Source organism: Protopterus annectens, chromosome 12.part0 (genome assembly GCF_019279795.1).
Source record: "Protopterus annectens isolate FY-2018-M chromosome 12.part0, PAN1.0, whole genome shotgun sequence".
Taxonomy (NCBI): Eukaryota; Metazoa; Chordata; order Ceratodontiformes; family Protopteridae; genus Protopterus; species Protopterus annectens.
The window spans coordinates 11,063,603-11,135,691 of NC_056746.1; the positions used below are offsets into that span (position 1 = coordinate 11,063,603).

Below are 72,089 nucleotides of genomic sequence, written 5' to 3' on the forward strand. Positions count from 1 at the left end.
CCAAAGGGCAGTGCCCTGAACTGGAAATGACTGGCTCCTATTCAGTAGCAGAGAAACTGTCTCGAGCGTTTGTCCACTTTTATGTGGTAATATGCATCTTGAAAGTCAATAGAGCACATCCAATCATCTTTCTCTAAGAAAGGGAGAATAGACTGAACCATGACCATCCTGAATTTTGCTTGCTGGACAAACTTGTTTAGAATACTGAGATCCAAAATTGGTGTCTAGTCCCCTGTTTTCTTTGGCACTAAAAAGAATCTTGAGTAAAAACTTGGATCCTAACTGGTCTGGTGGGACTTCTTGGATGACTCTTTTTCTAGCAGCTTTTGTACTTCAACTGCTGCTTGACATGTCTGACTTGCAAAAGCGGCAAATGAGATCTGTGGTACTCTAGAGAGGGGAATTTTGGGTAGACTTGCAGCTCGGGAGATTTCTTTGACTGGCGCGAGCTATACAATGGCTGGATTGATTCCGAGGGTCGTAACCGACTACCCATCAGTCAAGAATAGATGAAGATTGACAACATCAGATGAAATATTTTGCTTTCCTTAGGGCAAAAACTGGAAACCCTGATAACATAAGTGTCCTTGGATGCCATGTCCATTCACAAGGTCACATTTCAAAGAACTATAGCAGCCCTCTCATGGCCACATACAGTGATAGTGTTGACACATGGAGTGCAACACTGGTCAGCTAGTTATGGTGGTCAGTCATGGTGACACCACTGCATGGAGTGGAACTAGATGGAATTGCATGATTGTATTACTGTGTGAACACTGGTATGGAAGGAGTGTACAGTCTTCATGGGCAGATTTTCAGTGCCTTTATTGGCTATGCAAGTGCAATATATTTCACTATATCCCCACAGGGACCATTGACTTTCCCATGCATGCTCAATGCACTTCACAGGTGCACATGCAAGGCCATATAGTTGAGCAAGCCTCTTAGCACCCCATTGGTCAGTTGCACAATGAGACAAATGAATGAATTTCATTAGCAGGAGAACCATGTCTGAAGCTTTGAAATTGTTTGATATAAGTGACTGTGCTTGCCATGGGCCTCATGGAAGATTACTACAGCTCAATAAGGCCAGTACTAGCGTTACTTATACCGAAGGGTTTCTACAAGCAGTAGGTGTATCAGAAAGGTGAGTAAGTGGGGAATGGCATTTTACTCACTTTGTACTGTTGTACTGACTTGGTGTTGACACTGCACTGCTATATTATTTATTTATATTGCTGTTTCAAGGGACAGCGATGTGGCCACTGTGGTGGGGAGTGTTACCCTAAGGGTCTACTGCCATGGCATGGTACATGGAGAGTAAACAAAGTTGCAGGGTACATTCCACTTAGGTTATGGCTGTTCTATTTTGTTATAGTGCATTCATACCTGTAGGCCAAGGAATGGATGCTCACCCTAATGCCTGCTGATATGACAGTGTTAGGAGGTGTTTTATTGGGTGATACCTACAACAGAAGCTGTTGTAATACTGCTTGAGTTGTGCTAGGAGTTGGGAGTATATCGTCTGTAGCAGTTCTATTCCTAGTACTTCCCGTTATGTTGAGATTATTGTGAAAGTTGCTTTGAGTATACTACAGTGGGTTGTGTTTACTGGAGATGGGGGAACATGCAGCTTATTTATAGGTTGTATCCAGATGTTGTGAAAGCATCTGAGGTAATACTAAAATGTTTGTTTGTTGGATGTTTACACTTGCAGGGAATCATGTCTGTGTTAGCCTATGGATTCCAAAACTTTCTCAATGCACTCATCCAAATGGACTCACTGAAGAATCAGTGTAGGGGATGTGGTCTCCATGGCCTATGTAACACATAACATAATGAGCGTCATAACTGAATGCCACAGCATTATATATGAAGTATATCCATGTCACTGCTCGACAGAGGCACAGCAAAATAATGAGTATAGTTCCCCATACTAAAGGGGTGGCGTAAGCCACAAAACTATGGGCTAGGCTTGTAAATGCCCTCGGGCAGATAGCCTAGTATGAACCTATGAACCTATGAACCTAAGTCTGTTACTATGTGAGGGGGTGAAATGATCTCCTCACATACCCAAATATCTGGGGCATCTGTGTACAGTCTTGTTGAATTCTCAGTTGTAGACCCATAGCTACATGAGGGATGCTGACACATAATATTTGATATCAAACGTGAGCCACATAGCAGCGGTGTATCTGCAATTGGCAGATATTAGTGGTAGACAGAGCATATTGATGGCCTGTGTCTCATACACTGGATGTATTACTATGCTAGTACACACTGTTAAAACCCTCCAATGAGAGGAAGGTGGCATTATGTTGGACTATGTGGCCTATGCACATACAGATGCCAAGAAAAGTTCAACATACAGCCAAGTATACAGCAGATTTCGTCTCCCAGGGTGCATGGTCATGTGGATATCATACCCGGACATCACATCTCCCCATGGACCCTACATGAACACATGGGTAGCACCTCTTGCATATCTCAAGGGTGCATAGGACTCACCTTTTCAGCTTCACTGATTGTGTAGTTTTGTATGGATATGCTGGGTATGACTATACCGCATCTTGCATGCCTTTTTCTTTTCACCTTAAGCTTATCATTCCAGAACGTGGGAAGCACTGAAAAAGCATATTTTTCCATGCACAGAATAAGATCCTGCTTTATCTCCCTCATTGATTGTGTAGTTCTGTATGAATATGGAGGGTATGGACTCCAGCGCAGGCAGAGCTGAGATGGTTGGGGTAGTACATGGTCTATGTGATGACCTCAGGGAGTGCTTAGGCCACATGTGCAATATCACTAACATGTGACATAGGGAGTGTGCTTGCAATAGGCAACGCTGTGTGGCTACATATCACAGATGACACATATCCCATAGGCAGATGACCTCTGCAAACCATGGTGGCACAGTCCCAAACCTGTGGCAAAAGCAGCTCCATACCAACATCCATTACTGAAGGCATGACTGGCTGTTGCGGATGTACATGAGGATGGGGTGTTCTTGTGGAGGCCACCTGAAACATGAGCCACACTCACAACCACAGACCACTCCCTCATCTCAATGTGGATTGTGCCTGTGACCTTGCCAGGAGAAGGTGCCTCAGTGTATTGGGATGTACACAGGCAGGACATATGTCTGCTGCTAGTGCTCTGGACCTGTCTAATGTACACACACACACACACACACACACACACACACACACACACACACACACACACACACACACACACACACACACACACAGTAGCACAACAATGGAAGCACCACCATCCCTCCCTAGCCAGACTACCCTGCTCTCCTCACTCTTCCTCCCATGTCTGACAAATATGTCCCCATGGATCTAGGACTAATTACCAACTACATGTTTCAACGAAACTGAAATGGCTGAGCACACTTCCACGAAAGTCTGCAAAAAAAATAATAAAACACAACATTTAAAAAAAAAACAGTAAACACGTTTATGTAGGGGGAGCCACCCTGCACCCCCTATGTGGGAGGCTGTGCCCCCCACACCCCCTCTACTTTTATATTCTCACTCCAAGATTGCACTACATTGGGGAAAATGGAATATTCCCTTATCCCCACTGTCCCACGATCTCAGCAACAGCCATTCTGTCATTTTTGTTTTGGCTCACTTTAGCGAAAGTGCATTTTCGGTGAAAACACATTTTCTCAAAACTGTGCTTGTCCGTTTTACTTTTGGTGAAATGAGCTTTCGCTCAACGGTCCAAGACCCATCCCCCTACATACAGATACACACACACACACACACACACACACACACACACACACACACACACTCACACAGCCAGCATTTTCTGCTGAACCTGTGCCCCAACACAAACACCCACACCCACACACACACACACACACACACACACACACACACACACACACACACACACACTCACACACAGAGTGGCACAGCACTGGAAGCAGCACCATCCTTCCCTAGCCAGACCACCCAGCTTTCCCCACTCTTCGTCCCATGTCTGACAAATATCTCACACATACAGACACATACACACACACACACACACACACACACACACACACACACACACACACACATAGCCAGCATCATCTGCTGAAACTATGTCCCAACACACGCTCAAAGTAATAATGATCAACCCCATCCCACTCCTACATGCGCATTACCCATTGTTGGTACCTGTAATGGTTGCCCTCCACTCCTGTGCATATGATGATAAATGTGCCTAACCCTCAGTACTCTGTTACTAGAGATAGCCTATGTCTGATGCACAGTGTGGCCAATCTATGCATGGTATGGTAAAACCTGGATGTATGTCCACATGCATCATTTTAATTGTATATGTATTGCTTTCATCTGGCCTATATTTATGAACCAGGCCCTGCCTCTAAGCCAGAGCCAACGTATACTATATCCACTCCTATCTGGCATCGTCATCCTCTGTAGTCAGCTCCTCCTCCTCCTCCTTCATAGGCTCCTCCTCTGCAACTGGCTCCTCCACAGGGTCCTCATTAGGCACTTCCTCTTCCTTGATAGACTTCTTCTCTGGAGCTGCTCCTCCACAGGCTTCTCACCAGGCATCCCCCTCCTGCAGCCGTCTCCTCCACAGGTTGCTCACCAGGCACCTCCTCCTTCACAGGCTCCCCTGCCACTGGCTCCTCCACAGGCACCTCCTCCTCCTTCACAGGTTCCACCCCTGCAGCTCGCTCCTCCACAGGCTCCTCACCAGACACCTCCTCCTCCTTCACAGGCTCCTCCCCTGCAGCTGGCTCTTCCACAGGCTCCTCATCAGGCACCTCCTCCACTGCTAAGTCTAGAACTTCCTCTTCCTGAATTTATCTATTTTGGTATAACTGTTTGTGTATCAGAATGTTGTGTAATGTTGCACAGATCACAAAGATTCTACTGCATGTTGCAGGGCCATACTACAGTGCACATCTAGATATACCCAGAGAATGGACATGAGCTTTATGCATGTAAAATGCATGTGTAACAATATTCCAGGTCTGTGACAGGACAGTGTTGTAGTCATTTTCTGCCATGGTCTGAGAATTTCTAATTGATGGCATTAGCCATAGGTCAGGGCATAGCCAGCATTACCAAAAAGATATCCCTTGTGTAAATAACCTCACACAAACCACAGGTATATGTTGCATGTATGCCATATGTAGGAGTTGTGGGGACTGCCTGGGTAACTTGCAGGCACATGATACATTACACAATGCACATTAAAGACCACATAGCAGCTGACAGAGTGGAACCCCTTACAAGTGATGCAACTGTGCCCCTGCTCCCCAGGTGGGGCCTTTGGCTATGGCATGAAAAGTCTGCTTGGTATTGGCTCTCTCCTCTGTGGTATGAGGAAACCACATATAAGCCTTAGGATGGAAATCATTGGGTAGAAAATACAAACTTAAGATACACAAATGAGTGTCAAAAATTGAGCAACAGCACAAATATATCACTGCACATTTGTGAGAATCATGTTTAGCTATATCTAAGCTTTACACAGTGCATAAAGGAGTTGGAAAGAATTAGTGGCAGTGGTACGGGTAGTGTGTGTGTGTGTGTGTGTGTGTGTGTGTGTGTGTGTGTGTGTGTGTGTGTGTGTGTGTGTGTGTGTGTGTGTGTGTGTGTGTCTGCCTGCCTGCCTGCCCGCCTGCCTGCATACTTGTACTGGAGAGGTAAATTGGCAATTGAGAGTCTGGATGTCTGTGAGCAAATACATGATGTGTGCATTTGTCTGTAACTGTGTTGTGTGCATGTGCATGAGTGTGTGCATGTGTGTCTGTATGCGTTTTGGTGTTTGTATATGGATAAATGGGTGAATCTTGTCTGCTGATGACTGTGTGTGTGTGTGTGTGTGTGTGTGTGTGTGTGTGTGTGTGAGTGTGCACGTCCATGCGTGTGTGTGTGTGTGTGTGTGTGTGTGTGTAGGCGCGTGCGTCTGTGCATCTGTGTGTGTGTGTGTGTGTGTGTGTGTGTGTGTGTGTGTGTGTGTGAGCTCGCGAGTCCATGCATGCATGTGTGCTTGTGAGTGTGTGTGTGTGTGTGTGTGTGTGTGTGTGTGTGTGTGTGGGCGCGAGCGTCCGAGCATGTATGTGTGTATATGTGTGAGTGCATGCATGTGTGTGTGTGTGTGTGTGTGTGTGTGTGTGTGTGTGTGTGTGTGTGTGTGTGTGTGTGTGTGTGTGTGTGTGTGTGAGGGCGCGCATCCGTGCATGCGTGTGTGTTTGCATGTGTGAGCACACATCCGTGCATGCATGTGTGTGTGAGTACGCATGTCCATGTGTGTGTGTGTGTGTGTGTGTGTGTGTGTGTGTGTGTGTGTGTGTGTGAATAGGGGGTGTCTTAGCTAATGCAATGCATGGGCCACTAGGGAGAGCATTAGTGTGATCATGTCTGACATTGGTACTGTGTGATTCAGTAATATGCTAATGTACTGATAATGAGGTATTTCTCTAAATCACATTTTCTTACTAATGTACTATTTAACCAACCTGATTTAAGCAATTAGCATGAGCGGTGGATATTTCTCTGAATCCTAAGGATTAGGTTATATCAAGTCACTCTTTTTGCAAAACGTTTTACTCTTTTTTTTCCCCATTGTGGTGCAATCCAAGAGTTAATATATTTACAGACGGAGATGTGAGGCCATACGCCCACATGTTAGAAGGTAGTAGGACTTGCCCGCATGAAAAATTGTGGCTTTTTAATGTGTTTTCCTGTTTGGTTTTATTTACATTTAAGTTGTTTGGAATTGCCAAGCTCTTCAGCTGTATTCTAAGATGAAGAATATAGGGATGCAAGCGGGAACTTGTCTTCTTGCAAAAACATTTTGTTCAGTAGTTTCAGGAGTTTGGATGTTGATTTTATTTCACTGGAATGTGGTCCAATAAAAGATATACAAGAGTATATAAATAACCACATTCGAGGTGACACCACCCTGATAAAGGCACACCCTGTCTCAGTTAGCCACATCTATTAAGTTGCTGAATTCAGATCCACCTTTCTCTAAAGTCACCAGATGGTCCTGGATGTGGACATAAAGTCTAGTTGCTGGACTGGGAAGTAATAGGCAACTACATTTGACAAGAACTTTCAGGGTTGTAATGCACCCATTCCTAGCAATGAAATGTTAAGCGACTTTGGAAGCACTAAAAATATAGACGACATACAGCTCAGAACAATTAAGAGAAAAATATCCTGGTTATGGTGACAGTAGAATATCAACTGCAAATGAGATGATAAAACATACTGTAACTCACAGTAATTAAAATGGAAGAACTAAATATGTGACAAAAAAGGAACCAAAAAGGGTTTAGAAGTTCACAGGAAGATAACAGTGGCAAAGAACAGTAAATATGAATAAAATTAAGGGATAAATGTAGGAAACCTGCGAAGAGTGAATACAGCATATGCAGAAGTGATGACAAAAAATCATTCAAAAGAAAGTACTAGAAAATACAGATAGCATTAAATAATGGGTAGAGATGAAATTTGTATAGTGGGAAATTCATTCCTAAAATGGCAGATGGTCACATATGAATTAAAACTCGGGATGTAAGAGAAGCCAGGGAGAGGACCTTAGTGAAAAATAAGTCAGTCACACAAAGAAGAGTACATGTTGGGGGTAAATAATTTACTTGGAAAAATAATTCTAACAGTGCAAAGGGTGGTTGGGGCATAATGTATAAAACAGGAATATCGAGTTTGTGTTCTTCAATAAAAAGGAGTGCCAGTATTATGTATAAAGTGGAAACAGCTACAAGGAATGCAGATATAAAGTTTAGAGATAACTGGTCTTTCCTTAAGAAAAAAAATATTAGGAAATTTACCCCCAATGGAAGTCACATAAATCCTGAGAGAAAGAGAATACCAACATTTTTTTTTTATAAAACCTTTTCCCTTATTTAGGATACCTTTTCAGGTGACAGGGTGACCAAGCACATAGGGAGCTCCCCAGTAAGCATTGTTTATGTAAATGCTAAACATAAATAAGGAAAAAATGGAGAAAGCCGAACCCTATAAAATAGCCCGCAACCTGATACTGCAGTGATAACTGGCTATGGGGTTAGCGATCTGGCTTACTCTGTTTATGTTTTTATGTGAATTACTAATCACAGAAATGGTATATCCAGTAGATGAGGGAGTTTGGAGCATGCAAGAGACATACGCATGAAAACACTGCTTCTCTGCTTTCATCGTCATCTTCTTTCGGCTGTTCCCATTAGGGGTCGCCACAGCGGATCATCTGTTTCCATTTCTTCCTGTCCTCTGCATCTTGCTCTGTCACACCAGCCACCTGCGTGTCCTCTCTCACTACATCCATAAACCTTATCTTAGACCTTCCTCTTTTCCTGCTACCTAGTAGCTTCATCTTTAGCATCTTTTTCCCAATATACTCAGCATCCCTCCTCAGCACATGTCCAAACCAACATAATCTTGCCTCTCTGGCTTTGTCTCCAAACCTTCCAACCTGGGCTGACCCTCTAATATACTTATTTCTAATCCTGTCCACCCTCATCACACCCAGTGCAAATCTTAAAATCTTTAACTCTGCCATATACAGCTCAAACTCCTGCCTTTTTGTCAATGCCACTGTCACCAACCCATATAACATAGCTGGTCTCACTACCCTCTTGTAGACCTTCCCTTTCACTCTTACAGGTACTCGTCTGTCACAAATCACTCCTGACAATTCTCCACCCACTCCATCCTGCCTGTACTCTCTTCTTCACCTCTCTTCCACACTCACCATTACTTTGAACTATTGACCCCAAGTATTTAAACTCATCCACCTTCGCCACCTCTAACCTTGCATCCTCACCATTCCTCTATCCTCCCTCTCATTCACACACATATATTCTGTCTTAGTCCTGCTGACCTTCATTCCTCTTCTCTCTAGAGCATATCTCCATCTCTCCCGGGTCTACTCCACCTGTTCCCTACTCTCACTACAGATCACAATGTCATCTACAAACATTATAGTCCACGGAGACTCCTGTATGATCTCGTCTGTCAACCTGTCCATCACCATTGCAAATAAGAAAGGGCTCAGAGCTGAATCTTGATGTAACCCCACCTCCACCTTAAACAAATCCGTCACTCCCACTGCAGACCTTACCGCTGTCACACTACCCTCATACATATCTTGTACCACTCTTACATACTTCTTTGACACTCCTGACTTCCTCATACAATACCACAACTCCTCTCTAGGCACCCTGTCATATGCTTTCTGTAAGTCTACAAAAACACAATGCACACTGCTTCCCTGCTTTATTAAACATAAATTAACACAGCTAGTAGCATTTAACATAAGGAATATCTCAAGTTCTATAGGACAGCAGTTTGTAGATAACAACAGACAAGCAGGTTGCTACTGCATACATTGCTGGAAGGACTTTTGATACCATCTGACAACATGATTATCTCAGAGGACCTAAAACTAGTTTCTTGGAATCAAAGAATCACAAATTAAGAAACTAACTTATAAGTAATGAAACAAGTAAAGACATACACTGCATCTTATAAATGATAGACTTACAGTGCAAATTCTAACTACCACTACCAGGCTGGATGCAATATGTACTGCTTCAAGAATTACGAGGCTGAAAATAAATGAGTTTACCACCTCTGCTAAGGAGCAACTCGTTGTTAGAAATACACTGTAAGTTAACAATTGTAGGCATGTCAGAAAGAACAGTAGGTAAGGAAGAACCATGCGCAAGCTAGAAATATGTATGGGACTGGTCAAATAAGGTTGTAACGGGAAAGGAATTCTAGAATGGCAGTGAGAAGGATGCAGTAACCTCAGGCTCAATCAGGCAGCATAAGATATTCAGGAAAAAAAAGAAAAACAATATAAATAAAACAGAAATGGGTTCAATGTTTAGTCTATGAAGGTCAAAATAAAGAAATGATAGTCAGGTATCTCAAAGCAAACTATTAAGAAATAATAAATTATATCAGCCACTGAAAGAAAAATAGCATAATAGAGTTTAAGAATTTTATTACTATCAAAGTAAAATCATAAAAATGATAAAATGGACAATGAGCAAAGGAACAAATGCTACAACTGAATATTAATAAGAACAATATTTGATTTTTTTTTTCAATATTTCAAAAATTCCAAAGCAAACCAGCTCAGTGAGATTGTAAGTCTAATGCAGAGTGAAAGTTACAAAATATTTGATCAGAATATTTTATCCAAGATCTGGAATATTATATTACAGTACAATTTGTAGCTATCATGTTTAATGGACGTGTGATCTTTGAGGAGACTTGTAGAAGTTTTTAAATCTGAGGTTATATAAATACTAAAGACCATGAAGATTCTCTAAAACTCCAGGTTCGGATCAAGTCTGTAATACAATGCTTAAAAGACTATCGGCAAACAGTTTAATCCTATTTTATGCAGATTGCATAGTCAGATTGTAAGAAAACATACAATGCTTAAAACACTAGTAACATAACTTACCCCAATTTATGCAGGTTACACAATCACAGTCTGAAAGAGGAAGCAGTAGACAGTGATTGGAAAATTCCCACATCAAACCTATCTAAAATGGCAAGGGTAAATTTGAAGATGTAAATAATTACAAACCTATTAATCTCCTAAGTGAAACAGGAAGTTACTTGAACCAATTTTCAACAGGCTGCAGGGTAATCTTGGCAGAAAGTAGAAACACAGACTGGTGGCAGCACAGATAGAGGAAACCACTACCAAATATGACAAATAACTTGGAATGTTGGTGATCTGTATGAAGTACTGCGGGCATACAAATACAGACAGATGCAGCACACTTGGATTACCATGGACGTACGAATACAGTAGGATGTAGCACTCTCAGATTTCCATGGACATACGAATACAGAAGAATGCAGCACGCTCAGATTACTGTGGACGTATAAATACAGAAGGCTGTAGCAAGCTCAGATTATAGTATAACCTTTGACTCTGTCAGTCATTGTCTACTAGCTAAAATTAAACTATTTTTAAAGGTCAATTGTGTATTAGCGAACTGCCTTGAGCAGACTAATGAGATTTAAGATTAAGGATAAGGTAAGAAGATGGATTAGTATGAAAAAAAAGGCATGCCGTGAGGTTCTTCCTTAGGATTAATGCTATTTATAATATATCTATGTGACAAATTTTCCTGACATAATCCAGTGTATGGAATATGAAAGTGATGCAAAGACTGGAAGATGCATAATGAAAGAGGAAGACCATGGTCTGATGCAAAAATATAGTGCACTGCATCAATGAATAACCAAGAATAAATCAATGTGAAATGAGCTAAACAGTAATAATAAGAATTAGCAGAGTTAGGGTAGAATATCCATATTACTGACATATCGACTATATCAAAGAAGGTGAGAATTATAATGACTCAGGAGTAGTAATGAGTAATCGAGCTACGATCAGATACCATATAGATACAATTGTCTCTACAGCTAATTTTAAATTATCAACATTACTCATATTTGTTTCAAACAGAAACCTTGCAAGTATGGGACTCTTTTAGGCTGTTTTGGAAAGGCATCTTCTGCAATAATGTAACACCGTGTGGTACCCTAGCATTAAGATACACAGTAATAAAATGGCATCCTAAACTCTTTCACTAGGAAATTGTGGATGTAATTGGATTCCATATGAATATAGACAGAAGCAGCTGGTCTTCTATTCTGATACAGCTAAGAGGTGATCTGATTCTGTCACTTAGAGCTCTGAAGGATGAATATTTGTTAGAATGTGTGGATTTCAGACAGGCACATTATGGAGGAATTTGTGGGGATGAGATAGCAAAGTGAATAGGTGAACTTTTAAAGCAACTAGAAGGACAAACAGTTTAGTCAAGAGGTAATTAGGGAATGGAACAATATACCATATTCACGTTCACCACATTTCCACACTGACTAGATTCAAGACACTTCTTGTCAATCATTTGGGTTCTATCGTATAAAATATTACTTAAAGCAGATAATAGCCTCTTGGACTTCTTAATCTGCTGTTATGATACGTGGTACGATCTATAAGGGAACCACCATAGTTTAATGGCTAAATGTTTTAATTACAAGTAGAGTCCCTAAAAGTTACACAATTGACTCAAAGCTTGATAATTAGACAAGACCAAACTGATAATACTCTCAAAGAAAAGTTATAATCTCACAATAAATCCGTAAGATTTCTTAGATTTGTTTGAAATTTACCAGTTTTGAAAAGCAGTGTTAGTGCCCTTGTATTCATTGCTATTGCTGTTGAACAATTGTTGTCTTTTAAGTAATGTTATAGTATGTAAACATCTTTTAAGTAATGTTATAGTATGTAAACGTCTTTTAAGTAATGTTATAGTATGTAAACGGATACTACATCTGCACAAGGTGATAACAACAGAATAGATGGGTGATATCTCTAATCTTTGTTAGTATTTAGAACAGAATGTTATAACACAGTTGTACATCCAAGCACTGATAAAGACCATATAAAATAGTTAAATGATCATCCTGGCTTTTGGTGCATTTATGTTATATTGCTTAATTAAGCACCATATAGTGACATGAAGAGATGCAGACATACACAGATCAAGTGACTGTGCAAAGAAAATACAGACGTACTGTGCATAACGGGACTCACTGAGAATACATGCATAACAATACAGTTCTTCAGCCTTAAAGATTGCCCTTGTGTCACATATCACGGGTAGTTCATACAAACCTGCAAACATGAAGTATATGGTTTACGCTTCCTCTGACATAATATGCAAATAGTTCAAGCAAGCCACCTCCTATATGTACCACATTGGTTACATGTATCTTACATGGAGTGGATAAAACATCCCTTTTTGATCATTCATTTGTATTTACAGTACACTGTCTAGTAAAAACTAAATGACATCTATTTTAACTGGAAAAGTTTCAAAGGTATGTATATCACTGTCATGCGAAATATGCTCTGTATTTCTGCAGATAATACTCCCTGTGCCATTACTAAAGACAGTCATGAAAATCCTAATTTAGACTGTAGTCTTCAAAACAAAGTTTTGTTTTCTAGCCAATGTGCTGCTTGTGCTCCCACATTAGACCCTCCTACAGGTCTGTCAAATCTGATTATTAACTGTGTGTGTGTGTGTGTGTGTGTGTGTGTGTGTGTGTGTGTGTGTGTGTGTGTGTGTGTGTGTGTGTGTGTGTGTGTGTGTGTGTGTAACTCTGTAGTTTGTTAAATTCATTTTTAAAGTCTAATAAGCAAAAGCAATTCCAGCACCACATAAAAATTCTCTTGCACAGCTCAGTAAGCGCTGGAATACAAAACTATCACAAAAAAACTGTATGGGGCAAGAATAGGTCTACAAATTTACAAAGGAGGGTATGAACCTTGCCTGAAACTTCACTGCTGCAGGCAACATTCTTGGAATCTTAAAAAGGAGGCAATCTTTGTTTCAGTACCAATCCCCATCAATATTTGATATGGGTAAAATATTGTAACAAAATAACAAATATAAAAAAAAAAACACTTAAACAGGTTCAGACTGTTATACAATGAGGCATTTGCCCATGGGTATATTTGGTTAGGCACACATGTTTGAAGTGAAATTCATCTGCAGAGACATATGGATGTTGTAAATTCACTACAGGCATAAAGCATGCAGCATCATACCCACAGCTTCAATAAACAAACGCATGGAGGGAGGTGGATAACGTACATGGCCCCCAAGGTGTCTAGGGACAGCATGCAATATGGCAGGCATCAGCAACCTGTAGGCATGTCAGTGGCAGGGCAAATGCAACGTGCAATGGGCAGTGTCTTTATCAATGGTTTGTGTGGACTGTTAGTCCCTATGCAGTGTCTAAGGATCCTTACCTAAAACACATACTGGATCATAAGCGTGACTACACCAGCATGCAGGATTTCCTCTATGTTGTAGTATATTTCCACAAGTTGTTGTTGTTACATAAGTATGTACTGTACACCAAGCACAACACACATCATTTCGCCTGCCCAATACACTGGGTTACTGAAACTGTGGACATGGTGCTGTGTTTTTTTCTGTACCCATAGTGAATTTGCAACAACCTTTCCTCTGCAGCTGAATTCCACTTCGGCCATGTGTCTCAAACCAAAGATACCCACAGGGAAATATCTCATAACCTGAACCCCATCTAAACAGGGACACAAACTGTCATTTGTATTCAGTTCAAGCCAAATAACATACAGATTATTGTAGTTTAAAGTACTTTGTAGCTGGAATTTCTTATTATGCCAGCTTAGTTTAACAATGGCAAATGCTATGCATTCATTTTAGCATCAGTAGTCACTTATCTGTTTAACTGGTGTTTAAAATTATTGCATAGAAGGATAGAAAAAAAGGCTGTCTGTTAAAGACAAAGTGGGCCTGATGAGAAAAGATGCTGACTTACAAGTCTTAAAAAATGAAATTGTATTTTCTCAAAAAAGGTTTGGTGTTTGGAATTAAAACTGGTAAGTCATTAACATAATTCTATTATATTTCATATATATATATTACTAAATCTAGATAGATAAAAAGACATATTGACAGACAGATTGCTGAAAAGATATGTAAAATTAAAACATATTTTATTTTATTTTGTTAGCATTTATTTACTGAGAAAGTCCAACTCAACCATGACAGGCCCCTTTTCAGCCATAGCTCGGGGAGCAAAGCTCCAGTTAGCAAATCTCTCAAGGTGTCATATAATACAATACACAACTGCAAATGTTAAATATATATACATTCAAGCATTTGCATATAAAAAAGCAGAAATTAAATAGACCCTGCATATCATTATATTCCACAGACACCAACTTCCATTAGGTTAATAGATTGGTACAATATAATATGTGTGGGACATTACTACTAGATAGCAGATTGATTGGTAAGAATTTCTAGGTGTGGCTAAGCTATTGGGTTTTCTAATAAAAACCCAGACGGTTACTTTATGCAGGAATACAAAAGGACATTACAGATAAAGGAAAGATGGCTAGAGTTGTAGAGATGTATTACTAGGAGAAAAGCGACAGTAGTATAGTTTAGAATCTAAGAGGTGGGTCCAAGGTTTGCTTTGAAGCATTTTTGAATTTATAATTTGTCTTAGGTTTTGTGGGAGAGTATTCCAACATTTGAATACATATGAGGAATACATTGTTTCACCATGTTTATTGTTTAGTCTATGGACTTAGGCAAGATATGCATCCTTAGATCTGACAGAAATATATATGGAGAGTACCACGGCATTACTGACTTCAGTGCTGACCATTTATTTGGGTGATGAAGTATACTCTGGCCCAGTTTAAGTTAAATGGATTTTTGGTAGTTGGGAAATTCAACCTAGTTTAGTTGTTTGAATGCTAGGCAATGACGGGTTTTATTTGGAAGATGGGTTGAGAATTTCATTGTTTTATTATAGCATTGTTTTCAGTTTCATGAAAATGGAGGAGATGAAATTCATGAGGTATAGAAGATGGCTGGCAAAAGATATGAGGGCAGTGGTCTTTCTAGATTACAAGGAGTAGTTGGAGGTTGCTTTATAGTGAAGACCAAGCTTTATATTGGTCTTGTTGATAATATTTTGGATGTATAGGTCTAATTTTATATTATGATCTATGTTAATCCCCAAGCAATTTAGTATGTGTGATAACATCAAATCTAGAGTTTTGTACGGATGATATAATAAAGGTGTTTTTCTAATCAGAGTATTGTTTTGGGATGAACAGTATAATTTTTGTTTTGTCTTGGTTTGGTTCAGCAGAAGATTGGATTAGTTTGGAAAAGATTTTATGGAAAAGTAGAATAGTTGTATAATAGCATCTAGTGATGGAATGCTTGGAGCTGAGCAGAATGGAGTGGAGTCATCTGTGTATTGAACCAGAAAGCTTTTTCCCACTGCAGTATGGAGGTTGTTCAAGAAAATATTAAAGAGAAGAGGGCCAAAGACTGAGCCCTGAAGGAAACCAATGGTTATGTGTAGGTAGGATGTTTTCAATCACACACTGTACCTTATCTAATAGATATTTTTAAAAGGTATAATGGTCAAGGGAAAAAGACCAGGAGAGCATAACATTTGTAGTAGTTTAATATGGGAGACAATATCAGATGCTTTGATAGATCCAGGAATGTGGAAGAGACTAGTTTGCCTAAATTGATTTATTGTGCTGCGGGAGAAGAAAAGAGTTGCAGTGGTGTTATGTGAAGGGCAAAAGCATGTTAGGTTAGGGACAGTAGATTGTTATCTAGGAGATACTTTAGTAGTTAGGGATGCTTCATCCCCAAGTTTATCTTCATCCTTAAGTTTATTGTATTGTGTTGTGGAAGGAGAAAAACGCTGTAATGATGTTATGTGAAAGATGAAAGGGATGTTGGGTGGGGGAGAGTGGGTTGCTGTCTAGTAAATACTTTAGCAGTTGGGAATATATATATACCTCTTTCAAGGATAAAGAAGAGGGTATGGCTATTGGTTGATAGTTGGATAATTCCACTGATTTTCCTCCTTTATGTAATAGGGTAATATGTATTTTTCCAGAGCTTGGGTATATGCAATTCTACATGTTGCAGATATTACTTGGTTAAAGTGTGAGTTATATTTGTTGAGCAATGTTTTGGTTTGTTTCATTTGGTAGGGGATTTGATGCATAGTTTTTCTATGTTTCAGGAGTTTGCTTATGGTTACCCAATGTCGTTTTTGAGTAGAAAGATTATTTTGGAGTTGGGTGAAAACATTTTTTTTTTTTGTCAATTTAAATGAGTTTTTTAGAGAGATTTCTCAGCTATCTCTACATCTGGTAGAAGGTTTCAGTTTTGACTTTATACCATTGTTTCCATGATTTAACTCTTTCATGCATGATCTGTTTGGTATTTCTGGTAAATCAAGGGAATTATTTTTTTCTTAGCTGAGCTTGATTACTGAGAACTGATACACAGTAAAAATTAAAATTTTGACTGTTTAATCTCGAGGTATTGGTTTTAGTGAAAACCAGCTGATCTGCCTGAGTGTAGAGGTAATGGAAGATAAATTGAAATCTGTGATGTTTCAAACTAGTTTGTGAGATGATGTTTGTTATAGCTTTTGTTGCATTGTCAGATGGTATATGTGGGATTATGATCACTTACAGAATCTGGAAGTGAGTCTAAAGCTATGATTTGTTTCAGGGGCATTGCTTAATATACAATCATGGAAAGTGTTCTTATTATTTTTTTATTGAACCCAGTAGGAGAATTAATCAATTGAGAAATGTTATACAGACTGATGATGTTAAACCTTTCATTTTGAATAGTTCAGTTATTGTTACACTTACCAAGTATGACAGTTTCTTGAGTGATATTATTAGTTGTCCACAACAGTACTTTTTTGATTATGGAGGAACTGGTATTCAGTGAGACACAGACAACAATTACACAGTGACTTTCTTGTGTTAAGCTTTAGTAAGGTAAACAGAATTTCTGCTTTTATCAAATGTGGGCTCTGTATGAGGATAGATATACAACATTAGCATAAATAATAGATCCTCTGCCACCTCTTTTATTTAATCTATCAGACCGGATAATACTGTACCCCTGCGGAGAAATTCTTCATCTTTAATGGAGGTTTTTAGCCTGGGTACAACAAGGGATACAATATCTGGTTTATGAGAGGAGACCTGTGCTTGTAGTTCTGCTACTTTATTCCAAGAAAAAGGTAAAAAGGTGGCACTGAAAAACCATTCAGTAAAAACTGCAAGAAAGACTCAAGCCAAGCTATCAAGCTAAGCTAGAGTGTCCACCGTGTAATAACTTAGACCTCCAGGAGTGGAGGCCTATGGGATATATACAAAAGCCCCCTTAAGGACATACCAGCATTTTGGCTACATAGACTTTGAATACCCATTGTTTTTTTACTTTTTAAGTCTTTATGGGTACATTCAAGGCCCGTGTTTTAGAGTATAGCCAAACAATCCATTTACACTGTACAAACAAGGTCACAAAAAGTCGAAAATATAGTACAGCTATAGCTATAGCTAGTGGGGTTTGGCTTTGTTAGCCTGAAAGCTTGTAGTGCTCAGAGGACCAAGTTGCTACTTCTAGAATACATCTACAGTACAATCCTGTCCAAAAAGCCATAGAAGATGCCAAGGCCCTGGTAGAGTAAGCCTTGACCCTGCCTGAATACTTTTCTTGGGGTGAGAAAAACAAAAGGCAATAGCCTGAAACAACTATTTGAAAATAGTCTGCATTAACAAGGGTTGTCCCTTATTTTTACTTTCACAAGAAATGAACAAATGATCGGAGGTTCTGAAATATTTTCTTCTGTCAAGATAGTACCAGAATTGTCTGTGGGCATCCAAGGTGTGGTGTGTCCTTTCTCCCTCATTTTTGGGTTTTGGAAAGAATGTAAGGAGATGGATAGTTTGGCTTAAAGTAAACCTGAATACCACTTTAGGCATACAAGTATGATTAGTTCTTAAAGGAACCCTGTTCTTGTGGAAAATGAGAGAGTGTTGACCCACCATAAGAGCTTACAACTCAACTACCCCTCTTGCAAAGGTCAGAGCAATCTGTAAAACTGTTTTACATGTTAAGAACCTCAAGTCAGTTATTAGCTGGCTCAAATGGTGCAAGTATCAGCTTCTCTAGCGCAAAACTATGATCCCAAGGAGGAGCCACTGGTTTTCTTGGAGGTCTCTTATGTAATACCCCTTTCAAAAATAATTTGACATGAGAATGCATCAAAAGAGGCAGATCCATGGGCAGACATTCTGAAATGACTGACAAATTAACCCTAACAGAGAAGTAAGACAGACCAGTAGGATAGCAACTCAAACAAATATCACAAAACCAGGAAAAAACATTAGCCCTGAATGGTACTGGTTATGGTGTTGGCACCAACTAAAAATCCTTTTCTATTTGCTTATATACAATTTTTTAGTAGCAGGATTTTTGTCTCCATTAATATCTGCTGCATGTCCTTAGTAAACAGGTGACTAAAACGTAACCCTATCATCCAGGCAGTCAGCTGAAGATGTTTGGGGTTGGAATGTATCAACACCTGTGTTCTTGTGTGAGTAAATGCAATCTGTGATGAAGCTTGTCATAACTGTCCTGGTTATTTCAAAAAGAAGGGGAACATCTGTTACCTTGGCCAGAAGGGAGTCACCACAATGATATTAGGGGATTCCTTCTGAATCTTCAGAAGTACTCTGGATATCAGTGGAAAGAGTGGAAACAGTCCTGTCCAAGGAAAAGAAAAGAAAAAATATCTGTCTTCCCGGCCTTCTTGCATGGAATCCTGGAGCACAATTTTCCCAGCTGACTGTTCAGAGAAGAGGCAAAAAGGACTACTTTAGGAACTCCTCACTGATGGATAAAATCTTGGAAGACCCCCTGATCTAATTTCCAGTCATGGAGTGGTCTGCCTCTCTCCTGCTCAGCTTGTTTGCCACATAGTTTTGCTCTGATGGAATGTTGGATGCTTACAGAGTGAGATTGTGCTGCAAAGTTACATTCCATACTAACATGGCTAGTCTGCACAGGAGGTAAGATCTGATTTCCCCACACTTATGTACTACTTGACCACAGTATCGTTCATAACCACCTGGAGAGGTCCTGGGTACCAGAGGTGATTTAGAGAGTTGACTGCCTTGATAAAAGCAAGCATTTCTTTTATGTCTATGTGCTTGTATCTGTCTGTGTTACCCAGACACCTTGGAATTTTATCCCATTTGATGTGCTCCCCAAGCAAAGTCTGAGGTGCCTGCAGTGACTGAATTTTTTGCAACAAAATGGAAGAATGGGATTACTGATATTTATGTCTCCAGGTGATTTTGCTTCTCACAAATTCCAGGACTGGGATTTGAAAAGATAGTGGGTATAGCTGCTGGGACCAAAGAGATACAATTGTATCTTTCTCGTGGAATGTTGCAAGAGGTATCATGAAAATCATAAATGGCATGAGACCCAAAATCCTGATGTATTCTGTAGCAGTGACCAAATTCTGAGTGGAGAACCTCTGGAATGGATCTAAATATCCATGTTTCCTGTGGAAGAAAAGATGTCTTTACAGAGGTGTCTAACAGACAAAAGAACACAAACCTTTGTAATGAATTCAAAAAAGACTTTTTAATGTTATCTGTGTAGGAGAGCTCTTACCCCCCCCCCCCCCCCCCCCACACACACACACACACACACACACACACACAAAAAAAAGAGATTCATGATACACTGGAACAGATTCTGCAAAGATTAGCAAATATTCTAAATATGGAAAAATGTGGATACTCTGTATCGTGGAAAAAGGAGATAGACACTTTGTGAACACTCTTGGAGCAGTAGATAGCCAAAATGGTAAGGCAGAGAACTGATAATGTGACACAAAAAATTAAGAATTGCCAGAACGTGGGATGAACAGGAATGTGATGTTAAGCATCTTTTAAATGTAGTGTTACCAAAAAAACTCAAATGAGGAAGAAGAGGTAACAGGTTGTAAAATGAAAGAATGTTGAACTTGGGCACAATCAAATATTGGTTTAGGAAATAGACCCAGAACTTGTTTCCAGGCATTTTCTTTTTTTGGCACCAAACATCCTTGAATAAAAACCTTTCCAAACTAGAAAGGAGGAACAGTTTCTGTTACCACCCTGAGACAACATGTGTTGTAGGACAGAGGGAAGCAGAGAGGTTTGATATGGTGGGTGTGTAATATTTCCATGGAAGGGAGGAATATTTTCCCACTGCCACCTGTAACATTGCTGAAAGAGCTTCAAAACCCATTTGTCTGAAACTATTTTTTGCCAAAGAGAGAAATGGAGATACAGACTTTTTGTAAGGATAAGGGACTGCCAGGGTGCAGGGAGAGAAAAGGTCCACTTTATAGTCATTCTGCCTTATGTGACTGTCCTTTGTTCTGGGAGTCACTGCTTTCCTTTTTGGAACTTTCCTACCATTGTTTTTAAATGTATGTTTACCAGCATTCTGCTGAAAGTTTTTACTTTGTTTCGTTCCAAAGTCAGAAGGGAGATCAGAAAATCCCTTGGAAATTTAGAGGAGGGCTGAAAAATCTGAGAAATTCCTGGTATTATATTACCTCTCTAATCACATTTGTTGATAATCTCTGCAGCAGAGGGTCCAAAAATGAAATCTCTGTCCAGGGGAGAATTCAAAACCGAGAACCCAGCTAGACAAACCTCCTCAGTACAGTGCCAGAGGCCACAGTACTGGATGCAGTATCTACAGAGTCATAAACACCTTTTATACAATGAGTAGTGACCTGTGAAATAGAAGAAACTAAACCACACAAAGCAGATTTTTCCTCTCAGAAGTGAACTGCAGATAACATATGCCTTATACTTTCACAATCAGTCAGAATAAACTTTAACATGCAAACCTATCCTTGTATGTAGGGAAAGGATTGGGATTAACAAAATGCTTGGCAGCCAAATTAACTAAAGCTATAGCTGCTGGGTCAGGCCTGGGAAGAGTATATAAAAACCTGGACGACTGAGGTGGTTTATGCATTCTATCTGTTTTCTTAGGTGCAGCAGGCTGGCCATTAGGGAAACCGCAGGCTGTGATAAACACATCCTCCAATGCCAATGCTGGCATCACTGGGTAGATGGGTGAAGGTTCTAGAAATTCCATTAGTAACAGCTCATACTATTTTCTGAGGGATTGAAATACCTCTGTGTTCTCGCATTGAAAACACTGGAACATTCTGGAAATAGTCTTAGAGAACTACACTCCCTCACAGTGAGATTCAGATACCATGCTCGCCTCTGAATCTGAATCAGGAATCTGAGGAGAAAATACTACATCTGTCCCTTCACATTCTTTCACAGATTCAGAATTTTGAATCTCTTCAGGAAAATAGGAATCCTTTTTTCTTTTACCTGAAATGACCTTAAAAGAAGGTTCAGTAGCCTGAACAAGACCCTGAGCCAGACCTAATAATAAACTAGTCATGTCCAGTGGGACAGGTCCAAAAGCAGATAAATGTTTAGTTTTCTGTTTCTTTTTAACAGAAAAACGTAAGCAAGTAGTTTTATTAATGCCAGCAGCTTCCACAAGCACGGGCACAGAAATCTACCCCTTCTCCCAAGACTGACTAGACCTGTTTTCCCTTGCCCACTGAGAGGACCACAAAAGCCCCAGAGGGCATGCCTTACTCCTGGTTCATAGTGGCTGTATGTGCTACACTAGAGGAATCTAGAGAAAAGGTTGAGTGATTTGAGGAACCAGCTTTGGCCACAGCAAAGTCACTCACCCATGGCTGTGGCAAATTGTTAGCTGGCCATGGTGGCAAAAGCCGTTAGCTTAACTTTTTCTTTTTGCAGTTGGAAGAGGGACCAACCATGGCACTGGTACATTGTTCCATGATCAAGGTAAAAATGGTGCCTCTTTCCCCTAAAACTAAACAGCACAAGACAGTAAAATTTCAAAAGTCAGTTTTTCCCAGTTAAAACACAGTAAAAAGTATTTCAATACTTTGCCTGCCCCCCAAAAAAATAAAATTAATAGTTTTTCCACAGAAAAAGTAGTTTTGGAATGTTTTTAATAACGTAAACTGACAGAAACAAAATTACATTTTTGTTTAAAAGTACAGTTAAGTCTCTTAACAGTCTCCAAAAACAGAAAATGTAAGCTTAAAAAAACACTCCTAACCAGATAAGTAAACTCAAGCAATAAATTTAAATGTAGTGGATTTTTCCTCATAGGGATCTTCCCAGCAATCAAGTTGAACAAGCCAAATGTTGATTCACGAAAGCCTGCAGAGGTGAACTCTCTTTGATGGCAGGAAAGCTCTGAAGGGCTTGGCATTCGAACTTATCTTTTTGTCAGTTCAAGCTGCCTAACAGTTTGGGCATGTAGAAGGTACCCTGAAGCTTTGGAAGCTGGCCAGCTGTTATATCCTTAGCAGCATATAACCTGTATAGCTTAGGCTACTGCAGCAGTTATCATTTCAACATCCACAACCACTTCAGAAAGCATGGTACAGCATATGTTCATAGGTTCATAGGTAGGTACTAGGCTATTGGCCCTAGGGCCTACATAAGCCTAGCCAAAAAGGTACCCTGGCTTTTGCCACCCAAGAAATTTATTTTCCTGTGCCCCTGTCAGGCAGAGCCACAGAAGTGATCCCTGGGGTTCACAGGTTCATAGGTAGGTACTAGGCTATCAGCCCAAGGGCCTCAGTAAGCTTAGCCAACAAGATTCTCTGGCTTACGCCACCCAAGAAAGTTAATTTCCTATGCCCCTGTCGGGCAGAGCCACAGAAGTGATCCCCGGGGTGTATTTCCTATTTCCCATCCACTCATCAAGATTTTTCTTGAAGAATGCTAATGAGGAACTTTGCTTGACATAGATGGGTAGCTTGTTCCAGAGTATAGGAAGTCTCTAGGACAGGAATCTATCCCTCCAGCATGTCCTGTTTATTGTGGTGACAAGGTTTAGGTCCCTAGAGTGTGTAGCTCGGAGGGATTGGGATTTCTTTAGGTGTAGCATGTCCATCCCCTCTGGGTTTAACAAAGCTTTATATGTTAGGTAGACATCTCCTCTGAATAGGTGATATGCTGCAGAGTAAAGCTGGAGTTTTTTGAGACGGTTAGTGTAGGGCATCTGTTTGAAGCCAGTAATCCTCTTTGTGAGGTACTTCTGTGGCCTTTCCAGCTGCTGCAGATGTCTTGTGAGGTACATTCCAAAAGGGGTGTTGTACTCTACAATGGGTCTAATGAGTGCAGAGTAGAGGGGAACAATTACCTCTTTTTTCCTGGATGAGAACCCTTTTGTGATGAGGTGTGCCATATAGAAGGATTTCCTGATTACTGTGGCGATGTGATATCAAAGAAGAGACTACTGTCCACCTGGGTCCCACTGTCTCTTATCACACATTCGGCATTAAGTAGAATGCCGTTTATGTGGTAGTTCATGGGTACAGAGTTTTTACCAAAGGGGATGACAATGCACTTTTTGGCATTGAGCTTGAGGCCATGCCTCTGACACCAGGCATCTGTCTCAGTGAGGCCCTTCTGTAGGATGTCCACATCATTTGGGGACTAGACTATGGCTCCTAGTTTGCAGTCATCTGTGAACTTCATTAGCCAGAGGCCTTCTGTGTTAGCCTGTACTTCAGAGAAGCAGATACCAAACAGGAGATGTTCCAGGACTGAACCCTATGGTACTCCACTTGTTACTGGTTTGAAGTCAGATTTGGAGTCTGCAAATTTTACAGTGTGGGTTCTGACAGTGAGTCAGTTGGCAACCCACCTTGTGACATAGGGGGTTTATACTTAGTTTAGTGAGTTTAGCTATAACTCCAAAATGGGAGATGGCGTCAAAAGCCTTGGCGAGGTCAAGATAGGCTGTGTGAACCACCTTATCCTCATCTACAGCTTTCGTGACTGCCTCAAAGAAGTCGATTAGGTTCAGAAGGCATGATCTGCCTTTCACAAATCCGAACTGGGTGGGGTCCAGAGTTTGGAGGTTACCAATGTCTTTGTTTATGAGTTCCATGATGATGCATTCCATGGCCTTGCAGACCAGACTCGTCAGGCCAATAGGGCGATAGTTCCCAGGATCAGTGGTGGTTCCCCCTTTGTGGAGTGGGATAACTGTTGCTGTGTGCCATTCAGTGGGCACAAAGCCTGATGTGAGACTATGATTGAACATGGTGCTTAGGTGGGGAGCCAGTTCATTCTGAAGTTTGTGTAAGACACAGCCTGGGATGCTGTCCAGTCAGATGGATGCTGTGTTTTTGGTTTTAGAGAGTGCAGCTTTTACCTGCATATATGTGATGACAGGGACTCTGCATTCTTCCTGTATAGATATGGTCCCTTTAGGGGGTGGGGGGGGGGGTAAAGTTAGCACTGAACCTATCTGCCAGGATGTTGGCAATATCAGTTGGTTCTGTAATTTTCATGCCATTGTGCTGTAACTCAGAGTGGATCTGGATGTTGCCATTGAGATTCTTGACATAGCTACAGAATGCTTTGTGGCTGCCCTTAGAATCAGTGGCTATTTTGTTTTCATAGCTAGGTTTGGAGGATCTTATAATGGATCTCAGCTTCTTACTGAGGCTGACGAGGGAGCTTCTCCACTCATGGGATTTTACTCTCTTTTGCAACAGTTTCTTCCTTCTGTTGTAGAGTTTGTTTATGCCAGGGGACCACCAGATTGGCTTCCTTTGTTTGGAGGATAGCATCTTGGTTCTGTTTGGGATAGCACGATCCATGCACTCATTTAAGTGCTTATAGAGTGCATTTGTGTAGGATTCAGCAGTCGTAACTGTATTGTCCATCTGCATGGGTGTCATGAAGTTCGCCACTTCTGCCTTAAGAAGCATGAAGTTGGCTTTGGAAAAATTTTTTACCATGGTTTCCTTAATGGTGGGTAGGGGTGGGATGCGGATATCTAGGGTGATTTGCTTATGGTTGTATCTGACCAAGGAGTTGACTTCAGGTGTGGAACACCGGTCACTCATGCTGGTAATGACTAGGTCTAGGATATTGTTGCCCTTGGTGGGGGTGTGGTTAAGTTGATCCAGGGCATTGGAATTCATGAATTCCAGAAAGCGTTGAGTGAAGTAGTTGGTACGAGTAGTTTTCCTAGTTAATGGCAGGGTAGTTGAAATCACTCATTATTAGGGTGTTTGGTTGAACCCTAATATTTTCCAGTATAGCAAGAAAAGAGGAGTGGGAATCCTGGGGAATGGTGGGGGATCTGTAGCAAGCTACAATTTGGATTGCAGTTTTTCCCAGAGTTAGTTGCACTTGGATACCCTCGGATGCATTATGCTGCGCAACTAGCCTGGAGGTGTGGATATCCTTAACGAATATGGACACACCTCCTCCTTTGGTGTTTTGGTCCAGGTTAGATGGCCAAATGAAGGTGCTTGCAGGGTTCACTGTTACATTATTGATAAATAAATCATTTTCATGTGGTTCCTGGTTATTTGTGATCATATTTCAGATCATATGGAGTATTGGTCCCTCTTGTAGTCTTGGCACTACCAGCATAGTCCTGTCAAATTAACCCATTCCCTTCACTTCACTGATAAAACATACAGTAAGAGCCTACTATAATGGATGGGCAGTTTCCTATCATCTCTCTGGCCAGCCTGATAGTCATGGGCATCCTAAGGCAATATAGCAATTGTCTCATGTATAGTGACAACCACTTACTCCTGAAACAAACAAATACTTTATGTAGAGACATAGTTGCACTATGAAATTGTAGGCAAGACACTCACATAAGGACAAATCAAATGCTAAACAGGTTGCTAGCACTCCCATACTTCCCACACTAAATAAGGATATGACACATAAATCCACATATGCGGAGGTACTCACTAGTAACTTACCAAAAGATCAGAGGCCTCCCAAATGGAAACCCCTTCCACACATAACAATGCAAAAAACAACCATAACACACACCAGTGTCTCAACAAATAAGCCCATAAGGCATAACACCAAAAACCTAAAAGGGTTGACTCCATTGTGAGACACATGGATGTTTCCCTCACCAGGCTGGATAAGGAGTAGGTTATGGTTAACTGCCTGACAGTTGCCAGGATCCATCAAGTCACTTAAGCACTCAAGTCACTCAACCACAGGTATTGGTATGACTTCATCATAGTCCATGTGGGGGTGAATGACTTGAGACATACTTCAATAGACTATATGAAGAGAGATATGACTGAGCTCTCAGATTATGTGTCACAGGCAGGTATAAGCCTAGCCTTAAGCAGCATTCTACCTTCCCAAAGGATGACCCCACAATACAAAAAAAAAATGATGGGCTTTAATAATTGGCTTAGCTCCGGGTGTCAGTCCAAGGGAATCCAGTATCTGTCAGCCTGGAAAGACATGGTTGACTGGCCATGCTGCTTTGCCAGAAATGGTCTGCATCTATCTCTTCTAGGCTTAGCCACCTCTATTGTGCCTTTTTTTAAGCAGTTAAATAACCTCTCAACATAACAAAAAAGGTTATGTACTCGCCATGACATTCCATCTATGTTGTCCATTTTCATTTATCCTCGACATATGATTTTGGTTCCGAACATCAGAACCAATTCAGCTGTTACTACAGCTCACAACAGCCAAAAGCTCTCAAGCTTAACCTTTACCCACAATGCTCCTCTCCTAGTTACCTCAGATCACATTTGCTGAAAGACAGAAGGAAAAACCCCAAAAGCCTTCATAGAGACCATATTTTGAACCATATAACAACAAGTGATATATGTCCATTATCCATTCCACCCAGAACTTCAAGGGCAGGGGGATGGAGGCAGGGGAGTCGAGGATAAATGAAAATGGACAACACAGATAAAATGTCATTGGTGAGTGCATAACTTCTTTAAATTATGTTGTCAACTTTCATTTTATCCTCAACAAATGGGACACAATCCCCAACTACAATTTACCTTGGGAAGACTCAAGAAAGGATATTCCTGAGCACCATATAGCCAAATGGCTTTCATCCCCTGGAGACCAGATCCAATTTGTAATGGAAAATAAGGGTATGAGGAGAAGCCCAAGTTGCTGCTGCACAAATATCATCCATAGAAGTTATAGAATGAAAAACTGCTGAAGTAGCTACAGCTCTTGTGAAATGTGCCTTTAAAGGCCTAGGGAAAATAATTTTCTTTTTGTTATAGATGAAAGAAATACATTCTTTGAGCCATCTAGCTAGCATCTCTTTGCTCACTGGCTAGCCAAATGTTATAGATGACAATGACACAAATAGCTGGTCAGAATTTCCTCATATCCTTAGTTTTGTGTAGACAGAAACCTAATTGTCTGTGAACATCTAATAAATGTAAGCAGTATTCACCTTTGTTAGCAAAGTTGGGAAAAATTACTGGTAAATCAATAGTCTGATTAATGTTGGTCTCTGACACTACCTAAGGCAAAAAAGAAGGATTGGTTCTTAGCAAAACTTTATCTTTGTGGAAAATCAGGTAAGAAGGTTTACATGATAAGGCTTGTATTTCTGAAATTATTCTGGCAGAAGTTATTGCCACTAAAAATATAGTTTTCCAGGATAAAAACTTCAGATCACATTCAGCTGATGGTTCAAAGGGAGGCTGAACAATGGCTTCTTGCACTAAGTTGAGATCCCAAGGTGGGGTAGGATCTTTGTAAGGGGGATTTAGCAACAGGTTTCCTTTTAAGAAGGCTTTGCAAAGCTTATGAGAAGCCAAAGAGCATCCTTCAAAACCATTATGGAAATTAGAAATAGCAGCTAATTGAATTTTTATGGTAGACTAGGAAGCACCTGCTTTAAAAAGCAAAGCTAAAAATTCTAGGATTGTATCGATGGGCATTGAAAAAGGATCATTATTGTTATCACGAGCCCAAAGGGTAAACCTCCCCCATTTACTAGCATAGAGTTTATGGGTAGCTGGCTTATGACAGGCTAAGAGAATATGACGTACTGAGGAAGAAAGTGAGGGAAGCCTGACTATTAATGGAACTGGAGAAACCAAGCTGTCAGTTTGATGTTTGCAATGTTAGGATGGATTAATCCCTCTAAATGGGATAGAAGATCTGCAGCTAGGTCCAGAATCCAAGTGTGTTGAATCAGATAAGGCCAAAGAAAGGGGGGCCATACCTGATGAGGCCAGTAAGGTGCAATAAGGATTAGTTTGCTCTTCAGCCTGAGTGCTTTCTGTAAGAATTTTGGGATTTGAGGAATTGGGGAAAAGGCATACAGCAGTCCGAACGGCAAAGATGGAGCATCTCTTGCTGATTCCCCCGGAGGGGGGATCAGGGCAAAATAGTCACTGCACTTGTTGTTTAGGGGAGAGGAAAATAGGTCGCAGCAAGCCTGGCCTCATTGACATAAAATCCTTTCAGTCACCTTTGGACTGAGAGACCACTCGAGGCATGATAATACACATGCTTAACTTGTCTGCTATTACATTGTAACTCCCTGGAATGTGCACTGCTATCAGAAAGCAGCTTGGAAGGGATCACCCACTGCCACACTCTGAGAGCTTCTCAACAAAGGGATAGAATTTGGTTCCTCCCTGTTTGCTGATGTTCCAAACCACTGAAATATTGTCCATTTGAATCACAATTGTTCTCAAATGAGCAGCAATCTGAAAGGCTTGCAATTCTAAAAACACTGCACTTCTCTCCAGTATATTGATATGCAAGTTGGCCTCTGTGGGGAACCAACTGCCCTGGACAGTCTTGCCCAGATAATGCCCCTCACCCCATCTGGGAGGCATCCTTGGTCACTATGTCTTGAGGTTGTGAAGGGAAAAGGGGCGGCCTAGAAAAATGTCTTCAGAATGCATCCACAAAGCTAAATCTTTTCTGCAAAGATTGGTTATCAAAATCAGATCTGACATGGGTTGGTGTAACATTGACCATTGAGATGCTAGCAACCATTGTAGTATTCTCACATAATATCTTGCCAAGGGAACTAGAGTAATAGCTGCAGCCATGCAGCCCAGTGCTTGAAGGACTAAACAAGCAGTTAAAAGAAAGAAGGAGGACATTTTCAAAAGGGTTATAAAGTAGTGGGTAGGTTAATGACCAATAAGCAATAAAGTAGAAACTCTTTCAAAAAAGTATATATATATATATATATAAAATCAATATAGCAACTCAGCTTGAAAGCAATGACAAACATGTCTGTTATGAAGAGCAGCAAATGAGATCTGGGGTAACTAGGAGAGATGCATTGTGGGTAAAGGTTAAGCTCGATAATTTTTGGCTTTCGTGAGCTGTAGTAACAGCCAAGTCTGTTCCGAAGTTCGGAACCGAACCCTATGTCAAGAATAAAATGAAAATTGACATCAGGTATCCTCTCTAGATAAACTCAAGGTACGGCTGCTTAATGCTAAGAGTCTAAACAAGAAAGTGCACTACCTGGAAGCACTTCTCACTTCAGAAGATGCTGATGTCTGTGGAGTCACCCAGACATAGTCCAATGGCATGGAAAGCAAGCATCCCAGCCATGCAGGGTTACAATGCCTTCCATACATTCAGGCTACAAACTAAGTGAGAAAGAACCAGAGGAGGAGGTGTACCCATCTTCTTTAAGGATAAGTATACCTAGAAACTGGTCAAACTTTATGACTCTCTTGACACTCCATGTCTAATTAACTATAGGCAAAGCCCCCTACCACATCACAGCAAACCAATGGTCCCCGCATCATGAAACAGGAAAAGCATACCACATACCTAGACTTATTGGAGTCACTTGCCATACAGCCCAACACCTTACTCATGGATGATTTTAATTATCCTACAATCAAAATCTGGTGAGGTACATGCAAAAAAACCCTTTTGCATGTACTTCGCCAGACACCTGCATCAATTGGAGAGACCACTGAGGCTTCTCTCCAAGAAATTACAGGTTACAAAAACAAGTCTTATGTGGGAAGACTGAAAGTCCCGTCACTGTATTCTGTCTCTTATAGGTTGCTAATGGGTGGCCTGTGCCTAGCTTAGCTTACAGGACAGTCTCTGACCCAGCCGTGATGGAAATGCTACATATTTGAAACTCAAACTGTACGAGGTTCACTCACTCCTAGCATTTGACATGAACAGGTCATGCTGGAGAGAAAGATGCATCTCCCAGAGACTGCAATTTCTCTGTAACAATCCTCCAATGCATGTGAAACAGAACCCCTCCTTGACCCTCTTCAAATGCAACCTAGATCAATGGATGGGTGACCACAAATTCACTTCTAGGGTGGCCCCCATGCTCCTCAACAGAGGAATTTGGTATTAACTGCCATAGACCCTTACCTCTTTGAACTTCACTCACCTAACCACCAGTTGGGGCAAGTTGGTATAAATATGACTAGGCTTGTAAGGGCTCTAGGGTCGTTAGCCTATAAACCTATATTAGGATCCATTGCCTTATTTGCCATTAGATTTTTGGGATCCTTTCTTCTCAGAGAAAGATATGGAAATCTGCTTTGACACTTTTTTCTAACTAGATTTAGTCAATCTTTTCATTTTTTCAAAAAAATTGAAGCATTTAGCAGCCCTGCCTTACTGCCATCCAACCAAGCTCATCAATTGTATTTAGCCTCACTATACCTCCATTTAACTTTCTTCTTCCCTAATATATGTATAAACTGTTTTGTCTCCCTCCAAAACTGAACTGGCTACATTATCTTTTGAGTTTTTTTTTGTTGTTGTTTGATCTCAACAATTAATTCTGATTTAAATGTGTGTGTTAACCTTGAGATGGCAGTCCTTTAACCTAAGAAATAGGGAGAGCGCATTTAGAAAGGGTGGACCAGCACACTGTGGCATCCTTCTTGTGTGCATTAGAAATTAAAAACTCAGCACAGTTTAGGTTAAAAGTGTCGTAGTACTTTGTAGATTACTCCACGTCAACATTTTAAGGACAATGGTTAAGTGATACAACTATTTCACTTCATATTGGTGGTTGTTTCCTGTGCCCACTTCTAAATATTCAAAATGTATGCATTGTCTGATATTAATAACCAACATCAGTAAATGCCTGAATATTATCTGCAGGCAAAGATGTAGCCTATAGAGATATTCTGCTGTTACTTGATCCAGTTCATGACTGAATAGGATTTCAGAAAGAGTTCTCTTACATAAATTTTATTTATATCGATAGATAGGTCTACTTCAAAGGACTGACAAACCAAGACTGAATCCCAAAAGACCTTGGCCCTGAGCAGCATCCTACCATCACCCAGAATGATACCACAGTACAAGCAGAAAATTATCGATTTCAACAACTGGCTAAGTTTCTGGTCTCATTCTAAGGGGATCCAGTATCTGCCTGCCTGGGATGACATGACTGACAGACCTCGATGCTTTGCCAGAGATGGCCTGCATCTTTCACCCCTGGGCTTCCGGATACTGGCCAAGGTTCTTGCCCCCCTATAGTGCCTTTTTTAGGTGGTGTTCCAAAGACCAAATTACGACCATAACACCTACAAACAAATGCAATCTGAGGGTCATGCTGCTCAACGCTAGAAGTCTAAATCTCAAAATGCACTCACTCGATGCACAACTTAAAATGGAGAACATCGATATTTGTGCCGTAACAGAGACCTGGTTCAAGGCAGCAGAAAGCACCCCTGCACTACCAGGCTATAACTCATTCCACACCTTTCGGTCCCAGAACTTGGACTGAAGCTCCAAAGGTGGTGGTGTTTCCATATTCATAAAGGATGCGCACACCTCAAGACTGGTAGCCCAACATAACACATCTGAGAAACTTCAGGTGCAGCTAACATTGGGTAAGACAGTGATTCAGGTCGTAGCCTGCTATAGGTCCCCAAACATGTCCCAAGACCCACACTCCACATTCCTAAGCACCCTGGAGAATATTAGGGTCCAACCTAACACTCATACTGGGCGACTTCAACTTCCCCTCCATTAACTGGAAAAACTACTCATGTACCAATACACTTGCCCAACGTTTCCTGGAATTCATTAATTCCAATGCCCTGGACCAGCTCGTTCTTACCCTCACTAGAGGTAGCAACATCCTTGACCTGGTCATTACTAACATGGGCGACCGTTGCTCTACACCAATAGTCAACTCCTCTCTGATTAGATCCAACCACAAACTAACCACCTTAGAAATCCCCATACCTCACCCCCCCCCCCACAAAGGTAACCACCATGAAAAACTTCTCCAGAGCTAACTTTAGCCTCCTGAAAACAGAGGTGGCTAACTTTATGGCACCCTTGCAAATGGAGAATATTTGCATGACCGCAGAATCATACACCAATGCACTGTACAAACATGTACACAAATGCATGGATCTTGCCATACCCAATAGAACCAAAGCGCTCTCCTCCAAAAAAAGGAAACCAATCTGGTGGTCCCCTGCTATAAACAAACTCTACAACAGGAGGAGGAAATCCCAAGACTGGAAAGACTCCGTTATCAGCCTCAACAAAAAGTTGAGATCCCTCATTAAATCCTCTAAAGCTAGCTATGGAAACAGAATTGCAGCAGATAGTAAAGACAACCACAAGGCCTTTTATAGTTATGTAAAGAATCTCCATGGCAATACCCAGATTTGCTCTTAGTTACTGCACAATGATACCTCCTATACTGAGCCAACAAATATTGCCAATATACTGGCTGACAGATTCAGTTCCAACTTTACCCCTCCCCCCTCAAAGGACCAGTCACAATACCAGTAGATTGCCAGGCACCCAGTCTTATTGCTGCACAGGTTAAAACGGCACTGTCCAAAGCCAAGAATACAGCTTCTATGGGACCTGACAATATCCCTGGCTGTGTTCTACATGAACTACAGAGTGAACTGGCACCTCACCTGTGTGTCCTGTTCAATCACAGCCTCACCTCAGGCTTTGTCCCTACCGAATGGCGCACTGCTACAGTCATCCCTCTCCACAAAGCAGGAGTGACTACAGACCCTGGGAACTATCGCCCCATTAGCCTGACGAGTCTGATATGCAAAGTTATGGAATGCATCATCATGGACCTAATAAACAAGGATATAAGGAATCTCCAAACTCTGGACTCCACACAGTTTGGTTTTGTGAAGGGTAGACTATGCTTGCTCAACATCTTTGAGTCAGTCCCCAGAGCTGTGGATAAAGGCAAGGTGGTTCATACAGCCTACCTTGATCTGGTCAAGGCCTTTGATACCATTCCCTATTCAGGAATCATAGAAAACTTCACTAGCTAGGCATCAACCCCTATATCACTAGGTGGGTTGCAAACTGGCTCACAGGTAGAACCCACAGTGTCAAAGTAGCTGACTCCAAGTCAGACTGCCGACCAGTCACGAGTAGAGTCCCAGAGGGTTCGGTCCTGGGTCTTCTCCTGTTTGGTATCTACTTCTCGGAAGTCCAGGCCAACATGAAGGGACTCTGGCTGAAAATGTCTGCAGATGATTGGAAGCTGGGAGTTATTATTTACTCCCAAAGTGATGCTGACATCCTACAGAAAGGCCTCACTGACACCAACAACTAGTGTCAGAACCATGACCTTAAGCTCAATGCCAAAAAAATGTGTCATCATCCCCTTTAGGAAAAACCCGGTTCCCAATGAATTACCAGATCAATGGTAGTCCAGTGAACACAGAAGGTGTTATAAGAGATCTCGGAACACAGCTTGACAGCAACCTCTCTTTTGACCATCACATTGCCTGGCACATCTCATTACTAAGGGTTTGGCATCCAGGAAGAAAGATGTTATTGTCTCCTACTCTTCCCTTATTAGGCCAATTATTGAGTACAATGCCCCATTTGGCATGTACCTCACTAAACACCTGCAACAACTGGAGAGGCCTCAAAAGTACCTGACAGAGAGGATCCTAGGCCTTAAACATTTGTCCTACATGGACAAACTCAAAAAAACTCAACTATTGCCTGCCTCATATCACCTACTTAGAGGCGATCTCTACTTGAATTACAAAGCTATGTCTGACCCAGTTCTGTTAGAAATGCTAGATCTAAAGAAATCCCAATTCCTCCGCACCACAACCTCCAGACACCCCAACCTCATTACCATAATCAACAGAACATGCTGGAGGGACAGGTTCACAACCCAGAGACTGCCCATGCTATGGAATAACTCAAGCAGAACACCTCACTGGCCCTCTTCAAGAGAGATCTTGATGAGTGGATGGGAAATAGAAAATTCACCCCAGGGATCACTCCAGTGTCTTTAAATCGACAGAGGCACTGGGAACTAAGGTTGAGTGGCACGATGCCAGGGTAATCCTATGAGCTAGGCTTGTAAAGGCTCCAGGTTAGTAGCCTAGTACACACCTATGAACCTATAAGACTGAAAATTCAAAATACTGAACACATTTTTAATGCATGGAGCAAGCCCCCCTGCACCCCTCATGTAGGAGGTTGCAACCCCCACACCCACCGCTAACTATATATACCAATTCCAAGATCGCGCAACAGTGAATAAGGGGCAAATTCCATCATTCAGTATTTGAATTTTCAGTCTTGTGGGATTCAGTCTTTTTTTTTTTTCAGTCTTCTGAAGCAGACCCAGACAAATAGGTAAATAAATGTATACACACACACAAAATGATGGCTTTGTTTTGTTTTCTATGTTCCTAAACAACAGATGGCTTCAACAAAGTTTATTATGGTCTTTAAATGTTCAGTTACACTCATGCTTAGCATGTAACTCTCTCAATAAGATCCTAAAGAAGCTCTTAAATAATCATAATGTTCAGAATTCACATATCAAAAAATCAGCAAAATCAGAAAAAAAGAGGTCCTAAAAAATCATTAAGCATTTCTTAACCAAACTAAGCAAAAAAGTTTTAAGCTGTGAATGAAACCATCCTGTAAATAAGCATACACCACGTAAGCCACAGTGTACGAGTTTACTTATTAAACAGCAACATTTTCCTCAGCACAGTGGCATCACACACCCAGCTTTACTTATGTAAGCAAACTTAAAAGGACACAAGTAAACTATCAAAGGACTGTGCCCAGAGGCTGACTATATTAGCAACCGTCCCTGTAAAATGCTTTCTTGCAACAATCTTAATAAATGTTGAATATCTTTAATTCTGTAATTAGGACATTGTACTATACAAAGAAAATAGAGATTTAAGTTTGAAGGAGACAGCCTGACAGCAATTCAGGGCACAAATCAGGCATTTCTTGCTACCATATTAAAAGGGGTGGACAACACAGTGGTGTAGTGGTTAGTGCTGTAGCAAGAAGTTCTCTGGTCTGATTCTCGGCTGGGGTGCCTCCTATATAGAGCCTGCATGTCCTCCAGGTGCTCTGGTTTCCTCCCACATTCTAAAGATGTACAGTAGATGGACTGGAAAACCTGTACCTGCTATGGAAACAAGTGCTGAAGGGTGCTCTCTGCTCGATATGCTGAATGCACAGGAGCAAATCTGGGATATTAAAGGGGTAGAAGGGAAAACAAAAGCAACCCTGAAAGCTGATGTAGAATTCTGAAAATCCTGTCTACAAATTTTGACTGAAACAGTCATATTCTATGCATGCATTTCTGAATTTACTAGTACTGCTGATTATAGACATATTATTCTCTTATACTCATAAAAATAAATTATAATACATTTCAGCTTGCAGCAATTTCTTGCATACACACATCCTATCATATTTCTTTAGAATTACTTTAAAGACAGTCCATTTTAAAAAATCATTTTTTTGCAAAAAAATGTTTATTATTTTATAGACAAGATAAATTAAATCTTATAAAATCAAATTTTTTTTAGAAATACTGACATTTCTGTAATACGTTCTGCAGGAAACAAACCATGGAAACAATTGGGTAAAATGTTTCAGAAGTGCATCAGTTACAATGACTTATATTATACTGAAGCATTACATGTCCTATGGTGGCATACAAACATTAACATGTTCAGTAATCCCTTAAAATACCTGTTTCTTTCCAGCCCATTAGAGCAGAACTCATTTTTAATGATACAGCATAGCATTTGAAAGTACAGAACTGGAAAATTCAATAGAACTGCATTTGAACAAAGTAACTTAAAAAAAATTTAACACAACATGAAAATTATTTGTGGACCTATGAAGCACCTGGAAAAAAATCATCTTATTATTCTAGCAAATAATGAGATATTCTCTTCATTTATTTTCTGTCTTTCAGAAAAAAAAAAGTACATCTGTGTACATTTAAACAAACATTCTTGCTTTGGCAAAAGTGCAATACATATCTTTGGTCACTAATGTGCTGTCAGTTGATGGATACATGGGCTTGTTTAACAGAATATTACAGATACATGGCCACTCTCAATAATTAAGGGCGGCTGGCCCTCTACGTCTGCCCAGGTTAGTTTGTAAGGTCACAAAGATTTCTTTAAACTCTATTTCCATTTATGCCTAACTTCCCAAGTCTCCTTATATCTATTTCAACCATTCCTTGATGGGAACACCATTAACCTTGTAGACTGATGAATGACTGCAACAACCTCCAGAATAGCTTTATCAAGTAAATGACAGAAAATGCTGTTCAGATAAACTATATTTTCATTCATAAAATGCAGCAATCACAGTGATGAATGCTATTCTAACCACACTACCAGTACTTCTCATAATGGAGAGACACAGAACCCACCACCAGTATAATCACTGCTGTTTATGAGTAAAACTAACTGAAACAATATTTGGTATTAACGTATTATCGCAACCAGATTCCAAACAACTCAATAATACATACGTAGCGATTTCTCCAGTTTCTAAAAAGTTTCTAAGAGCAAGGTTTAAATTCTGTCCCTATTTTGTAAGTCAATTTTCACAAACGCGACTCATTATTTGGAAACAGAACACAAGGGATGAATGACTTTAGATTGAGCTACTCGCTACTGTTCTTTCCAGGATTCCGTATTTAAAGGCCTTTTTTTGAAAAAATGTCTGGATCTCCAGATCGTTTTCCTGTTTAGCTAAGTGAATGATACAAAAGTGCCGTAGCTGTGGTCTTTATTTTTAAGCTAAGAATTTTCAGTTTACTTATTTTAAGTCTGTGAAGCAGCCCACAAATACCTGCAAAGAGGTGTGGGTTGGTTTGTAGAAGCTTATTTAAGTTATGTAGTAATGTGTATGTCCTTAAACATGTCTACCTGTATGTGGAAAATCGCAAGAAAATTACTACATGTAGAAGGAGCACGGGCAAACAAACGTTAAAGAAATCTTTTCTGTTGTTACTGGCAAGCTGCTACGGTATGCCTTAATGACAGCTTGCATTCAATTACAGCGCTAAAGGACGCTACCTAGGTTAATGAATTTTGTCACTATTCCTGCTCCTGTTTCAGAACCAAACTGATACAATACTAAGTTGGAGTTTACACACCCCTTTTCATTGCAACAGAAAGTAATTTTGCTTTAACATTACGACTTGCAGCAACTTCAAAATGTGGTTGCAATAATACGCAAGTACCCAATATTTTTTTCCTGAAGTAAGCTGCAGTTTAAGCTCCTTACTGAGATATAAAAGCTACAATGTAACTTGGCTTCCCCTTAAACCCAAAAGGCATTCACCACTCATCCATTCTGCAAAGGCATTCTTCCTCACATTTCCTCTTAATCATTCTCTAACTACATCCCCTGCCCTCTCATCCTGAAACTACATTTCTAACAAAAAATACAAGCTTCCTAATATCCCTGCACTTCTCTTTCATAGCTCCACCAATCTTCTACTCATATACATATTCAAACAATTCCATTTTCTGTATCATATAATAATAACAAAACAATGTGCATTTAACTATCAAACACAGATGAGAATACTGTTGTACAAATATTACAAGTACTTTCTTTCTTAATGTGTACCACTAAATCAATTGCATATGTGCTAGTATGAAAAGATGAAATGGTAATCCATTAGCTGTCTGAACTGAGAGTTGCAGAAGTGGTGTTGACTCAAGTCTACAACCAAGCAATGTGATAAAACATGGTGAAGCAGAGAACTGTAAAAAACAACAATACAAACAAGCAAAATGATCTCTGCAACGCTAATAAAGTCATTTTCAGCACTGCAGAGTTTGTTTTGTTTGTTTGGTTGTTGACTCAAGTCTACTCAGTAAGAAGAATAAAGCTGTGTGTGTGCAGGCGTGCAGTATGCTTTTGTGTGCATTATGTGCATGTGTGAAAATGTATACAAGCAATTGTGTTTGTGTGGGCACACACAAGCTTGTGGGCGAGTGACTGTCTGGCTATTACGAGATTGCCAGAATGAGTGAAATGTTCATCATCCCCTAGGTGCAGCAACCTCAGCATTGATTACATTAAGTAAGGAATGCAAGGTAAACAGCCACCTGCACGGGAGAAATGCAACCCCATCCTATAACGTTTCTTTTTTTATTGGAACAGTTCTTGCGATATAATTCTGTGTAAAACTAAAATGAAAATGCTACTGCAAATGAGATGCTGCTTTGCACTTCTCCCATCAAAATGCAGAACAGATAATTTATGCAAAACACTCAACACTCTGCTTACTATACTGTCTTCAAGAGTTGATACTAGTACAGTGTACATTGAGCCTGTTGATACTACAGACTACATTTGTACTTGCATACTACTTTCAGGCTTTACACCATTCTGCATGTGAAACTCAACTACCTACTAAGGAAGGCACGTTTGCTGATAAATTGAACAAATTACTTACCACCCTCATTTTAATTTGCTAACCACCTATTTTCCTCCTCACACTGTCCCTGCCGCGAAGCCCGTCTTACAGATTCTAAGCAAACAGTGATTACATATAGCCATCTGAAAATCTGTGTGACGCCTGACTGCAAAACAAACTGGAAACTACTGCTATATGCAGCATGCACAAACTAGGCACAGATGGGCCATGCACTTAATGTGGAAACTGTAACATGCTATGAAATACCTGTGCTTCAGCCCCCAAAAATGGTTCAAATTAAACAGTTCTAAACAGACAACTGACAACTTGAACTTCCAAACTCATAAGTCAGTTAGTAGACTACAAGGACAAATGGTATGAAACTGGTCAGCAAATGGTATGACATCTAAGACTCTGTGTCCAGCTGCACACCTTGTCCAGTTGTCATCTAAAACTGCTTCCATGTTGCACTGCATCTCAGCGTTGCTCTATTGTGGAACCTGTCAATCGATAGCATGTTATGCAAATGCAGATTCTACGACGACACGTCAGCAAAAACACTTTAAGCAACAGCGGAGTATTCTCTTTTATCCACTATTGTGTGACCTTAGAGTACATATATTTGGGTGCAAAGGTGATCACCTCACTTGAAGCGAGACAGAGCTTACCCCCCCCCCACCCAAAAAAAAAGCCTTACCCAAGGTTTGCTGAAAATCTTTGACAACTATTTTTTTTCTACAGCATGTTGTCCATCTATTGACATTAACTCATTGCTATACCAATTACTGTAATCAATACCCATCTTCCATGTTATCTGGACATTAATCAAAACCACGAGTAGCAACAATCTGCAGAAAATGTAGAATGGACATAAAACAGAAAAGTCAAGAATAGGCACTTATACAAATATCTGTACTGCAACCCCTTAAGTAAAACCATTAGCCCAGTCTTCACCTTTCCGTTACACCTACAGAGCGTGTTTACACATACTGCCACACTGAGCAGTCCATGCAACAGACTGAAGTTGTAGCATGTTTCTGTTGGGTGGGAAGGTGAACACTTCCAAGAAATATTTATGCATGGAGCTTGCAGTATGTACTGACCAAGACGTTATAATCTAACTCACACTAAAAGAAAGTACATGCATCATTCTAAAAATGCATTTGTCTGTTCTCTGAATCTGCCGTGAGATATACATGCATGCAAAAACTACAAGTTACGCAACCACAAAAAAAAGGTTTATTTCACTATTCAACTGTATGTGTTTAGCATGCATGGGGGGAAAAGGCTGAAGATCAGTGTTACTGATCCTGAATATTTTTAAGGTCTGCAAATTCAGGTTATGTGTAGATATTCAAAAAGAAGGCTTTAATATTTCTGTCTACCCTCTTGAAGCAACTCTGATAAATTGCACATTCTCTACAAATAATAACATGAAAACTGGTTATTAACTGCCAGCTGGGTCTGAAGGAAAGGTAGTGCCTTACCATATCCTTGTTTTTCTTTCTACTGAAAAACAGCTCTATCAACAAAGCTTGTTCCCTACAAAGACAAAATATTCCTTATGTTATCTTCAAACATGATAGCACTATTCCAACTGGCAGTGATGCAAGTCTGCAAAAATGCAGTAATTTCTGAGAGAGTTATTTTTATTGCCGTGTGGTAGATCAAAGAAACAAAGTGAAAGAAAAATGTGAACATGCATGTTAAATGGCAGCTTACAGCCTTCAGTGCATCAGCCTGGAATATGATATCCTTCAATAAGCTGTCCCAAAGATCAAAACAAGGAAAGTTGAAGTTTTTACTGACAGGACCCAAAGAGATGACGCTATTTCTTTAAAGCAATGTTCCAATATAAAAATAAAGTGCTAATCTTCTCCATTATATGGAATAATTTCAATATTTTTGTGAATAAAAATACAATAAACCTGATACTGTGTCAACACAGCATAGCTTAAATAATTGTTTCTGGTACAATATTGAACAACTACAGTATAAAGTCAACATTTTTTTTCTTTTTGCAACATTTTTGCATAGAATATCTGGCAAACTTCCCATTGTGCTTGGCATTCTAAAAGAAATAATACCACCACTTGTAAAGCTTGCACAGAAAATTACAACAGTTGGTTTAAAACTGGAAAAAAGAATGCAAACAAGTTTTCAATGATCATAAAAAGAAACTATTGTTAACATGCCTGAGAAGTGACTCTTATGAAAATATTTACCATCCCTGTAAATTAAAACAAACATTCTCAAACTTGCAAAACCACAGATGGCTGCCAAAAGTAGAAAGGCTTTGTAATAACAGCTCTGTAATGAAAGGCATTCATTGCACCCCTACATATAATAAAACATGAAACATTTCAAGCCATCTTGTAGTGAATTCTGGTTATGGCATGCAAATTTATTGCCAGTTTCAGTTTCTACAGTTATGAAACATTAAGGCTGGGTGCACCACTGTATGCATGACTATACGTATGTCCATGTCTTTTTATGCAAAGTGTAGTGTAGGTATGTAAATCATAGAAACTCCAGTAAATACTTGTCACTTCATGTAGTACCTCTGTAGTGTTTAAAAAGCTGATGTAATCCTGGGGAAAATAAGTGGAAATGCATTAAGAAATTATACTAAAAGGGGATCATCCACTTTTTCCAACTTATCTGAGCAACAACAAACAGACCTGAGTATTACTGGAATATCAAGTCTAAAGAAATGCAGAAGACACTGCTGTGATCAACAATAATCTTTTCCCCTTACCGATCTAAGTTATTCCCTTCTTTCTAGATTAGGTATATACACTGCATGCCTATCAGTGTATCAATTTTCATTTTCTTTTCCAGTCTCTTGTCACACTTTCTTTCACTCTCCTATGCATACGTATACTCCCTGTACAGCTTACCTACTTTTCTTTTCCCTTCCCCTTTTTATCTTTCTCTCTCACTCTCTTGTACATATCATTGAGCTATTCTGATCAAATATCATAAGAAAACAGGGCCCGCGTTCGCTGCCTTCCACTAATGGTAATGTACTTTAGAATACCATTAGTTTGTGACTCTCTGCTCATTAGAACCAAATTCTCTTCACGTTAAACTGTGTAGATTTACACAAAAACAGGATACTAAAAATCTGCTTTCCATCTGTTTATGTAGCTTATTACAACAGCTTCATGCTTCTGGCATGTCAGTTATCACACACCAAAAACTAGGGTGTGGTTTCACTACAGTTAAGTTCTAAATGCTGGTCTAATCAAAGTAAAGAAAGTATCTTGTGTGTGTGTGTGTGTGTGTACATATATATTTTATATACATACACATACTAGTAAACTTTACTTTTGTTCAGCTGTCCTTATGGGTGGTTACATTTAGATCCTAGCTGTTCCTTTAATCATCTGTAGCCCTTCCCAGCTTATTATCAGTTCAGCCCTTTGGACAGAAATGGCTACCTTTGCTTCAGTTAGTAACTTCCTGGATGGTTTGTTACGCAAGAGTTAATGAGATCAGAATGTTGGCAATGTAGCAAAGGTACAAATGCACCACATATGCCAGCTATTGAGCAAGGTGAAAGTTTACACATTACATTTAATAACATAAGTATCCAAATTAACAAAAGGAAATACAGCTGCCTGCTTTAAAATATTGACATCTGTTTAGCAGCATGGTGGCTCTTCATGTTCAGTGGACAAAATTAATATTTTGAGTAGCTACAAAGACTTAATAATCTAGGAATTACAAAAACATACTAAATTAAAAGTATGAGTTTCCCCTGGATGACGCAATGCTTTTTAAACTATTACAAGATTTACACTATCCCTTATAAATATCTACAGCAGTACAACATGAAATGGCATTTTGAGGACAGACTGCTAAAATTCCAGTTTTAGGGTTATAAGAAAAAAAATAAATATTACGTGTATAAAAAGAATTGCACTGACTGAATTTTAAGTTTATTAAATATGTGAGATTTTCAATACAAATAGGCAACCAAATAAAACTACTAATGAGAACGCGGAGTACTTATGAAACACATACTATAAGTGGAATCACTTCCACTCTTTTATATGTCAGAGAAGGTTTGTTTCTTTTATCATTTCATTTCTGTCTTGAAGGGTTCTTAAGATGTTAGCATGTGATGCAGCCAGGCACAAATCTACAACACAACCAGTAGGCTTATTCTCCTAAAGTAAACATACCAATGGTATTTTTAAGGCACTCATAAATAATATGAAAGCGGAGACAGACAAGCTGTAAAGAAAATACAAGTATGTATTAATGTGACAGTAACAGCCCACTGTAATCATATCTTAACCTACAGGCAGTTTTCAGACTGGCAGCAAAGTGATGGCATCACAAGTCAACTATACAGAAGGGTCATGTTTAACAAGGGTTTGAGCTGCAGACCCCTGGTGAGAACAACCATCCTGTCCAGCGAACTCTCTGTTGACATTCTTGTGAACGTTATTGTTTCCTATTAAGATGTGCACATCTTTCCATGCATGCAGAAGATGTAAGGATACAGTGTCTAAAGTGTTTCTGTCAAAGCCAGCTAACAAATTGACAGGTGATGCTTCTTTCACAGACTTTGGCACTGTCACTATATCTGGAATGGTACTGCTCCCAAGAAACAAATGCATGAGACATTGCTTTTGTAAGGAATCTTTTAAAAATTCAATTAGGTCTCCAATCCTGTCCAACAAGAATTTGTCATCCCAGCTCTCCAGATTCCCTTGTAACAGTAAATGAAAGAGGGCTGTCTTCAAGATGTAGGAAGATAAAATGGCCCTCCACTGGGTACCACACTTCTTATCAAACTCGCTGCTCTTAAGATCACGAAGTGCTTTTACAATTTGGAGACACTTTAGGTGGCAGGAGTTGTCTGGAGCCAGTGTTTTTAGCCAGCTCAGTAGTTTCTGTTCTTGTTTAGAAAAATTGGCAGACCAGAAGATTTCCGCTTTTAGGTACGGACCCAAATTAGTTCTCCCCCAGGGCTGCGCTATCAAGAAAACGGAGTCTCCTACATGTATGGCTGGGATAAGTCGAACTGACATGGAGATGTGGCAGCACACGTAATCAGATTTAGGCAGGATTTTTAAAATTAGTTTGTCCTCCACAACAGACAATGTAATGTGGCACCTTTCCTCGAACCGGTACCGAATCACGTTTAGACAGCGCTGCATTTTGGAGTAAAACCACTTAAGTACGAGCGCTGAGGATAGGTGTCGGGGGGCCCTATCCATCTCCATGCAGAAGCTATCACTGAAGTTCTTATACTGTCGGCCCCACTCTGATCTCTTGGGGGCCCTTAGTTTACACAGCGCGTTGCCACGAAACCAAGCCGGAAGTCCCATATCATGGAGGCCAAAATCAATCTGCAGCTGCAGGGTGGGTGGCAGCTTCAGGGGGATAAGTATGTCAAATGAATTGGGACTGTTGATTTTGTGCTGCTCATAGGCGCTGCCAATCTGCACAAAATCTCCCCGGAAGGTGACTGTCGCATCCTGGTGCTCTGTCCTCCCTACCTTCACCAACTCGCTCACAATCTTGTTTACGTGTGCTTTGCTGTGTCCCAGGACGTGTGGGGACAGCCGGATCTGATGATCATAGTAGTTCTGTAACAAACTTAACTTTTGTTCTGCGCTCAGTTCTTCTCTTATTTCAGGCACAGGAGGGACTTTTACATCCGCATCTGCTGCTATTAGCAGCTGTCGGGGCTCTTCCTCCTGAGAAATAAAGTACTTAATAAGGAAGTAACAAACTAGAAAGACCAAAGAAAACTTAAAAAGGGGGAATGAACCGGTTTCATCATCCGACTCGTTGCAGTCTTCTTGCCCCGAGCAATCTTGCCGTCGTTTCAAGGCGTGATAAAGGCACAGTACAGCTGTACAAAGGCAGGTCACCAAAGGCCAAAAAACTCTGAGGTTGAGTGAATAAGTTGACATCCTGTTGCATCGTGGCGAAGCAGCATCGCCCCATTCTAATCAGCCTTCACCAAGAGGATAACCGTTTTCCCGCGCGCCCGAGACACAACACTGACGAACAATCTTGGTGTTAAAGTAAGGGTTGGTCCAGCCGGGGGATCCAAGTTTCTTATTACAGAGCTGCCCAAAGGGAAAACTTCTCACAAGGACCGTTATTCACTTCTTCTGGGCTTCCTCTTCCGAGGGAAAGAGAGAGCGTCACTTTTTCTGTGAGCTCAGAGGAAATACCGGTGCGTCAAAACAAGAGTTGTAGCTACATAAATGTTAAGGGTAAAAATGACAGAATATTTTAAACGCATTCGAACTAACTGACAAATTAAGTAAACACTGCCCGGAAACTGGAACACATCTGGTTACCACGCTTAAACGGTTTAAACAAAGCTTTGGTCTAACAATTAAACTTTGCGGTATGATTGGTCTCCTTTTAAGTTCATTTTTTATGGTTGCTACCCACTACTGTACAGCACTATAAATAGTACTGCTTTCTTTTTTGTTTGTGTTAGTAAAAAGTCTCAATAAAAGTTATAGTAAAAAAAAACTGTCGAGCCTAGATTCCATGTCATAAAGTTTATTTTACGGCTATGTTTCCTTCGCTGAATTTGCATCTTCCATTGTGTCCATTTATGCGCATCAGACCCTGCTGGCCAAAATTTCCTCTATATGTATCCCATTCCCTGATATCCATATTTTTTCATCTAGGCTTTTTTGGAGGGGGGGGGGTGATTATTAAATACAATAATGAAACTAACTTGTCCAGTATTGTAAAGAAGTACCGTGAAAGGCGTAATTGTGATTTGCATTGATTTTTTTTCCACTGGCTTTTAAGGACACTTACTAGATTACTTTTCTTTGCATTTGTATTATACCTGGGATATTTTATTTATTTTGAATGTCAGGGAGTGGGAAACAATTTGATTGGTTAGGGGTTAAGAGGTTTCTTTATATTTTAAAGGGGTGTAAATTACAGTTTAGTTAATTTGCAGTATCGCAGACAATCATTGCAGTCTGGGAAATGTTTACTATTACACACTTTCACAAAGCACGATAAACTGGATTCTAGGGTTGTCACCTTTTCAAATGCCCAAAGTGGGAAAATTTTTTTGTAGAAACATGAAGTTTTGCAGGAGGAAAGATTCCCACAGCCAGTGCAAAAAAATTCACCCCCCCCCAAAAAAAAAAAAACTCGTTCTTGAAGCATTTGAGTTGCTTATGCTATTTCATGTAACATTTAGGTGTCTCAGATACAAATTAACTGATCTGATGTAAATCTTTGTTCATTCATTACTATTAGGACTTCGGTTCCGTCCTTTGAACCGATACAGCCAAGCTCGCGCCAGCCAAAAACTCTCAGCTAAGACCTTATCTCGTTTGCCGCATTCCTAATCAGACGTGGTAGCCATCTCTGTCAAAGCTAAGTAGAAAATTGTCATTTTTAAGATAGTTCCTCTTCAAAAATTTTTAGTCAATTTAGCCATTTCTCACTGTCGCATATAACCTAATTCTATTCCCTACCCTTTACCTTGGTAATTTAATTTCTATCATTATTGGTACTGTTCCTCTCTCCTGCCTTTGACAGGCCCTTCCTTACCACTTGTGGTATTTTCTAAATACCATTGTTGGTATTCTCTCACCTTTTTCTCTCCCTTAATTTGTTTTTTTTTCTGTGGGATAGCCTTGTTGCCTTACTATGTCAGACAAAGCTAAGTTGGGGTTTAAAACAATGTGACCAGTGTGGGTGTAAGATGTCTAACTCAGATACACATGCTCGTTGTGTCTACTGTTTGGGCGTGGATCATATTAAAGCTGACTGTGACATTTGTGCTAGTTTTAGTAATCGTACACTAGCAGAACATAAAAATAAGCATATTTTAAAAGGTTTAATCAAGACACCTTTTTCGGAGGCTCTATCTGGGTCGGAGGTCTCACCCCCTCCAAAGACCAAAAAACATAAGGAAAAATGGAGTCACTCGGTTCCTGCATCTCTGTCAGTTATGGTACCGAGTCAGCTTTGTGCTTCGCCAGCGCAGACCTCTTCGGCACCAGGCTCTGTATCTTCTCCCTCGATGCCATCCATGATATTCACCCCTATTTCGGTTCCAACCTCAGCACCACTGACTTCGGTGCTGTCCTTGGTTCCGACATTGGCTCCTATGACTGTACCTGCCTCGGCACCATCCCCGCCCATGGTGCCGACAGTTTCTTTGGCTCCATCGGCTCTGAAACTCGAATATCTGCCAAGGACAAGATACTCTCCAACTTATGACCCTTTTTTGGGGCAGAGGTTTAGCCTTTTTCTAGAAAGACCTGATTCTCCTTCAGCAGCCTCCTTTAGATCCACTAGGAGTTTTTCTGAATTAGATCTAGTGCACGTTGTGGACCAGCTTCTGGCAGCTAGGGGATTGCCCATTCCAGACCTTCCTTCCCTCTTGGCTAGGAATCTTTTACGACATCTTCCCCTGTTTATCCTCCTCCCGTCTCTACCCAGATCCCAGAGATCTTGGTACTGATGTTCACTCTGGTGCATACTGTCTCAGCTCCGACAACAGTTTTTCCCCTGTCAGCACCAACCAACCACCCTTACTGCATCGGCTCAGGTGGAGATGATGCTCTTTTGGAGCAGTGCTTGGACCGTCCATACCTTGGTACCTAGCCCGGCTCCTATTTTCTCACTGGTGCCGTCTATGTCCATGGCTCCAACGGCTTCCAGTCCTCTCAGAGCTCCTCACCTGGAGGTGGGGTCCTCAGGGCAGGGTGTGACCCCAGTTCCAAGGTTGTCCTTCCCGGTTCCGGGCTCCCATCCCTCCTTGGGCGGACCTGCTGTCCAGGTGATGAAGAGGGTCCTTGACTCCGCAGGCTCGCAGTCAGCACCAATGACATCAGTATCAACCCCCCCCCCAGCATGCACCTCTCCCAACCCTCTATTTCGGGACTCCAGGCACGGGATTTGCAAGACCCCCCCCCCTTTGAAGGAAACCCCTTCCTCAGAGTCCTCCTTAGAAGATCCCACTGGGGAGCCACCTCAGAAGAAACGGTGCAAGAGGAAGCACCTTGATTCCCCAGAGGAATCCATCACCGAAGACACTGATTGTGATGAGGGGGAAGGGTCCCCACGGTCTCCCCCAGACGACGTCTCATTCGGAGACATTCTCAAAATCCTCAAGCAGCGGGGAGACTGGAAGTCCTATAACCTTTCTTCTAAGGAATCAGTGTTCTTGCAGGCCTTGCATGCCCAGCCATCTACTTCCTGGGTGACCCCACTGGCAGATGATCTTGTTAAGCTCATTGTGCAGCGTGCCTGGAAGGCCCAGACAATGTAGAACCTGTCCCCTGGAGGCCAGACAAAATTTTATCTACACCTGAAGACCAGCCCCACTGGTCCAAACAGTTGACAGTTGATTCTATGGTCATGGCAGCAGCCACCAAGAGGGAACTGGCAGAAGATAGTTCCACTGCCCATCCTCTGAACAGGGAATCCCGGACCATGGACAGACTAGGGAAGCAGAACTATGCTTCAGCAACCTTCGCCATTCAGTCACTGAACTATCTGGCCCACTTTACTCTCCTCCAAAGAGACCTCATTTTCAAAATATCTTCCTCTTTGGTGGGGGTACTGCCTGATGAGGTGCGTGACACTGTCGCCTCGCAGCTAGTGACCCTTGAATCCATCTCCAACTCTTCAATGCATTTGATATCTCACACCACCGAGGGGGCAGCTCGAGCTGCTGCATCAGGCATTGTCATGAGAAGTAATGCTTGGATGTGGTTGTGTAACTTAGCAGACCCCTTTAAATCTTCCTTCGTCAATGCACCTGTCGACGAATCTGCACTTTTTGGACCCAAAGTATGAGACACACTTGCACGTAGTGAGAAACACAGAAAGACTATGTCTGCTGTGGGCATATGCGTTTCTAACCCCCAGAGGTCCTACTCCAGGAACCAGAAGGGAGGAAAAATGTGGTTCAAGAAATCCCAAGGATCTTTTTGTGACACCCGTGGTGAACGATCCCCCCGGGGCAGAGGGGGCAACTCATGTGGAAGATGCCCCTTTCAGGGTAGTGGGGGTCCACATAACCAGGGCGTTAGAGATTCTTTCTCTGGCAGACCATACCAGCGCTCCTGAGCAACAGCCCGATTGCTTTCCTCTGGAAGCAGTCGGGGGTCATTTTTCTCTGCACCTACCAGCCTGGCATCTTATTACTATCGCTGTTTGGGTGCAGAGAATAATATCCAGAGGCTACCAAATACCATTCGATTTAATTCCCAGACCCGTCAAATGAATCCCCAATGTACCACCCAATCACAGGAAATTAGCAGCCTTAGAAATAGAAAAGCTGCTAAGAAAAAGAGTCATTCAACCAGTCCCACCAGACCAGACAGGATCCGGGTTTTACTTGAGGTTCTTTTTAGTGCCAGAAAAGACAGGGGACTGGAGACCAATCCTGGATCTCATTCTATTGAACAAATTTATCAAACCTCAAAAATTCCGGATGGTCACGGTACAGTCCATTCTTCCCTTCCTAGGGAGGGACAAGTGGATGTGCTCTATAAACTTCCAGGGCTCATACTACCACATAAAGACGGACCACCACTTCCGGAGGTTTCTCCACTTCTGGCTGGGAGCCAATCACTACCAGTTCAGGGCACTGCCATTCAGTCTCTTGACAGCCCCCCCCCCCGAGTGTTCACCAAATATATGGCAGTTGTGGTAGCTCATCTTCGACAAGGATTCCAGGTGTTTCCGTATTTAGATGATTGTCTCCTTACCGCTCGAACCAGGAATCACCTAGTCTGCAGCCTCTCTTACACTCAAGGTCTCGTTCTCCACTTGGGGATTATAATCAACCAGGACAAATCTCAAATGTCCCCAATGAAGACACTGGGATTTATTGGAGTGGTCTTCGACACAACATCTTGTCAAGCCTCTTTCCCCCCTCACAAGCTTTCGAAAATAAGACACCAAATCCAAGACCTTCTTCCTCAGACCTATGTACCAGCATGTCCTGTACTGCAACTCTTAGGCTCCATGGCAGCTGCCATTATGTTAGTACCACTGGCAAGGCTGCACATGAGAATCCTGCAGTGGCTCCTTTCAGCACAATGGTTGTTTCTAACTCACCCACTTGACTACAAGATATGTCTTACAAACTGTTGCAAGGAAGAAATGCTATGGTGGATGAAGCCACAAACAAATCTTTGGTGTCGACCATTCTGTCTTCCCCAGCTCACGACCACAGTGACTACAGACGCTTCCCTGTTAGGGTGGGGGGGGGGCATTTCCAGAGAAAGGCAGTTCAAGGCATCTGGTCCCCCATGGAGGCCAATTTGCACATAATTGTCCTGGAACTGAGGGCAGTTCTCTTAGCTTTGCAAGCGTTCCATGCATCCCTACTCTCTGGGACCATTGCAATTCAGTCAGACAACATGTTAGTCGTCTGGTATATCAACAAGGAAGGCAGAACCAGGTCTTACTCCCTCTGTCAGGAAGCCATGAGGATTTGGCACTGGGCGATAGCTTCCAACCGCTTTCTTATAGCAACGCACATTCCCAGGAGTTCCAACCTTATTGCAGACAATCTGAGCAGGAACATCCTGATGCCTCATGAGTGGCCCCTCAACCCTGTAACAGCAGATCGGATCTTCCAACGCTGGGGCAAGCCTTGCTGTGATCTGTTTGCTTCCCCCATAAACTACAAATGCAGAAGATACTTTGCCCTGATCCCCCACAGGGGGAACCCCCGAGGGATGCTCTATCACGATTGGCCCCCAGGTCTTCTGTATGCCTTTCCCCCGTTTACCCTCATTCCAAAATTTCTTCAGAAAGCTCAGAGGTTGAGAAGCAAAATGATCCTCATTGCCCCCTACTGGCCCCGTCAAGTCTGGTTCCCATTTCTTTGGCCTCATCTGATTCACAGCCCGTGGATCCTGGATCATTCCCAAGTCCTGTTATCTCATCCTCTGGGACTGATTCATCCAAACCTCTATAGTCTCAAGCTCACAGCTTGGCTCCTCCACTTCCAATGATTGCCAGGCTGCCTGACATCCCATTTCCTGTTCGTGAAATTCTTCTGGCTTCACACAAACCTTCCACCAGGAAAGTTTATTCTAGTAAATGGACTAGGTTCTTTATTTGGAACAAAGATCAGAACTTAGACCCTTTCTCTGTGCCACTGGTCACCAAAGCCATAGATGAGGGTAAGGTGGTTCAAACAGCCTATCTAGATCTCACCAAGGCTTTTGATACCATCCCCCACTCTAGAATTATAGATAAACTCACTAATCTAGGTATAAATCCCTATGTCACAAGATGGTTTGCCAAATGGCTCATGGACAGAACTCACACTGTGAAAGTAGCAGACTCCAAATCCGACTTCAGACCAGTGACAAGTGGAGTACCACAGGTTCAGTCCTGGGTCCTCTCCTGTTTGGTATCTACTTCTCTGAAGTACAGGCTAACACAGAAGGTCTTTGGCTAATGAAGTTTGCAAATGACTGCAAATTGGGAGCCATAATCAAATTCCTAATGATGTGGACATCCTACAAAAGGGCCTCACTGAGACAGATGTCTGGTGTCAAAGCAATGGCCTGAAGCTCAATGCCAAAAAATGCATTGTAATCCCCTTTGTTAAAAACTCTGTACCTATGAACTACCACATAGGTGGTAGTCTACTTAACACTGAAAGTGTGATAAGAGACCATGGGACACAAGTGGACAGTAGTCTCTCCTTTGATAATCATATTGCCACAGTGGTCAAGAAATTCTTCTATGTGGCACACCTCATCACAAAAGGTTTCTCATCTAAAAAAAAAAGAGGTAATTGTTCCCCTCTGCTCATCACTCATTAGACCCATTATAGCGTACAGCGCCCCTTTTGGTATGTACCTCACAAGACATCTACAACAACAGGAGAGGCCACAGAAATACCTCACAAAGAGAATTACTGGCCTGAAACAGATACCCTACGCAGACCATCTCAAAAAACTCCAGCTTTACTCCGTCGCATATCACCTACTCAGAGGCGATCTCTGCCTAACATACAAAGCTATGTCAAACCCAGAGTTGTTGGACATGCTCCACTTAAAGAAATACCAATCCCTCCGCTGTAGGGACCTAAACCTTGTTACCACAATAAACAGAACATGCTGGAGGGATAGATTCCTGTCCCAGAGACTTCCCATACTCTGGAAAAGACTACCTATCTATGTCAAACAGAGCTCCTCATTAGCACTCTTCAAGAAAAATCTTGATGATTGGATGGGAAATAGGAAATTCACCCCAGGGATCACTTCTGTGGCTCTGCTCGATAGGGGCACAGGAAAATAATTGTCTTGGGTGACGAAAGCTAGGGTACCTTTTTCGTTAGGCGTATATAGCCCCTATGGCCAATAGCCTAGTACCTACCTATGAACCTATGCCTATTCAAAAGATCCTACAATACCTGACTACTGTTTTACATGCAGGAGCCTCAGCATCGACGACCACTGTACATTTAGCAGCTATCGCCAAATTTCATAATGGACTTGATAATTCTTCGATTATGTCACACCGCCTATGAAAGACATTTTTGAAAGGAGTGTTACATGTTAAACCTCAGGTCAAGCCTCCCTTAGAACCCTGGGACTTGACTTTGGTACTTCAGTCTCTCACAGGTCATCCTTTCGAGCCCTTTGATTCATGTGATTTAAAATTTTTGTCATAGAAAACCTTACTTCTAGTAGCACTTACCTCAGCAAGAAGAGTATCTGAGCTGCAGGCCTTGAGTGTCAAGAGACCTTACTTGATCTTTCAAATGGATAGGGTGTCCGTTCGTACTGACCCTTCTTTCTTGCCCAAGGTCATTTCTGGATTTTCTATTAACCAATCTATTTACCTGCCGTTTTTTTTCCCTCAGAATTCTAATAGAGGGGAGTACCTTTTGCACACCCTTGATGTGCATCGGCAGCTTCGTTATTATTTGGACAGGACTAAATCTTTCGGCAAAACAGATCGTTTGTGGCCTTTGTTGGACCCAGATTGGGTAAACCTGTTTCCAAAGGGACTTTATCCTCCTGGCTTAGAAACGTCATTACCTGTATCTACCAACAGAATAAGCTATCCTTACTTTCCAGAATAAAGGCTCATTCTACCAAATCTATGGCTACTTCTGCAGCATTTCATTCCAGAGCCTGTATGGATGATATCTGCGCAGCAGCCACTTGGGCAAGACCTCATACCTTTATCTCTCATTACAAATTGGATTTGGCCTCCAGGGGACGAGCATTTTTTGGTTCTATGGTGCTCAGGAATATCCTTCCTTAGGGCCACCCAGGACTCAAGTAGCTGGGGACTCATTCCTAATAGTAATTAATGAACAAAGATTTACAACATCAGTTAATGAAGTTATGTCTTACAATAATGTTCCATCTGTGTTGTAGATCTTTGTTCATTCATTACTTCCCGCCCTCCTTCCCCCTGCCTGGATTCCTGGTGGACTTTATGAACTCCTGGTTAAGGTATTTGCTTAGACAGAGTCTTCTACTATTTTTCTATTACTACGTCAATTATGTAGGGGCGAGCAAACTCAATCTGGAGTAACTAGGAGAGGGGCATTATGGGTAGGTCGTAGCTGAGAGTATTCGGCTGGAGCGAGCTTGGAAATGGCGTATTGATTCCGAAAATGGAACCGATGTCCTAATAGTAACGAATGAACAAAGATCTACAACACAGATGGAACATTATGGTAAGACATAATTTCTTTTTTTATAATATTTTTTATTCTAAAATCTCAGGGCACTTGCCATTTTTTAGCAGTACACAACTGCCCAAAGAGGAACTGCCCCTAGCAAACAAGGACAGATGGTAACCCTACGTGGATTCCTTTTCCAGGTTCAGAATAGCCTTTGCTAGAACCGTTCTCCAAGTGCTCCTGGAGTCTTAACTTATCGGCCTCCTCCCTTTATTACTTTTCTAAGTTATGGTAATTCATGCATATAACTTAGGCTACATTGACAGTGGTATATGACTGAACATACTACAGTTGTGTAAGTAAATTTACCATAATAGTTGATGTTTTAATAGATCACTGTTGCAGTAGACCCCCCCCTCCATCCAGTCCTGTTTTTTGCTTATTTTCACTTTTGTGTTGCCAGGTTTTGGATGTTTCACCCTTATGTACACAGTTTACAGTTTTGTTTCTTAACATTGTTCTGCCAGGCCTCTTGCCGCCCGCCTGGGTAAAAAATTCTGTGAAACTTTCTGTTCTCCATCTCTATTTATATGGACCTCTGCTCAAGCTCTTGACAGTTAGGGTATGGTAGAAGGTGCCCTTTAGCTTTAAAAGCTGGCTAGTCCTCAGAAGTAGGACCCATTTAACTTAGGCTACTGCAGCAGTAATGTGTTAGAACATCAAATGCTAATGATAAGATTACTTACACAACTGTATTTTTTCTGGTCTTACAGCTCTTCGATCTTCTTTCCATCAAGACAGAGAGTATCAGATAGACACCAGGAAGAATTTGAAGGCCTGGTTAATCTCCTGCTTCCTCTTCTTCCTCTGAACCATCCCTACTGGGGAAGTGGGGGGGGTGGGAGTGTTCATACAACACGTTGACTACCCCTTGAAGTTCCCAACATCGAATAGGGATGACAAAGATCTATGTAATTCCCCAAACTATCATTAAAGGACCGTAAATTTGGAGCTATCCTAAAAATGATACAAAAATGAAGGATAGTCCACAGATTCTTCCCCTCACCCCTATCTCCAGAAGAGGTCTTGCAGGAGGCATTCTGATCTCCTTGATGGTTCTTCCATCAGATAAGATGATGTTTCTTGTCATCAGAAAGGTCTGCAACATCTTCTAAGTTTTGGAATATTTGGGAGAAGAATTTAGTCAATCACAGCATCAGCCTTCCAGAATGATTCTACTCCAGAGAACCCCACACCGCATCTACCTGACAGAAAGTCCTGAACTTTGGACTGCTTTATGGAGTGAGTGTATGCATCCTCCACATTCTTTTTCTTAACAAGAAACATCTTTATTGAATTATCACATGAAATACGCAGTCATACATGTATATAAATGTAAACAAATCATATTGACATATTTTCAGTTGCAAACATTATACACCAGTTATAATCTGTACAGTCAGTGGCGGTCAAACATTACATAGCTCATTCAATTCCTGCCTTCCCTTAAACCTCATTCCTTCTCCAAAGCATTCTGCATGTATTGTTCCCACAATTCCCATTTTCTATGTAATTTGCTCCTACCCTTTCCTAAAAATTCTACTTCCAGTTCTTTTATTTCTGTTACTATATTCACTACAAGCGCAGTTGATTTAGACTTTGATTTCCATTTTCTAGTAACTGCTTCTTTTGGTAGCCACCCAAATTAAACTTAGCAAGGCCTTAGCATCTAGGCAATTTTGATTCTGTATCACAGCTCAAAAAATAATTTCCTTAGTTACACCAATTTGCTCATCCAATGTTTCAGACACAATAGTCTACAGGAATTTTAAAGTCTGCCATCTCATTACACTCCCAATAAATATGTTCACAATTGTCTCTTTGTTTCCTATCACACCTCTAATATTTGTAATTGACCAGAGGAAAACTTCTTTGGAGCCCGCTTGAGGTATGAAAATACCTATGCAAACACTTCCAAGCAAAATCCCAAATCTTCTAGACTTTGTTGTATATTTGGGAGTTATACATTGTTTCTTTGTTGCTTATCCAGTCTCTCTTCCCAATCCTTTCTGTCCTCCTCTGATTGATTCCTATAGTCATCATGCAATATTTTATACGTCCTACTAATTATCCCTTCTTAACAGCAGCTTCTGCATCCTCCACATTATTGATTATGACTCTCGACTAACACTTGTTGATAAAAAGCAAAGAGTCATTGCCAATCAATGAGGACTTGAAACCTAAAATTATCATGCAGGTATCTACAATCTCATGTATTTCTACTCGCACTATGTTCCTGCTACATGATGCCCATAGATGGTACAGGAAGGACTAAGGGTACAGGTACCTCTGTATGTCTCCACAACCCATTGTGTCTTGTTAAGATTGCAAAGAATTTCAAGGCATCCTTTACCAACTCCTCTTTCAATGGAACCAAACAATTTATTCTTTAAGAGAAACTGGAGAATAGTGAGAAAAAAATAGAAGACTCACTGGAGAATAGTGAGAAAAAAGAAGACTCATGGTTGTGTGTATCCTGAGATGCCACAACATACCTATTATGTGTCCAGGAGCACAAAAAAAGTCTGGGAAGAATCAACAACACAATGAAAGTTTCTTGAAGGAACTTCCATCTAGACACAGAAATTCTTGGCCTAACCAAGGTTGAGGCTCTTCATCTGGGTGGGGTCACAGTAGTCTTTAGATGAACTTTTCCAGTACTAACGTATAACAGTGAATACTGTGAAGTTACAACTACAGCCATTCATATTTATCAGCTGTGTGCACTGTGCAAGCCAGTCTACTTCCTGAAAGGACTCTTCCAGTTCGTACACATATTTGTGTGTGTGTGTATATATATATATATATATATATATATGTGTGTATGGGTCTACTTCATATGATCGACAGCTCATATGATCGGCACTCATTTCACCAGCACCGAAAGCTCATTTGATCAAAACTCATAACATCGACACATGAAATTCAAAGCATTATGCTCCTTCTCTACTGTAGCACGACCCTGGAGTTAGAATAAATAGGGGGGGTGGGGGGCATAGCCCCCCACATACATCATAAATTTTAAACATACACATGGATACTTATAACAGAAATGAAAATATTTATCTAAATAATGTGGGGGGGGCTCCGCCCCCACACCCCCTTTAACTATTTATTCTAACTCCAGGGTCATGCTACAGTGGGGAAAGGGCATAATGCTTTGAATTTCATGTGTTGATGTTATGAGTTTCGATCAAATGAGTTTTCAGTGTTTTGAGCTTTAGGTGCTTTGGTCTCTCTGAATAGTTTGTCGATCATATGAAGTAGACATATATATATATATATATATATATATATATATATATATATATATATACACATATATATATTTAGGTGTAGGACACCTGATGAAAGGGACACAGTGCTGACAGCCAGAAGATCAATGTAAAAATGTTGAATTAATAAATATCGACTTGTTCTGTGCATGCTCCGCATGTGCAGAACATGTCGTTATTTGTTAATTCAATGTTTTTACATCAATCTCCTGGCTGTCGACATTGTATCCATTCGATTGCGGTCCTACACCCATATATAAAGATTTTGTGTTGTCCTGTCTCACCTTCATTCTTTGCTGGTTGGGTTTGGAACCGATAATCGATTCCGACTCAGCCTATACAAACGCTCGAGGACTTCCACCGGCTCGTGGCTACACCCTATCCCATCATGCTCAGGGAAGATTACCCAGATCTCATTTTCTGCTAAACAAAATCCAGTGCTTCCATGCAGGCTAAGTGGAAACTGTTCTTATTTATTAGTTACCAAAAATTGTTTAAAATCATTCCTTTTTGTTGTGGTTTAACTGTTTAGACTGTTAGAAAATAGAGTGTTCACTCTACTGTTGCTTGTGTTTTTTCTTGTGGCCATCGTTCTACCTCAAGGCCTGTTTGATTCTTTCTATCCTGGTTTCCAGGCTCATTTAAGTTAGAGAGCTTGGACAAAAATCCTTTCTGCTTTTATTAGGTAGCTTGTTTACGTTAGAGGGCTCCCTTCAGCCCATTTAACTTAGAGGGCCTTCCCCCTTCCTCCCCTGAGTTAATTATAAGCAGTTTATTTTATTTAGATTGCCCTGTAGTGTAGTAAGCTATAGTGGTATTACTGTGTGGTAGCTCTACCTTTTTATGTAAAAAAAAGTTGTGTTGCTTTCCTAGTTGACTGTAGTTAGATTTGGTTGTGTGTGTTAACAGGATGTCGAAAGATCTTAAGAAATTGAAACGTTCGGGTTTTAAAAATATGCGACAAGTGTAACCAAAAGATGTTATTAACTGATGGACATACCAGTTGTGTGTATTGTTTGGGTGCTGTTCACCTCCAGGAATCATCATGAGTAGGGCAGCGGGTACAGGAATTTGCTTAAGGAGACATTCCTGGATGAGCTTATGTGATTTCGCAGAACCCTTTAAGTCTTCCTATATTAACACCCCTTTTGACGGCTCATCCTTGTCAAGCCAAAAGTTAGATACTCTAACCAGGTGCGAACAGGAAGGAAAGACTCTGTCTGCCATTGGCGTCCATTTCTCCCTGCCTATCAAACCTTATCCCAACGGTCGGGGGGCGGTTTTGTAAGTCCCAGAGAGCTTTCCCAAATGCATGTGATTATTCTTCCCCCAGGGGCAGAGGGGGGAGTAACGATGGAAGATACTGACCACATGTCAGAGGGGATCTGCAAAACCAAGGTGACAGGGACTTCTTTGGTAAACCGTTTCAGCGCTCCTGAGAGGAGGCCTGTCTGGAGGCAGTTGGGGGTCGCTTATCATTGTACCCAAAGGCCTGGCTAGAAATAAAAGACAAATGGGTACAAACGATCATATCCAGGGGCCATTACATACCCTTTTCCTCTCCCCCCTTAATGACAAAATCAGTCCTGGATGTTCCACCTAGTCAAAGGGATCATGCAACTTTAGAAATACAAAAGATGCTAGACAAGAGAGTCATCCAAACTGTCTCCCCAAACCAAATTGGATCTGGAACTTACTCAAGGTTCTTTTTAGTTCCAAAAAAAGACAGGGGACTGGAGGCCCATTTCAGATCTCAGCACACTAAAAAGTCCATGAAGAAATCAAAGTTCCAGATGGTAGCACTGCAGTCAGTACTCCCCTTTCTGGGGGAAAGATGACTGGATGTGCTCGATAGATCTCCAGAATGCATACTACCACATAAAAATGGACGGGCGATCCAGGAGACATGAGCCTGTCACTACCAGTTTCGAGTTCTGCCGTTTGGTCTTACTACAGCCCTCAGAGTGTTCACTAAATGTATGGCAGTGGTTACAGCTCACTTGAGGCATTTGGGATTCCAGGTGTTTCCATACTTAGAAGACTGGCTCCTAACCGCCACCACCAAGCATCTACTAACAAGAGCGAGAGACACCACCATTTATCTTTACTCTCACCTAGCCATCACAATAAATTTTGAAAAATCTGCCTTGTTGCCATCACAGCATATCGTTTTTATAGGGGCAGACTTAGATATAAGACAAATGTTGGCCAAGCTTCCTCCAGAGAGGATTCAAACCTTACGTCATCAAGTCAAAAATCTATTGACCAAGAAAAGAGTGCAAGCGAGGATTGTTTTGAAAGTTTTGGGTACCATTGTGGCAGCAATAACCTTGATACCATTAGCTCATCTGCACATGAGAATTCTTCAGTGGCTACTGTTCACCCAGTGGTCCATGCAGGGGCTGTCCATGTCTCACAAAATTATCATTACAGAATCCTGCAAGAAAGATCTGTGCTGGTGGCTTCACTACACTCAGGTGACCTTAGGCCAACCATTCATCTTTCCACAACCAGTAGCCACAGTGATCACGGAAGCTTCCCAGATTGGGGGGGCATTATCTGGGAAAGACTGCTCAGGGTGTTTGGCATTTTCACGAGAACCACTTGCATATCAATGTCCTAGAGATGAGAATGGTGCTTTTGGCGTTGCAGGCATTCCTGGACTCCCTTTCACTAGGAACGATTGCAATACAGACAATATGCCAATGGTTTGGTACATAAACAAACAAGGAGGAACCAAATCTTACTCCCTTTGTCGAGATGCCAAAGAGTATGGCAGTGGGCAGTCTCTTTCAAGCACTTTCTGACAGCAGCGCACTTCCTGGGGAAGCCCAGCGTGATAGCGGACAAACTCAGCAGAACTATTCTGATGCCTCATAAGTGGTCCCTAAAACCAGAGATAGCGGAAATGATCTTCCAAACGTGGGGCCAGCCTTGCTGTGATCTCTTCGCCATGTCCATGAATACCAAGTGCAGCAGCTATTTTGCCCTGATCCCCCCTGGTAGTCACCAAGGAACTCACTGGTACACAATTTGCCCCGGGTCTCTTCTACACCTTTCCCGCATTTCACTTGATCCCCAAAGTCCTTCAGAAAGCCAACACGTTGGGAAGCAGTTTGATACTCACCACTCTATACTGGCCTTGTGATTTGGTTCCCCTTTCTATGGCCCTATTTCCAGGAGGAGCTGTGGATCCCGGACCCAGTTCCAGACCTCCTCACTAATCCTTTAGGGACGCTGCATCCATCAGTTCAAACCCCCAAGTTGACAGCTTGGCTGCTCCAGTTCCACGCATAGCCAGGCTTCCTGCTATTTTCCTTGCAGTGAAACATATTTTGATTTCATCTCATAAGGCTTCAACCAGAAAATTATATTCTAGTAAATGGAAAAGATTTTCCCATTGGGCTTTTAACAACCACATTGATCCTTTTACCACCCCTATAACAGCTGTATTCGACTTTCAGGCTAAGCTTTTTAATGAAGGTGCAGCTGCAGCTTCTATTTGAGTTCAATTATCTGCTGTATCAAACTATCATATCGGAGAAATGGGACTAAATATCATGTCCCACAAGCTTTACAAAGCCTTCTTGAAAGGAACATTCTTACTGAGGCCTCTGGTAAAAGAACCACCAGTGCCATGGGACCTAAACTTTGTTTTATCTGCTTTGATCCTTTCCCCCTTTAAACCCGCATCATCCTGTGACTTATTTTAATTGGGAAGATAACATTTTTGGTAGCCATCACGTCTGCTAGCTGGGTGTCAGAACTTCAAGCATTGTCAATACGTCCACCTTACATGACTTTTCACAAAGATAGAGTTTCCCTGTGAACCAGCCCTTCATTCCTTCCAAATGTATGATCAGAAGCTAATTTACATCAATCCATTGACTTATCAGTATTTTTACCAAGCTATGGCAACAGGTCAGAGGACAAAGTATGCCAGTTAGATGTACATAGAGAACAAAGGATTTCAGGAAATAGGACCAGCTATTTGTATTTTTGTCAGATAAAAAGAAAGGGGCCCCCATATCAAAGGTCACATTTTCCAAATGATTTACAGATTGTATAACTTTCACATACAAATCTCAGAACAGAGAACTTCCAGGAAAGGTGAAAGGACACTCTACAAGAGCTATAGCAACCTCATCTGCCTTTCAGGTGAGACTACCTATGGATTCCATTTGTGCAGCAGCAACATGGGTAAAGCCTCTTACCTTTATCACTCATTACAAAGTCAATTTGGCCTCCAGGAACAGGGCCTCTTTTGGGTCCACTGTTCTGAAGAGTATTTTAGCTTGAGCCACCCAAGAAAGAAGTTATGTACTCATAACGTTCCATGTTTGTTGTCCATCTCGCCTTCATTCTTGTGTCCCACCCTCCTTCCCCCAGTCTTCGCTCCTGGAGGATTGAGCGTTTTTTTTTTTTTTTTTGCTAATTGGAACTTGTTCTCTGAATCTCTTCTTTAGTCCTTTTCAGACATGATTATAACTTTGTGGACTTTAGCTACAGTATCTGAGCATGATGGGATAGGATGTAGCAACAAGCCAGTGGAAGTCCTTTAGCTTTTGTATAAGACGAGTCGGAACCGATTATCGGTTCCGAACCCAACCAGCAAAGAATGAAGGCGAGATGGGCAGCAAACATGGAATGTTATGGTGAGTACATAACTTCCTTTTTAGACACAGACCATTTTCAAAGAAGGCTAAAGGAGAAAAGTTCCATAGTACATAGAAGTTCATGAATACTTGTCTGTGTCATTTGATTGAATGCTTATTTGACTGAATCAAAAATGGTCAAACACAATTGAATAAAATTCATTTAACTAAATCACAATTGATAGAAAACTTTAGATATTTATAGTCATTTCTGATCATATGAGTTATTAGAAAAGGGAGTCTAGAAGAATATGTGTGGATTGGCAATGACCACCGTCATATTGTACCCCCAGATCTGAAGATGTGTGTGATTGTGCTCCAACACTGACTCACTGTGTGTATGCTGTTTTGTCTTTTCTCCACAGCTGTGCAGTTGTGAATTTAGTACATATAAGTAAGGGGATGTGGGAGGTGCAGGGGGCCTTTCCCTTCTGCAAAAAAAAGTTTTTTACAGTATATTTGTTGTGCAAAATGTTTTCTCTCAATTCTGATTCAGTCAAATGAGTTTTCAGTCAATTCTGTTTGACTATTTGAGATTCGATCAGGTGAACCTTCACTCAAATGACATAGACCCAAATACATACATCTACATACAAAGATCATAAACTGTATGTTTATAGGTTGATAGGTGTGTACTAGGCTATTATACCATGACCCCCCATTAATATTCCAAAACGTGCATGCTGATTGGTCAGCATGCACGTTATAAATCGACTTATACTAATGCAAAAAGGTCCGGTCGCCTGGACTTTTGCCATTAGTATAAGTCTTTTTTTAAAACACTGTCTCGCTATGTTAAAGGAGTTTAACATAGCGAGACAGGTTTAAAAAAAGCAACGGATATCTCCGTTGTTATTTTTAAAGCTGTCTCGCTATGTTAAACTCCTTTAACATAGCGAGACAGTGTGTAAAAAGCAACGGAGATCTTGCTTTCTCCGTTGCTTTTTTTTTAAAACCTATCTCGCTATGTTAAATGGGTTTAACATAGCGAGACAGCTTTAAAATAAGCAACGGAGAACCCATTTAAAATAGCGAAACAGTTTGTAAAAAGCAACGGAAATCTTGCTTTCTCCGTTGCTTTTTTTAAAGCTGTCTTGCTATGTTAAACCCATTTAACATAGCAAAACAGTAAAAAGCAATGGAGATCTTGTTTTCTCTGTTGCTTTTGCCCACAGCTCTGATGTACTGTGTAGGCATATGCATGCACAGTACATCAGAACTGCCGCAGAATACCAGACAGCTGCGGAAGGGCAGCAAGGAGGCATTATACAATGCCATTATTTAAGAAAAGTAATTATTTTTTTCTTAAATAATGTCATTGTATAATAGCAATAACCCACTTCTGGGTGTGGGTAATGCTGGATTTACTCACGTTTGGCTTTGTTTGGCCACTTGGGCTTCGCCCTCGTGACCAAACCACACCAACCGTGGGTAAATCCAGCGTTACCCACACCCAGGCGTGGGTTATTGCTATAATGACCACTGAGGAATTTTCAACTTAACCTTGCATCCCAAATCTCTGACAAGTTCTGGTATGCTTGATAGTGTAAGCAGGGGCTTGGGTGATATGGGAGATGAACCCTTTACAGGCTACCTGTGTCAAACAAAGACACAGGTGCCAAACAAGGGGTCCATTTCTGGTTCCACATCCAGTTACACTTGAATTGGGTTAAGGAGGAATTCTGCTATACATGGATGTGAAGTCTGATCCTGAAAAGGTGGAGTTTCTGGAATACATACCCACCTTTCCTTTAGGTCTCATTTATATCAAAAGCAAGGTTTAAGTCTTTAGAAATTTAATTCTGATGCTGTTTGTTTTGGAGATATGCAGGAGGTCCATCAGAATGGGGTCCAATGATGCCTTGTTTACAAGGTATAGATCTCCCCTCAACAGCCTGTAGGAGACAGAATACAGGGATAGGGCTCTGAGGCAGTCTGCATAGGACATGTTACTTATGCCCTATATTCTTTTAGTGAGGAACCTCTGTGGACGTTCCAGTTGTTAGATATGCCTGATTAGGTATATACCAAAAGGGGCATTATACTCAATGACAAGTCCTTTGAGTGCCAAATACAGTGGAAGAATGACCTTCTTGGACCTAGATCCCATACCATTGTTTATACGTTGCACATAATAGAATAAATTCTTCACTACCATAGGCAGTCGATGGTCAATGGCTAGATTACCGTCTGCTTGTGTCTCCAAGTCCCTGACTACTGGATTGACTCTTCAGGTTCTGTATTAACTATGGTAGTTACTGGGGTGGCTGACTTCCCAAAGGATACTATTATGCATTTCTTGACATTTAGTTTTACTCCATGGCTCTGACACCAGTTATTTGTCTGTGTTAGCCCTCATAGAGAATATAAGTGCTGGTGGGGGATTCTATGACTGCTCTTAATTTTCAGTTGTCTGCAAATTTAGTTAGCCAGAGACCCTTGACATTGGCCTTGACTTCAGAGAAGTAAATGCCAAAAAAGAGTAGTCCCAGGTTTGATCCATGAGGGAGTCCACTGGTGACTGTCCTTTCTGTAGAAGTGGATTCCCTAATTCTACTTTTCTGGGTCCTCTCTGAGAGTCAATTGGCAATCCACCAATTGATATAAGGGTTCATACCTAACCTTTTGAGTTTGTCATCAATGCTCGAGTGGGATATTGTGTCAAATGCTTTGGCCAGGTCAAAGCAGGTAGTGAGAACCATTTTGCCCTCGTCCATTGCTTTGGTGACCTTCTCAAAAAGTCCACCAGTTTAAGTAGGCATGACATGCCCTTGACAAGATCAGTGTCTAGAGGTTTCCTATATCATTGTTGATTGTTTACATGACAATTCCTTCCATAGTTTTGCATATGAGACTAGTAACACTTATGGGTCTGTAGTTTCCAGGGTCCACAGAAGGCCTGCCTTTGTACAGAGGACGGACGGTTACTGTTCTTCATTCATGAGGCACAAAGCTTGTTTGGAGGCTACAGTTAAAACAGCAATGCCACAGGGCCTGATAGGCCATGATTAATGCTATTTAGAAGGCAGCCTAGGATATTGTCTTGGCCCACCGATATAGTGTCTATGACCTTATAGGGAGCATTGAGGACCTGTTCCTTGTGATAGTTTGGAAAGATATATTTGATGGTATTTCCTGAAGGGAAGCTGGGGGGAGGGGTAAAGTTAGAGATGAATTTGACTGCCAGCAGGTTTGCTATATCTTCTGCCTCAGTGTAGCTGGCTCCATCTCACTTCTGAGACTGTGGACATAGCTAAAGAATATTTTGTGGTTGTCCTTGACATAGGAGGCTAGATTTACCACAAATTTGGCTTTGGTAGACTTTATTTGTCCTCTGAGTTGTTTATTTAGTTTGAGGAAAGTGCTTTTATCCTGTTGGGTGCTACACTTCCTAATTTTTGCCATGGTTTTCTTCCTTCTGTTTTACAACATATTGATGTGATTCCACCAGGCTGGCTTGTTTTTTCTGAATCAGTTCTATACTTATTCCTTGTGGCCAAAGCTGCCTCTATGCAGCTATTAACATACTTGTAAAGGGTTTCTGTGAAAAGTTCCATGTAGGTAGCAGTGTTTTCAGGGCTAGGGGGTGAGGACATGACATTTTGCCAAGTTTTCACTCAGTAATATAAAGTTAGCCTTAGAGTAGTTCCTGAATATTCCTGGGTTAGCTGGGGTTCATAGGTGGGTACTAGGCTACCTGCCTGAAAGCATTTACAAGCCTAGCCAGAATGTGTTGGCTTTCGACGTCCCCTTAGATTAGTTCCCTGTGCCTCTGTCCAGCAGAGCCACTGAAGTGACCCCCGAGGTAAACTTTCTGTTTCCCATCCACTCATCAAGGTTTCTTTTGAAGAGTGTTAGCGAGGAGCTCTGATAATGTAGATTGGGATCTTGTTCCAAAGCATGGGATGTCTCTGGGACAGGAATCTATCCCTCCAGCACGTCCTATTTATTGTTGTGGTGAGGTTTAGATCCCTAGAGCGTGTGGCTCGAGGGGATAAGGTTTTCTTTAGGTGGAGCATGTCCATCAATTCTGGGTTGGACATGGCCTTGTATGTCAGGCAGAGATCACCTCTGAGTAGGCAGTATGCAACCGAGTACAACTGGAGTTTCTTCAGTCGAGCTACATAGGGCATCTGTTTGAGGCCATTGATCCTCTTGGTGAGGTACTTCTGCGGTCTTTCCACCTGTTGCAGGTGTCTTATAAGGTACATCCCAAATGGGGCGTTGTACTCTAAGATGGGTCTGATGAGTGATGAGAAGAGGAGCACAATGACCTCTTTTGATCTGGATGCGAACCCTTTTGTGATTAGGTGGGCCACATAGAAGGATTTTCTAACCACTTTGGCAATGTGATAGATTACTATCTACTTGGGTCCCCAGATCCCTTATTACGTCTTCCGCATTTAGGGGACTGCCACCTATGTGGTAGTTTGTGGGTAATTTGTTTTTTCCAAAGGGGATGACTATGCACTTTTTGGCATTTAGCTTGAGGCCACGATTTTGACACCAGGTATCTGTCTCAGTGAGACCCTTTTGGAGGATGTCTGTGTCAGCTGGAGAGTCAATTATAGCCCCTAGTTTGCAGTCGTCTGCGAACTTGGTCAGCCATAGTTCTCCTGTGCTTGCCTGTACCTCTGAGAAGTATATGCCGAACAGGAGGGGTCCTAGGATTGAGCCCTGGGGAACACCACTTGTAACCAGTTTAGAGACGGACCTAGCTCCTGCAACTGTCACCATGTGGGTTCTGTCTGTGAGCCAGTTAGCAACCCATCTTGTGATGTAGGGGTTTATGTTCAGGCTGGTGAGCTTGTCCATAATACCAGAATGGGGAATGGTGTTGAAGGCCTTAGCGAGGTCTAGGTAGGCTGTGCGCACCACCTTTCCCTCATCTATAGCCTTGGTAACTGTCTCAAAGAAGTCCACCAGGTTTAGGAGGCATGATCTGCCCTTAACAAAGCCAAACTGGATAGGGTCCAGTTTGGAGGTTCCCAATGTCTCTGTTAATGAGTTCCATGATGATGCGCTCCATAGCCTTGCAGACCAAGCTAGTCAGGCTTACAGGGCAATAGTTCCTGGGGTCTGTTGTGGCTCCACCTTTGTGGAGCGGAATAACCATTGCTGTGTGCCACTCCATGGGTATGTAGCCTGTGGAGAGGCTGAGTTTGAACAGTATGTTTAGGTAAGGGGTTAGTTCATCTTTGAGCTCATGTAGGACGCAGCCTGGGACACTGTCCAGTCCCATTGATGCTGAGTTTTTGGCTTTGGAGAGGGCTGTTTTAACCTGAGTGTCTGTGATTTCAGGGACTCTACATTCTTCTGGTATAGTTATGGGCCCTTTTGGGGGTAAGAGGGGGGGGGTGAAGTTTGCGCTAAACCTGTCTGCCAGGATGTTGGCGATATGGGTCGGTTCAGTGTATTTTGTGCCATTCTGCACTAACTCTGAGCAGATCTGAGCATTGCCACTTAGATTCTTGACATAGCTAAAGAATGCCTTGCGGTTATCTTTGGAGTCCTTGGCAATTTTTCTTTCAAAGCTCACCTTGGATGATTTTTATGAGGGATCATAGTTTCTTGCTGGTACTGATCAGGGATGTATTCCCTTCTTGGGATTTTACTGTTTTCTGTACTAGTTTCCTCCTTCGATTGTATAGCTTGTTTATGGCAGGAGTCCACCAGACCAGTTTCCTTTTCTTGGAGGAGTGAGTCTTGGTTTTGCTTGGGATGGCACGATCCATGCATTCTTGTAGCTGCCCGTAGAATGCATTAGTAAAGGATTTTGCAGCTTGGACAGGTTTATCCTTCAGCATGGGGGCTTTGAAACTTTCCACCTCGGTCTTGAGTAACGTGAAGTTTGCTTTAGAAAAGTTTTTCATGGTGACTTTCTTGTCCGGGGGTGGGGGCGGAATATGGACATCTAAAGTGATTTGTTTATGGTCAGATCTAACCAGCGAGGGGTTGACCTCTGGTGTGGAACACCAGTCGCCCAGGTTGGTGATGACCAGGTCCAATATGTTGTTACCTCTGGTGGGAGTGATGACCAGTTGAGCCAGGGCATTTGAGTTTATAAATTCTAGGAAAAGTTGGGCAAGGGAGTTAGTACTTGAGTAGTTTTCCCAGTTAATGTTTGGGTAATTGAAATCACCCAATATTAGGGTGTTTGGTAGGACCTTTATGTTTTTCAGTGTTTCCAGAAACACGGAATGGGGGTCCTGGGACATGGTGGGTGATCTGTAGCAAGCTACAATTTGAATTGCAGTTTTGCCCATTGTTAGTTGCACGTGGATGATCTCTGAAGCATCGTGCTGTGCCACTAACCTGGAGGTGTGGGTATCCTTTATGAATATAGATACGCCCCCACCTTTTGTATTTCGGTTTGGGTTCTGTGGCCAAAATGTATGATATGAGTTGTAGCCTGGTAGTGCTGGGGTGCTCTCTGGAGCCTTAAACCAGGTTTCTGTTACTGCACATATATCAATTTTCTCCATACTGAGGAGTGCCTCAAGTGCGTGCATTTTGAGGTTTAGACTTCTGGCATTGAGTAGCATTACCCTCAGTTTTTTGTTACTTGTGCAATTTACGGTGGTGGGTTTGTATTTTGAGCCTTGCCTAAAATTGGCACTATGGGGGTGGCAAAAGCCTTGGCAAGTATTCAAAATCCTAAGGGTGACAGGTGCAAGCCATCTCTAGCGAAGCAGCGTGGCTTGTCGAGCATGTCATTCCAGGTGGACAGACACTGGATCCCCTTTGAATGACACCAGAAACTTAGCCAATTTCTGAAACTGAAAATGTTTTCTTTATACCATGGTATCATTCTTGGTGAGGGCAGGATGCTGCTCAGGGTCAGGGTCATACCGGCCTAAGCTACATGATCAGAGAGCTCTTCCAGGTCTCTTTTCATGTAGTCCAGGGAAGTATGGCTCAGGTCATTCACACCAATATGGACAATGACAGAGTCATATTTGTACTTGTTCTGGAGTTACCTGAGTGCTTGTGTTATGTGGCGGATCCTAGCACCCAACAGGTAGCCAACAGTAATCTTCTCCTTATTCAGCCTGGTGAGTGAGACGTCATAGTGCCTGACTATAGAGTCAGCTATTACTAGTATGTCATTTTGCCTTAAGGGCTGTGATTGCATGGCACACTGGTTTTGTGAAGTATGTGTTTCATGGTTTGTGGTTGGCAGTAGAGGTTGCTTAGATGTTTGCTTTGGAGGTCTCTGTTGGTTTTGCAGATTTTTATTTAGAGCCTCCGAGTATGTTTTTGTGTATTTGTGTGTGTTTTTTGCCGGTGCTGGTTTAATGGGTCTATGTAAGACTGGTGGTGTGATGCAAGTATTTCCCTTCTCCTCTTGACTGTCTGATGCAGTCTTGGATAGAGAGAGCTTAGCCTCTATTTGGCTGTATAACTGCATCTCTCACATGTATTAGTGTTTGGTGGTAGGAGGAGGGGGTTGTCTGTGTACATGAGGCAGTTGTAACATTGCCTTAAAATGCCCAGATTCACCAGTTGGACTGGAGAGTACACCTGAAACTGCCCTTTGGACATGCCTGGATAGGTACAGGGAACTGTTTTACTTGATGTCTGGTAAGGTCGAATAGAGAGCCTTGTCCTTCTGTACAGTACAGGAGGGTCTAGTGTTAGGGTTTATAAGTGCTTGCTATAAATTTTGAGCAAGTGCCAGGCTGAGAAATGAATGGCTTGAGTGCTTAAGTTGAAAGTTTGTCTAGTTCCAAGGGAAAAATTGAAGAGGAGACTTTGTGGAGCCAGGAATAGTTTTACCATAGTTAACCAGTGCTGCCCGGCACACAAAACCGGGCAAATATGGTATTTATAGCAGGGAAATGAAAGAGATAGAAATTAGCCCAAAATGGCCAATAAACTACTAATTTCTGGGCTGAAACCACTCCTCCAGGGACAGATAGGCTGCTCAAAGCTCCCCTCTCTCACATGTGAATAGAGAAACTTCCTTCTATCTAAGTAAGGCATGGGCAAACACAGAAATTTGTAACAGCCCTGAATTCAGCACTAACCTGAAAACTGGACTATACTAGCTTAGAAAGGCAGGAAACAAGTATGTGTGTGGGTGTGTGTATATATATATATATATATATATATATATATATATAGTTTTTCAGAAAATAAAGCAGATACACACAAAAAACAGTTTAAAAGCACAGAAAATGGATAATTATAGTTATATATCACAGATCAGAGTTGTAGTCAATGCCCCCAGTAATAAAGTAGGAAGAAACACAAATACAGTAAAAGCAGATGAATAAACTGCAATTGTATTTATATATATATATATATATATATATATATATATATATATGTATATATATATATATATATATATATATATATATATATATATATATATATATATACATATATATATATATATATATATATATAGAAAACAAACAAACTGATTTAAACAAGTTACCCAATTAACCAGAAAAAAGCTCAAAACTGAGCCCTGTTCCAGCAGTCTTCAATGAGACAAGTTCTAATTGCACACCCCTGCTTACTAGGGTACAGGGGAACCTTCTCCAAAAAATATGGCCTGGATCAGTGCCTCAGGTTATACAAATAAAGCTAGATTCAGCAGGCCTGAATCTGGTCTATGCTACAGCAACAAGGGGCACCAATTTCAGAAAGAAACAGTTCAAATAAGCAGTCACAATAAGCCTGTGACCAGAAATTCCCAGCTCAGAAGGGCAGAATCCAGCCTCTCTCCTCCCACAAGAGTGCAGACCACAAATCTTCATAATGTAAAACAGCCTATATGAAGCCCAAGTGCTTAAACCAAAAGACATAACAGTTACAATTTAATCAGGCTATGACCAAGCAGTAATAAATGCAGCAGAATAAATAAAATTGAGTGCTTTTAAGAAAAACAAAATAGAGTAGGAGGAAACACAACTACAGCAAAAGCAAATGAATAAAGTGCAAAAACATTTTTTTTTAAAGTGCAACAAGAGAGGAAGGAAGAACCTAAGTGGGCTGGCCTTCTCCAATCTTCTCTCTGTATTAAGTAGAGTGAACACTAGACTCAGACTATGATTTCACTGTACTCAGTTAAGTGAGCAAATGAGATGGATCCAGGAGGAGTGTTCTAATACAGACTTACAGGAGGGGCGAGCAATTCCAGAGCCACCAACACAATAACAGAGAGGGTGGGTGGGGAACTAACTGCAGAGAGACACATAGCACACTGTTCAGAAACACACAATTAGGGAACAGAAAAAAATGAAAATACAGCACTTTTAAAACTGTGTGTACTTAACAAAATACTAAAATTCACTACTGCAAGTTTCACTTAACTTCTGCTTGTAATGCAAATGTTTGTAGCCAAGCAAGTGTCTCAGGAGTTGAGCATAAAATGATTTCTCAAACTTTGTGGCTAGCACTTAAACTACAGAGGAATCCCTCTAGGCTATTAAATACCAGCTAACAAAGAAGTGATGCCAACACCCCTTCTATAGCAAATGAATTGCAGAGAGACACACAGCACACTGTTCAGAAACACACAGTTAGGAAACCGATACTTCTAGGAAACCCTTCTGGGTTTTATTTTTATTTCTGTTTCAAAGGATCGGGGAGAAATGGCTCCTGAGAGTACTAACAGCAGTGTGGAGAGAGGGGTATTCTAAGATGACTGGAGAATAAGCATACTTGTGCCAGTGTACAAGAACAAAGGGGACATCCACAACTGTGGGCAGTACAGAGGCATCAAACACCTATCACAATGCATGAAAGTTCTGGAGAGGGTGACTGATAAACGGGTACGCACAGTAATAGAATGTAAGATGGGAGATGAGCAATTTGGATTCCGATCAGGATGCAGCACAACTGACTTGATGTTTGCATTGAGACAGATATTTGAGAAGAAGCTAGAGATGAGGGAGTCCAACTGGGCATTCCTAGACTTGGAGAAAGCATACAAGGTCCCAAGAAAGCTGATCTGGGCAGTACTGCGGTAGCTTGAATTTCCAGAATCATCGGTAGAATTAGTGCAGGCTGTGTACAAGGACCCAATGACTAAAGTACAAACAGTGTTCGGCCTCACAGAGGGGTTCCCAGTAGGTGTGGGTGTACATCAGGGTTCAGTTCTGAGCCCACTACTGTTCATACTAGTGATGGACTACATTAGCAAACAGGTTCGAGGGGACAGATCAACACAGCTGCTGTATGCAGATGATGTGGCAGTAGAGGCAGACTCTGCGCTAGAACTTCAGCAAAGGATAGGAGAATGGAATGCAAATCTGAAGGCACATGGGATGAAACTAAACACAGATAAGATGGTGGTAATGGCAGAAAATTGGGGAAATCAAAAGAAGCTGAGAATAGAGACAGAAGGGAAGATAGTGGAACAGGTAAACAGCTTCAAG

The 72,089-nt window shown here is 41.3% G+C and overlaps 1 protein-coding gene across 1 annotated transcript; it reads right to left on the bottom strand.

Moving 5' to 3' along the window:
* Nucleotides 1-36,107: 36,107 nt before the first annotated feature.
* Nucleotides 36,108-45,402, bottom strand: ITPRIPL2 (ITPRIP like 2). Its single transcript, XM_044089051.1, has one exon. The coding sequence runs from the start codon at nucleotides 45,001-45,003 to the stop codon at nucleotides 43,423-43,425; it is 1,581 nt and encodes a 526-aa protein (XP_043944986.1). The 5' UTR covers nucleotides 45,004-45,402; the 3' UTR covers nucleotides 36,108-43,422.
* Nucleotides 45,403-72,089: the final 26,687 nt, after the last annotated feature.

Coding starts and splice junctions, on each gene's coding strand:
- ITPRIPL2 (XM_044089051.1), bottom strand. CDS start 45,003: ATGTCAACTTATTCACTCAACCTCAGAGTTTTTTGGCCTTTGGTGACC.